The 72,089-nt window shown below is 44.7% G+C and overlaps 3 protein-coding genes across 3 annotated transcripts; 2 read left to right on the forward strand and 1 right to left on the reverse strand.

The window, feature by feature from the left end:
- Window positions 1-22,346: 22,346 nt before the first annotated feature.
- Window positions 22,347-24,215, forward strand: LOC109773055 (peroxidase 5). The gene is made up of 2 exons (XM_020331756.4): window positions 22,347-22,735; window positions 22,823-24,215. Exons 1-2 carry the CDS (start codon window positions 22,496-22,498, stop codon window positions 23,606-23,608), a joined length of 1,026 nt encoding a protein of 341 aa, XP_020187345.1. The 5' UTR covers window positions 22,347-22,495; the 3' UTR covers window positions 23,609-24,215.
- A 12,687-nt stretch (window positions 24,216-36,902) lies between these two features.
- LOC109773050 (peroxidase 5) lies at window positions 36,903-39,819 on the forward strand. The gene is made up of 3 exons (XM_020331751.4): window positions 36,903-37,250; window positions 38,461-38,785; window positions 39,121-39,819. Exons 1-3 carry the CDS (start codon window positions 37,002-37,004, stop codon window positions 39,576-39,578), a joined length of 1,032 nt encoding a protein of 343 aa, XP_020187340.1. The 5' UTR covers window positions 36,903-37,001; the 3' UTR covers window positions 39,579-39,819.
- A 5,979-nt stretch (window positions 39,820-45,798) lies between these two features.
- Window positions 45,799-46,623, reverse strand: LOC109773057 (uncharacterized). The gene is made up of 2 exons (XM_020331757.3): window positions 46,285-46,623; window positions 45,799-46,155 (listed from the first exon to the last, which is right to left on the reverse strand). The coding sequence occupies exons 1-2, from the start codon at window positions 46,600-46,602 to the stop codon at window positions 45,799-45,801; spliced, it is 675 nt and encodes a 224-aa protein (XP_020187346.2). The 5' UTR covers window positions 46,603-46,623.
- Between the last annotated feature and the right edge of the window lie 25,466 nt (window positions 46,624-72,089).

Raw genomic sequence — 72,089 nt, forward strand, 5'->3', positions numbered from 1 at the left:
TTCACGAATGGAGTTGAAGCGACGCTTGATATGCCTGGTCTTCTTGTGAAACCTGGGCTCCTTGGCAAGGGCAATAGCTCCAGTGTTGTCACAGAAGAGAGTCATCAGGCCCGATGCATTGGGAATAACTCCTAGGTCGGTAATGAACTCCTTCATCCAGATTGCTTCATGTGCTGCCTCCGAGGCTGCCATGTACTCCGCTTCACATGTAGATCCCGCCACGACGCTTTGCTTGCAACTGCACCAGCTGACTGCCCCACCATTCAAAATATACACGTATCCGGTTTGTGACTTGGAGTCATCCAGATCTGTGTCGAAGCTAGCATCAACGTAACCCTTTACGACGACCTCTTCGTCACCTCCATAAACGAGAAACATATCCTTAGTCCTTTTCAGGTACTTCAGGATATTCTTGACCGCTGTCCAGTGTTCCATGCCAGGATTACTTTGGTACCTTCCTACCAAACTTACGGCAAGGTTTATATCAGGTATGGTACACAGCATGGCATACATAATAGACCCTATGGCCGAGGCATAGGGGATGACACTCACATTTTCTCTATCTTCTGCCATGGTCGGGCATTGAGTCGTGCTCAATCTCACACCTTGCAATACAGGCAAGAACCCCTTCTTGGACTGATCCATATTGAACTTCTTCAATATCTTGTCAAGGTACGTTCTTTGTGAAAGACCAATGAGGCGTCTCGATCTATCTCTATAGATCTTGATGCCCAATATGTAAGCAGCTTCTCCAAGGTCCTTCATTGAAAAACACTTATTCAAGTAGGCCTTTATGCTTTCCAAGAGTTCTATATCATTTCCCATCAATAGTATGTCATCCACATATAATATGAGAAATGCTACAGAGCTCCCACTCACTTTCTTGTAAACACAGGCTTCTCCATAAATCTGTGTAAACCCAAACGCTTTGATCATCTCATCAAAACGAATGTTCCAACTCCGAGATGCTTGCACCAGCCCATAGATCGAGCGTTGGAGCTTGCATACCTTGTCAGCATTCTTAGGATCGACAAAACCTTCCGGCTGCATCATATACAATTCTTCCTTAAGGAAACCATTAAGGAATGCCGTTTTGACGTCCATTTGCCATATCTCATAATCATAGAATGCGGCAATTGCTAACATGATTCGGACAGACTTCAGCTTCACTACGGGTGAGAAGGTCTCATCGTAGTCAACCCCTTGAACTTGTCGATAACGCTTAGCGACAAGCCGAGCCTTAGAGATGGTTACATTACCATCCGCATCTGTCTTCTTCTTAAAGATCCATTCATTTTCTATGGCTCGCCGATCATCGGGCAAGTCCGTCAAAGTCCATACTTTGTTTTCATGCATGGATCCTATCTCGGATTTCATGGCTTCAAGCCATTTGTCGGAATCTGGGCCCGCCATCGCTTCTTCATAGTTCGAAGGTTCACCATTGTCTAACAACATGATTTCCAGGACAGGGTTACCGTACCACTCTGGTGCGGAACGTGTCCTTGTGGACCTACGAAGTTCAGTAGCAACTTGATCTGAAGTTTCATGATCATCATCATTAACTTCCTCTCTAGTCGGTGCAGGCACCACAGAAACATTTTCTTGAGCTGCGCCACTCTCCGGTTCAAGAGGCAATACTTCATCAAGTTCTACTTTCCTCCCACTTACTTCTTTCGAGAGAAACTCTTTCTCTAGAAAGAATCCACTCTTGGCAACAAAGATCTTGCCTTCGGATCTGAGGTAGAAGGTATACCCAATAGTTTCCTTAGGGTATCCTATGAAGACGCATTTTTCCGATTTGGGTTCGAGCTTTTCAGGTTGAAGTTTCTTGACATAAGCATCGCATCCCCAAACTTTCAGAAACGACAGCTTAGGTTTCTTCCCAAACCACAATTCATACGGTGTCGTCTCAATGGATTTCGATGGAGCCCTATTTAAAGTGAATGCGGCAGTCTCTATAGCATAACCCCAAAATGATCGCGGTAGATCGGTAAGAGACATCATAGATCGCACCATATCTAATAGAGTGCGATTACGACATTCGGACACACCATTACACTGAGGTGTTCCAGGCGGCGTGAGTTGTGAAACAATTCCACATCTCCTTAAGTGCGTGCCAAATTCGTGACTCAAATATTCCCCTCCACGATCTGATCATAAGAACTTTATTTTCCTGTCACATTGATTCTCAACCTCACTCTGAAATTCCTTGAACTTTTCAAAGGTCTCAGACTTGTGTTTCATCAAGTAGACATACCCATATCTACTTAAGTCATCAGTGAGGGTGAGGACATAACGATAACCACCACGAGCCTCAACACTCATTGGACCGCACACATCAGTATGTATGATTTCCAATAAGTTTGTTGCTCGCTCCATTGTTCCGGAGAACGGAGTCTTGGTCTTTTTGCCCATGAGGCATGGTTCGTATGTGTCAAATGATTCATAATCAACAGACTCCAAAAGTCCATCTGCATGGAGTTTCTTCATGCGTTTGACACCAATGTGACCAAGGCGGCAGTGCCACAAGTATGTGGGACTATCATTATCAACCTTACATCTTTTGGCATTCACACTATGAATATCTGTAACATCACGTTCGAGATTAAACAAAAATAAACCGTTGACCAGCGGGGCATGACCATAAAACATATCTCTCATATAAATGGAACAACCATTATTCTCGGATTTAAATGAGTAGCCATCTCGCATTAAACGAGATCCAGATACAATGTTCATGCTCAAAGCTAGTACTAAATAACAATTATTGAGGCTTAAAACTAATCCCATAGGTAAATGTAGAGGTAGTGTGCCGACGGCGATCACATCGACCTTGGAACCATTCCCGACGCGCATCGTCACCTCGTCCTTCGCCAGTCTCCGCTTATTCCGCAGCTCCTGTTTTGAGTTACAAATATGAGCAACCGCACCGGTATCAAATACCCAGGAGCTACTACAAGCGCTGGTTAGGTACACATCAATAACATGTATATCACATATACCTTTGGTATTGCCGGCCTTCTTATCCGCTAAGTACTTGGGGCAGTTCCGCTTCCAGTGACCATTTCCCTTGCAATAAAAGCACTCAGTCTCAGGCTTGGGTCCATGCTTTGGCTTCTTCCCGGCAACTGGCTTACCGGGCGCGGCAACTCCCTTGCCGTCCTTCTTGAAGTTCTTCTTACCCTTGACTTTCTTGAACTTAGTGGTTTTATTCACCATCAACACTTGATGTTCCTTTTTGATCTCCACCTCCGCTGATTTCAGCATTGAATATACCTCAGGAATGGTCTTTTCCATCCCCTGCATATTGAAGTTCATCACAAAGCTCTTGTAGCTAGGTGGGAGCGACAGAAGGATTCTGTCAACGACCGCATCATCCGGGAGATTAACTCCCAGCTGAGATAAGCGGTTGTGCAACCCAGACATTTTGAGTATGTGCTCGCTGACAGAACTATTCTCCTCCATCTTACAACTGTAGAACTTGTCGGAGACTTCATATCTCTCGACCCGGGCATGAGCTTGGAAAACCATTTTCAGCTCTTGGAACATCTGATATGCTCCGTGCTGCTCAAAACGCTTTTGGAGCCCCGGTTCTAAGCTGTAAAGCATGCCGCACTGAACCAGGGAGTAATCATCACTACGCGACTGCCAGGCGTTCATAACATCTTGAGTTGCTGGGAAAACAGGTGCATCACCTAGCGGTGCTTCAAGGACATATGCTTTCTTGGCAGCTATGAGGATAATCCTCAGGTTACGGACCCAGTCCGTGTAGTTGCTACCATCGTCTTTCAGCTTGGTTTTCTCTAGGAACGCGTTGAAGTTGAGGGCAACATTAGCGTGGGCCATTTGATCTACAAGACATATTGCAAAGTTTTCGACTATGTTCATGATAATTAAGTTCATCTAATCAAATTATTTAATGAACTCCCACTCAGATAGACATCCCTTTAGTCATCTAAGTGATACATGATCCGAGTCAACTAGGCCGTGTCCGATCATCACGTGAGACGGACTAGTCATCATCGGTGAACATCTTCATGTTGATCGTATCTTCTATATGACTCATGTTCGACCTTTCGGTCTTCCGTGTTCCGAGGCCATGTCTGTACATGCTAGGCTCGTCAAGTCAACCTAAGTGTATTGCGTGTGTAAATCTGACTTACACCCGTTGTATGCGAACGTTAGAACCTATCACACCCGATCATCACGTGGTGCTTCGGAACAACGAACCTTAGCAACAGTGCACAGTTAGGGGGAACACAATTCTTGATATTTTAATGAGGGATCATCTTATTTATGCTACCGTCGTTCTAAGCAAATAAGATGTAAAAACATGATAAACATCACATGCAATCAAATAGTGACATGATATGGCCAATATCATTTTGCTCCTTTTGATCTCCATCTTCGGAGCGCCATGATCATCATCGTCACCGGCATAACACCATGATCTCCATCATCGTGTCTTCATGAAGTTGTCTCGTCAACTATTACTTCTACTACTATGGCTAACAGTTTAGCAATAAAGTAAAGTAATTACATGACGTTTATGTTGACACAGGTCATAAATAAATTAAGGCAACTCCTATGGCTCCTGCCGGTTGTCATACTCATCGACATGCAAGTCGTGATTCCTATTACAAGAACATGATCAATCTCATACATCACATATCTCATTCATCACATCCTTTTGGCCATATCACATCACACGGCATATGCTGCAACAACAAGTTAGACGTCCTCTAATTGTTGTTGCAATTTTTTACGTGGCTGCTATAGGTTTCTTAGCAAGAACGTTTCTTACCTACGCCAAAACCACAATGTGATATGCCAATTTCTATTTACCCTTCATAAGGACCCTTTTCATCGAATCCGATCCGACTAAAGTGGGAGAGACAGACACCCGCTAGCCACCTTATGCAACTAGTGCATGTCAGTCGGTGGAACCTGTCTCACGTAAGTGTACGTCTAAGGTCGGTCCGGGCCGCTTCATCCCACGATGCCGCCGAATCAAGATAAGACTAGTAATGGCAAGTAAATTGACAAAATCGACGCCCACAACAAATTGTGTTCTACTCGTGCATAGAAACTACGCATAGACCTAGCTCTGATACCACTGTTGGGGATCGTTGTAGAAATTAAAAAAATTCTACACATCACCAAGATCAATCTATGGAGCTTACTAGCAATGAGAGGGGAGTGCATCTTCATACCTTTGAAGATCGCGATGCGGAAGCGTTGCAAGAACGCGGTCGGTGGAGTCGTACACGAAGCGATTCAGATCACGGCCGAATCCGATCTAAGCACCGAACAACGGTGCCTCCGCGTTCAACACACGTGCAGCCCGGTGACGTCTCCCGCGCCTTGATCTAGCAAGGAGAGAGGGAGAGGTTGGGGAAGACTCTGTCCAGCAGCAGCACGACGGCGTGGTGGTGGTGGAGGAGCGTGGCACTCCAGCAGGGCTTCGCCAAGCACTGCGAGAGACGAGGAGGGAGAGGGGTAGGGCTGCGCCAAGAGAGAGGGAGACTCGTGTCTCTGGCAGCCCCAAAACCCCCACTATATATAGGGGAAGGGGAGGGGGCCGGCCCCCTAGATCCATCTAGAGGGGGGCGGCGGCCCCCGGGGTGGCGGCCCCCTTAGGGTTTCCAACTAGGGGGGCGCCCGCCCCCCGGGGGGGCAGCGGCCCCCTAGGGTTACCAACCCTAGGCGCCTTGGGCCCTTGGGGGGCGCACCAGCCCACTAAGGGGCTGGTTCCCACCCAACTACAGCCCATTAGGTCCTTCGGGGCAGGTGGACCCTCCCGGTGGACCCTCGGAACCCCTTCGGTGGTCCCGGTACAATACCGATAAACCTCAAAACCTTTCCGGTGACTGAAACTGGACTTCCCATATATAAATCTTCACCTCCGGACCATTCTGGAACTCCTCGTGACGTCCGGAATCTCATCCGGGACTCCGAACAACATTCGGTAACCACGTACATCTATTCCCTATAACCCTAGCGTCATCGAACCTTAAGTGTGTAGACCCTATGGGTTCGGGAACTATGCAGACATGACCGAGACATCTGTCCGGCCAATAACCAACAGTGGGATCTGGATACCCATGTTGGCTCCCACATGTTCCACGATGATCTCATCGGATGAACCACGATGTCAAGGATTCAATCAATCCCGTATACGATTCCCTTTGTCTACCGATATAGCACTTGCCCGAGATTCAATCGTTGGTATACCGATACCTTGTTCAATCTCGTTACGGCAAGTCTCTTTACTCGTTTCGTAACACATCATCCCGTGACCAACCCCTTAGTCACATTGAGCTCATTACGATGATGTCTTACCGAGTGGGCCCAGAGATACCTCTCCATCATACGGAGTGACAAATCCCAGTCTCGATTCGAGCCAACCCAACAGATACTTTCGGGGATACCCGTAGTGTACCTTTATAGCCACCCAGTTACGTTGTGACGTTTGGCACACCCAAAGTACCCTTACGGTATCCAGGAGTTGCACAATCTCATGGTCTAAGGAAAAGATACTTGACATTAGAAAAGCTTTAGCAGACGAACTACACGATCTTGTGCTATGCTTAGGATTGGGTCTTGTCCATCACATCATTATCCTAATGATGTGATCCCGTTATCAATGATATCCTATGTCCATGGTTAGGAAACTGTAACCATCTATTGATCAACGAGCTAGTCAACTAGAGGCTCACTAGGGACATGTTGTGGTCTATGTATTCACACATGTATTACGATTTCCGGATAACATAATTATAGCATGAACAATAGACAATTATCATGAACAAGGAAATATAATAATAACCATTTTATTATTGCCTCTAGGGCATATTTCCAACAATAAACCAATGCAAAAACCTTATAATACTCTACTGTAGCAAATCACTAAAATTATTATTCAACATTGCATACTAAATGCCTCTGCATATTTAATAGTCCTATCTCAAATAGAATCATTAAATAAGCAAACATATGCGAACAATGCAAACATAACAGCAATCTGCCAAACCAGTACAGTCTGTAAAGAATGCAAGATTCATTATACTTCCCTAACTGCAAAAATTATGAAAGAAAATCCCCACTGTAGTAGATTTATCAGAGCTTATTATGCAAAATGTTTCAACATTTTATCACATTCTGACTTTTCTAGGGAATTTTTGCAACAGCGGTAAACTTTCTGTTTTCAAACAGCAACATGTAGACTTGTAAAATAAGCATAGTAAAGGCTATGAATGCCACTTTTATTGAAATAAAAGATGCAAAACATTGTTCTAACTAACAGAAAGCAAATACTAACAAAATAAAATGATGCTCCAAGCAAAACACATATCATGTGGTGAATAAAAATATAGCTCCAAGTAAAGTTACCGATGAACGAAGACGAAAGAGTGGATGCCATCCGGGGCATCCCCAAGCTTAGGCTCTTGGTTGTCCTTGAATATTACCTTGGGGTGCCTTGGGCATCCCCAAGATTAGTCTCTTTCCACTCCTTATTCCGTAGTCCATCGAATCTTTACCCAAAACTTGAAAACTTCACAACACAAAACTTAACAGAAAATCTCGTGAGCTCCGTTAGCGAAAGAAAACAAAACACCACTTCAAGGTACTGTAATGAACTCATTCTTTATTTATATTGGTGTTAAACCTACTTTTTTCCAACTTATCTATGGTTTATAAACTATTTTACTAGCCATAGAGTCATCAAAATAAGCAAACAACACACGCTCTGTCAAAAACAGAACAGTCTGTAGTAATCTGTAACTAACGCAAACTTCTGGAACTCCCAAAATTCTACCAAAATAGGACGACCTAGATAATTTGATTATTGATCTGATGCAATTGGAATAAGTATTTTATCACGTTCTGGTGATTTTAAACAATTGTTTTCGTGAACAGAAAGTTTCTGGAATTTTCAGCAAGGTCAAATAATTATCATCCAAGAAGATCCTATAGGTCTTACTTGGCACAAATACTAATTAAAACATAAAACCACATCTAACCAGAGTCTAGATGATTTATTTAGTCCTAAACAGAACCAAAAGGCAAGAAACTAAAATAAAATTGGGTTGCCTCCCAACAAGCGCTAACGTTTAACGCCCCTAGCTAGGCATGATGATTTCAATGATGCTCACATAAAAGATAAGAATTGAAACATAAAGAGAGCATAATAAAGAATATGACTAGCACATTTAAGTCTAACCCACTTCCTATGCATAGGGATTTTGTGAGCAAACAACTTATGGGAACAATAATCAACTAGCATAGGAAGGCAAAACAAGCATAACTTCAAAACTTTAAGCACATAGAGAGGAAACTTGATGTTATTGCAATTCCTACAAGCATATATTCCTTCCTCATAATAATTTTCAGTAGCATCATGAATGAATTCAACAATGTAACCATCACATAAAGCATTCCTTTCATGATCCACAAGCATAGAAATTTTATTACTCTCCACATAAGCAAAATTCTTCTCATGAACAATAGTGGGAGCAAACTCAACAAAATAACTATCATGTGATTGAGAATTAAGATCAAGATGAAAAGTTTCATGGTTATCATTATTCTTTAAAGCATACGTGTCATCACAATAATCATCATAGATAGGAGGCATGCTTTCATAATAGTAAATTTGCTCATCAAAGCTTGGGGGACAAAAAATATCATCTTCATCAAACATAGGTTCCCCAAGCTTGTGGCTTTGCATGTCATTAGCATCATGGATATTAAAGGAATTCATACTAACAACATTGCAATCATGCTCATCATTCAAATATTTAGTGCCAAACATTCTAATGCATTCTTCTTCTAGCACTTGAGCACAATTATCCTTTCCATCATACTCACGAAAGATATTAAAAAGATGAAGCGCATGAGGCAAACTCAATTCCATTTTTTTGTAGTTTTCTTTTATAGACTAAACTAGTGATAAAACAAGAAAAAAAAAGATTCGATTGCAAGATCTAAACATATACCTTCAAGCACTCACCTCCCCGGCAACGGCGCCAGAACAGAGCTTAGTTGACGGGGTGTGAGTGCCGCTTACCTAGCCTCCCCGGCAACGGCGCCAGAAAAGAGCTTGATGTCTACTACGCAACCTTCTTCTTGTAGACGTTGTTGGGCCTCCAAGTGCAGAGGTTTGTAGGACAGTAGAAAATTTCCCTCAAGTGGATGACCTAAGGTTTATTAATCCGTGGGAGGGGTAGGTTGAAGATGGTCTCTCTCAAACAACCCTGCAACCAAATAACAAAGAGTCTATTGTGTCCCCAACACACCCAATACAATGGTAAGTTGTATAGGTGCACTAGTTCGGCGAAGAGATGGTGATACAAGTGCAATATGGATGGTAGATATAGGTTTTTGTAATCTGAAAATATAAAAACAGCAAGGTAACTAATGATAAAAGTGAGCGTAAACGGTATTGCAATGCTAGGAAACAAGGCCTAGGGTTCATACTTTCACTAGTGCAAGTTCTCTCAACAATAATAACATAATTGGATCATATAAATATCCCTCAAAATGCAACAAAGAGTCACTCCAAGGTCACTAATAGCGGAGAACAAACGAAGAGATTATGGTAGGGTACGAAACCACCTCAAAGTTATTCTTTCCGATCAATCCATTGGGCTATTCCTATAAGTGTCACAAATAGCCCTAGAGTTCGTAGTAAAATAACACCTTAAGACACACATCAACCAAAACCCTAATGTCACCTAGATACTCCAATGTCACCTCAAGTATCCGTGGGTATGATTATACGATGTGCATCACACAATCTCGGATTCATCTACTCAACCAACACATAGAACCTCAAAGAGTGCCCCAAAGTTTCTACCGGAGAGTCAAGACGAAAACGTGTGCCAACCCCTATGCATAGGTTCATGGGCGGAACCCGCAAGTTGATCACCAAAACATACATCAAGTGGATCAATAGAATACCCCATTGTCACCACGGGTATCCCACGCAAGACATACATCAAGTGTTCTCAAATCATTAAAAGACTCAATCCGATAAGATAACTTCAAAGGGGAAACTCAATCCATTACAAGAGAGTAGAGGGGGAGAAACATCATAAGATCCAACTATAATAGCAAAGCTCGTGATACATCAAGATCGTATCACCTCAAGAACACGAGAGAGAGAGAGAGATCAAACACATAGCTACTGGTACATACCCTCAGCCCCGAGGGTGAACTACTCCTTCCTCGTCATGGAGAGCGCCGGGATGATGAAGATGGCCACCGGTGAGGGATCCCCCTCCGGCAGGGTGCCGGAACAGGGTCCCGATTGGTTTTTGTTGGCTACAGAGGCTTGCGGCGGCGGAACTCCCAATCTATTATGTTCCCCGAAGGTTTTAGGGTATATTGGTATATATAGGAGGAAGAAATACGTCAGGGGAGCCACGAGGGGCCCACGAGGGTGGAGGGCGCGCCCAGGGGTGGGCGCGCCCCCTGCCTCGCGCCTTCCTCGTTGATCCCCTGACGTGCACTCCAAGTCTCCCGGATTGCTTTCTTTCCAAAAATAACTTTCCCGAAGGTTTCATTCCGTTTGGACTCCGTTTGATATTCCTTTTCTTCGAAACACTGAAACAAGGGAAAAACAGAAACCAGCACTGGGCTCTGGGTCAATAGGTTAGTCCCAAAAGTAATATAAAAGTGCATAGTAAAGCCCATAAAACATCCAAGATGGATAATATAATAGCATGAATACTTCATAAATTATAGATACGTTGGAGACGTATCATCGTCCACCGCCCTGGTGCTCTCGGCGCGGCGTGGTCAACGTGGTCATGGAACGACTTCCATCAGAAGAGTAATGTACGTGGAAAGGCTGACAACTGGGTCCACGGTAGCAGCAAGGAAGTGCCTCCTTATTACGTGCAAAATAATTATTCCTCCACCTGACAGCAGGGACCCACCGGACGGGCCACCGTATTTCATGAAAAAAACATTTCCCCCTGACTACTGGGACCCACCAGCTACATCTTCGCATGGAAGGAAGTGCCTGACAGTCAGGACCCACCTGGTTGAAGCATACGTAGTACAGGAATATTGACCTGTTGTCCATCGACTACGCCTTTCGTCCTGATCTTAGGCCCTGACTCACCCTCCGTGGACGAACCTTGCGGAGGAAACCTTGGGTTTTCGGGGCATTGGACTCTCACCAATGTTTTCGTTACTCAAGCCGGCATTCTCGCTTCCGCTTCGTCAACCCCCGCTTTCGCGGTTGCTTCCCTCTAAGGCAGAACGCTCCCCTACCGATGCATTTTGACATCCCACAGCTTCGGCAGATCGCTTAGCCCCATTCATCTTCTGTGCAAGGGCGCTCGATCAGTGAGCTATTATGCACTCTATAAAGGGTGGCTGCTTCTAGGCAAACCTCCTGGCTGTCTTTGCACCCCCACCTCCTTTATCACTGAGCGGTCATTTAGGGGCCTTAGCTGGTGATCCGGGCTGTTTCCCTCTCGACGATGAAGCTTATCCCCCATCATCTCACTGGCCGACCTTGACCCCTGTTATTTTTGGGTCATATCTAGTATTCAGAGTTTGCCTCGGTTTGGTACCGCTCGCGCAGCCCGCACCGAAACAGTAGCGTTGTCATTCTGGTCACGAACGTGTACGTACATACTGGTCGATCGGTCTATCTGCAGGCTGCAGCGATGAACTGTGGCCGTGTAAAGAAGGGCACGTGTCGTAGTATAGGCGCGCACGTGTCGTAGTAGAGGCGCGCACATAGTATGTACACGTACGTACAGCCAGGGTGCAAGAAAGTAAATACGGCCACGTACGTACATACGGGCGGGGTCTCGAACGCCTACTCACGCATACGTACGGCCGGGGCTCGTGTACATGGCTGGGTCGGAACGGAGAAACTGCGTTGTCGTCGTGTTCATCGGGAGCCAACCGGCTTGGACGGAACAGCTGATCGAAACGAGGCCTGGCGTACCGCAGAACGGAGGAAACGGCCTTGTGTTCGACCGGCCACGGTCGAAACGGGATCCTGTTCATCGGGAGGGGTCTGGCGTACCGCAACATGGAGGAAACGAACTTCTCTTGGACCTCCTACGGTCGAAACGGGGTCCTGTTGATCGGGAGGGGTGTGACGTACCGCAAAATGGAGGAAACGGACTTGTGTTGGAGCGCTACGGTCGTAACGGGGGTCCTGTTCATCGGGAGGGGTGTGTCGTATCGCAAAACGGGACTCCATGGGATACTGTTCATCTCCACCATCGACCTCCTCCAGCCTCCACAAGCTACTGTTCATCCACCGTCGACCTCCTCCAGCCTCCACCTGCGATTGTTCATCCACAGGCTCCTGTTCATCCAACCTCCACCGCTCCTTCACCGGCTACTGTTCAACCAGCCCTCTCCACGGGGTCCTGTTCAACCACCCCTCCATGGGCTACTGTTCATCCAGCCCTCCACCGGCTACTGTTCAACCAACCCTCCACGGGGTCCTGTTCATCCAGCCCTCCACGGGGTCCTGTTCATCCACCCCCAACCGGCTCGATCGGGGTCCTGCTCATCCAGCGGCAATGACCTCTACTACCATGGGGTCATGTTCATCCAACCCCCCACCGGGAACTGTTCATCCAACCCCCCCCCCCCCAACAACGCTCACTGTTCATCCAGAGGCAGCATCGATCGGCTTTAGTTAGCAGCAGTAGCGAAGGAATCACTCGGGTTCAGTTAACAGCAAGGGAACGATCGGGGTTCAGTAACGTAGCTAGTGCAATCGCTCGGGTTCAGTTAGAGCCCAACGCCTCGGTCGGGTTCAGTTAGAGCGCAACGCCTCGCACACACGCGCGTACGTGTATGAGAGAAACGCGCATCGCTCGGCCCCCGACCACCCACCGTAACCTGGAACTCCCCGATATTTTCCTCGCCCTAGCTTCTACCACGATTTTTTCCGTTATGGACGGCCCAAAGAATGTCATGCAGTTGCGTCTCCGGCCCGCCCAGGACGAAAAGCCCATTTTCTGTCATGATTTTTTGTCATAGAAGTAGGATCCCACCACATCTATGATGATACCGGGTTTTGTCACAATTATCGTCATAGAAGTGTCATAAGCATGACAGGAAAAAAATTCGTTCGGCCCAAAATGTCACGGATGTGTCTTTTTTTTGTAGTGTTCTTGGATGATGTTAGCCTATCTAGCATCTTGTTCATTATTATTTTCCTGTGTTGTTGTAGTATAATGCATGCCATCTAATTCTTTGTTTATAATCTACATATGTAAGACTGTCTTAAAACTCCCTTTAAATTGCTTGATGTCTTTTTCCCCTTATCATTTATGTTTTTACCAATTCCTTGAAACTGTAATCTATTGATTGGAAGTCTATGCATGGTTGTGCAAGCTTTCACCCCCGTGAACCTGGAACCTATGTTTCATATTTTCTCAAGGTATCTAGATATATTTTTTTCATCCCCATTTTGTTTGTATCTAATTTTCCAAGGTATTTTACATGTGCCATGGCCTATTGGAGTATCCGAACAATGACTATTGAGCTCTTTTTCAGTAAAAAAAGCTTTTGTTGATGTATTTCTTAAGTTAGTTGTGGCAAATGGAATAAAGTACAATCTGGTCCTTCTATATGTTTTGACTTTATTTTGGTTGGTGACATGTGTATTGATATGTTTGAGGAATTTCATCCTAAGTTTGACATCTAGGTTATATATCCTAGGTTGAGTGGCAAACAAAGCTGGACATAATGACTGCATCTCTTCTCAAAATGTGTTGTTTGCAATTCATGTATGTTTCTATCAGAATCTTATTTATTTGTTGTGCTTAACTAGGTGGATTGAGCCGATGAAGTGTATATAGAGTCCATGGAGATTGTCATATATTTCAGGCTTCCACTAGATGAAACTTGATTAGCAAGTAGCACTAAAATAGGAGGCAAAATGATAGATCGCTTCTGGCATGTACCATGAGTCCTTAATACTCAGTCTTCCTGCAAATGCACTAAAAAGATCTATGTATGCCTCTTGTGTTTTGTTTTCATGTAGTCGAATGCTTGTTGAGCAGTGATAACTTCAGTCCTTTATTTCCTCATGCACTCAGATGCTTCCAGTTTGACATGTATGAGGTACATAGTTTTGCTTGATCTGGGATGGCTTAATTTCCTCATGTGCTTAAATATTTGTGATATATATGGGGGGGTTGTGGCCAACATATTCAACTCTCTTGAATAACTAGGACATTATATTATAAAGTAAGAGTTGAGGGGCATCATCGTTGTGCATATATGAAAAGGGTCTTATTTTACAAAGACTCGAGATTCTACTGCAAAAAATGAGACATCATCGATGTCAGGTTTGAAACAGTCTTGTTACCAAAGACAAAACTACAGAATGTGAGAAAGTTGAGGTGGTTACTGCAAAAGTCAAGTTTTATATCTAACTAGTATTAGGGGGGGTTTCATGAATCGTACATTAAGTGGCCTAGATGTCTCCACTAGAATCTGCACCATCCATGCTTGATCTGATGGCTCAGATTCAATTTTTCTATTCTTCTACCATATGCCTAGATTCTACAAGGGAAATTCTTATGCACTCGTTGAGTACTCTGAGAGATTCAAGAGGGGAATTTTGTGCTTATAAGCTGGACCTTGCCAAAGCCTATGATCGTGTGGATTGGCAGTTTTTGCAGTGTATGATGGGGACTCTGGGTTTTGCGCTGCAACAGGTTAATTGGATCATGACGTGTGTTACTACAGTCAAAATTGCGGTGCGGTTTAATGGTCAATTGTTGGAGCCTTTTTCTCCTTCTCAGGGGCTCAGGCAGGGAGATCCTTTATCTGCGTACTTGTTCCTGTTTGTTGCTGAGGCACTTTCTATGCTCCTTAATGATGCGTGTGCTAGGGGGGGCTCTAAAGGAATTCCGTTCGAATAGGCAAGCTCCAAGTATTTCTCATTTATTATTTGCAGATGCAGTCTGTTATTTTTCAAGGCCTCGATCGACCAAGCAATAACCATTAAGATTATACTGAGGGTGTATGAGAGGGGAACTGGGCAGTTATTAAGTCCTGATAAGTGTTCTATTATGTTTGGGAAAAAGTGCAGTATGGAAAATCAAGTGGCTTCTATGTTTATCTTAGGAATTACAGTGGAAGGGTTTGAAGATAGATATCTTGGATTGCCTATCCCAGAGGGAAGAGTGAAGGCTGATAAGTTTCAGTATACTAAAGACAAGTTTCTGAAAAGGCTTTCTGACTGGATTGAAAAATATGCATCTTGTGGGGTGAAGGAAGACTTAATAAAATTAGTAATTCAGGCCTTACCGGTGTATGCCATGGGAATTTTTATATTTCCGGCTTCTCTTTGTGAGGAATTATCCCAGATTATAAGGAACTTCTGGTGGGGAGATGAGGAAGATAGAAGGAAAACACATTGGGTGGCTTGGGACAAATTAACAAGGCCTAAAGGTAGAGGCGGTATGGGCTTTCCTGATCTTAGACTTTTTAATCAAGCTCTTTTGGCAAAACAGGCTTGGCGTTTATTAATATATCCGGACTCACTGTGTGCGAAGTTGATGATGGCAAAGTATTGTCCTCAGGGACAGATTTTGGATACGGTGTGCCCGCATTCTTCTTCAGTAACTTGGCAGGGTATTATGCATGGCTTGGAACTGCTTAAGAAAGGGGTCATTTGGAGGGGTGTGTGATGGGTCTAGTATTAATATTTGGAGGGACAATTGGATTCCCAAAAACAATGGCCTAAAATTTCTGCAAAAAGGCATAATAAAATATTGAAATGGGTATCTGAGTTATTCATGAGCACGAGTAAATGTTGGGATGAGAATTTAGTGAAGTATATTTTCTATCCACATGATGCTGATGAGATTCTAAAGATTCGTACTCATGCCCATGGGGAGGGAGATTTTGTTGCGTGGAATTACGAGAAGAATGGTATATTTTCTGTTAAAAGTGCATACAATTTTGCGCTTAAATTGAAGGAGTGTCAAGATACCTTTGGTCAATCTAGTGACGAACGAGAGGGAGAAAGGAGGATATGGTAGTGAATCTGGAAGGCTAATATTCCTCAGAAGATTAGGATTTTTGCGTGGCGTGCTGCTATGAATAGTTTGGCAGTCCAAATAAATAGAGTGAAACACCATCAGACTAACTCAGGTATGTGCTCTATTTGTGGTGTGGAAGATGAAAGCACTTTTCATGCTCTGGTGAGATGTCCTAAAGCTCGACCTCTGCGGTTGCTTTTGAGAGATTCTTGGAATATTTCAGATGAAGAGTTATTCAAATGCTCGGGACCAGACTGGCTTTTGAGTTTGTTGGACCAGTTGAGCCTACAGCAGCGAGAGCAAATCTTATTCCTTTTCTGGCGAGCTTTGCATCTGAGATATGATTTAATTTTCAGAAAGGGAAAGGAATCCATTTCTAACTCGGCAACTTTTGTGGAAAATTATTGGTCCTCTTATACGTCCAATCACGACGCGGTACAATTGGATTCTCGCGACAAAGGTAAGGAAAAGGTGGGAGGTGTTATTGCGGATTTTGCATCGGTGAAAGAGCATGAGGTGTGGAAATTGCCTTCTGCGGATTATATCAAGATCAATGTCGATGCTAGTTTTGTGGAGAGTATTGATGCTGCCAGTGTGGGGGTTGTCGCTAGGAATTCGTCTGGCGAAATTATCTTGTCCTCGTGGGATTTTATTGGTCAGTGTACTAGTGTCAATGAAGGCGAGCTCCGCACCTGCCTAGTAGGTCTTTATATCGGTATTACCCTTCACCAGTCTATTATTTTGGAGACTGACTGCGCTTTCGTACATTCTTTCCTTACGAATGACAAGTTTGACAGATCCCCTCTCGTTGATCTGAAGAAAGAGGCTCTGAGTATCATCAAGATGTTTCAAAATTTGAGTTTTTAGAAAATAAATCGGCGTGCCAATGAGGTGGCACATGAGATTGCTAAGTTCAGTTTTAATAGTAGTTCCGACGGGCTGCTTGTCAACTCTGTTCCGCCCTGCGTGGCGTATGCTGTAATGACTGATTGTAATAACCTTTTGTTTAATTAATTAATATATGGGTTTTTTTCAAAAAATAATAATAATTACAACCTTATTGGACTCAAGCATCGGTTTATAAGAATTTCTACATAAGAGAGAGGCAATGACAAGATTTTTATTTTTCATAGGGACATGCTACACATTCTTCAGTCGCACTGTCTTTCCCAAAGTAAACTTCAGATCAACCATACCAACACTATTAATAGTAGCATGTTTCCCATTTCCCATCAGCACGTAAGCAGTACTTCCGACCTGATAAGATTTTTTTAGTAATATCAGCACACACACACACATGCATATTGGCACCTGTGTCAATCCACCATTCAGATGCATGACATACCAAAAGAATAGTAGAAACATTACCATCCCCGCCACCCTTCATCTCAGTATCACCAATAAAGAGATTTTTGGACTTTTCGTTGTTCTCATGCTGACACATGTGAAAATGCTTCTTGTAGGCTGAATCCCAATGATCATCTGCACCACAAACATTCCTTACTTCTTTCTTCTTACCAGTCCCCTTCTTCTTGAAGTTGGTAGACAAAGAGGTCTTGTTCTTTCCTTCGAACTTATTCTTTCCCTCATGCTTATTCTTCTTCTTGAAAATGTGGGGATGAAAATTCTTCTTGTGCACCAAATTGGCACTACAATTTCCCTTGTAAACTCGAGCACATGTATCTTTTGCCTCGACTTCTCTTCCTTATCAAGAGTGCCAATTAGATTGACAACGAAAAACTCTTGTCTCTTGTGTTTTAGGGAAGTGGAGAGGTTCATCCATAAAGGAGGAAGTTTGGCGGTATTTCCTCCGACAATAAACTTGTCAGATAATGAACAATTGAAATGCTCAAGTTCCTTAGTGAGCGATTGAATATCTTGTATCATGATATTTCTCCATGACGTACAATTCACTTCCGGCATCTGAGACCCCAAACATGGCCTCAAGCGCATCTCACACATATCCTTGTGAACCTCAGTGGTCATTAAAGTATCGACGATCTTGCTGCCAAGAGCACTCAGAATAGCACCTCTAAAGAGGGTGCCAGTAACCTAGAATACTTGCTCCTGTTCAAGAGCAAGTGTTCCCTCTGGTTTGTCCTTCAAGGCGTGAAAACAGTTCATGGTGATTAGCCAATGAATTGCCCTCGCACACCATCTTTTGTAATTCACATTCTCAAACAGAGGAGGTTTGAGGGTAGCGGCGAAAGCAATTGAAGAAAATTGTCTGCACATATTAGATTTTTGGATTATTGAATATTTGATCAATTTTTCATATGATCTAATCCAAAAATGTGATAAATAAATCATGACAAACAAAATGAACATGCTGATCAAACGAACAATAGTTGCACGCATAGTAGAAATGATGAAAGCAACGTGTCCAGATCAATTGGTGGTGCTAATAATCCAGAAGCAATAAGAACACATACGCAGCGGTACCATAACCAGCGAGCGACATGTTGATGAAGAGGTCGTCGACGTCGAGGAAGTAGTCGCGCGCAACCACCGGAGAAAGAATCCAGTAGTGCTACCCAAAAAAAAACTGATCGGCCCTCTCTCCTGCATAGGGTCACAAGAGGCGGAGTTCAGCATAGGTCCTACCGCGCCTCGGCTTGATCATGAGGCATGGCGAGGTGGGTGGCGAAGGAGGAGCATGATTGTATATGCCCTCTTGCAGGCCCGGCCCTGAGGGGGGGCAGGGGGGCGGCCGCCCCGGGCCCCCGAGATGGAAGGGGCCCCCAAATCAGGCATGCATGTATAGAGGAAAAAAAATGATGTTGCATGTTCCACCATGCAGTGCCTGGCCCAACAGATCCGTAAGCCCACACAGAGGACTCCTGAAATCGAGCGACGCTGCCAATCACGCACGACGCTCGCGCTGATCAATCGCACGATCTAATTGCTATTTTGCCTAATCGCGTCATCGCCTTAATTACGACGCCGTCGCCTTGCCTGATCGCATCGCCATTAGCTCACCTCCTTGCAGCGGCCGCCAGGAAAAGGGCGAACAACATCCATCCGGCCACAGGGACGCCCGGTGGCAGTCGGCAGTCTTCTGCTGTCCGCGCGGCTACATCACGAATGGCAGAGAAGGTAGCCTAATAGCCTTTATGTGACTTGGTGATCTACAGATTTTCATAGATGACATCGATATTGTGTCTTTTATATTGCAACAGCAGAATGATGATCGACTGATTGGACACTGCTGAGTGATAGATATTATTCAGCTTCATGCATTTGTAATTTGCAAGTTTCACATTATCATCGGTAAGATTTATTCTGTTGATTGAGTAATTTTTGAATTACTACTTGTTTCTTCAAATTTCGGCATGGCCATCTAATCTATAAAGAATATATGCATCTTGCAATTTTATCCATTGAGAAGAAATTATGCATCTAAGAATGTTCAGAATTTTTGAACGTAATATGTACAACTTAGTCGATGCAATATTGATGCATTTGAAATGTTTTCTTGGTATATCTTATATATACAAATATTGGCTATTATGTCAGGAAGACGATTTGTAGCTCTTGGGTGCCCCTGAACCCTCTATGAAGATAAGGTTCAAAAAATATCAAGACAAAAAAAAACCTAGAATTTAATTAGGGTATCAAACATGGTCGACCGTTCTACTCCCGTGTAAAGTTTGGTGAAGAAATGACATCCGCGGTATTCTTAGTAAAATAGTCAATAAATCCAATTATATAAAAATCTGATTGAATGGATCGTAGGTTAGACTGTATTTTCTTCAGTAAGGACAGTGCAGATGACATTTCTTTATGAAAATTTGCACATCATTAGAATGATCGACCAGATTTGATACCCAATGTTTCAGCGATTTTTTCAGATGTTCTCATTATATTAAAGGGCCCCCGAATCTTTTTTCGCCCCGGGCCCCCAGAATCTCAGGACCGGCCCTGCCCTCTTGTCAAGCTTTTACTGGTGTGTGAAACAACCCACCTTATATGTTGGTCTCCAACACCTTCACTAGTATGATGACACTAAACTTTACACTCTCTCTTATCATGCATGAATGGATCATGCGGGCCTCTCGGATTTTCCCCTATGAGATACTAAAAATAATAATGGGCTAAATCACAATAATTCCAACATTTTGGTTTTTAATGTAGTAGTGCAGAGAAATAGTCATGCATTTAGGCAAAACCTTAAAAGGCCGTTGCCATATGAATTTCCAATACATTGGGCACGTAAATGGTATTTCCTGCAAAAAAAAGGGAGATGGATCCGCTAGCTTTTGCCTCCACACGCAAATCTCGGTAAATTCCCGCTAAATCCACACGCTGAAATTAAAAACCTAGTTAACGTTCCTTGGAGACCACTCTAGGTGCGGTATACAAGTACACCGATTGATTTGGTTAACTATTGGAGGAGGGGAAGAGTTGGACGTGGTAAAAAGTTGACATGTTTCATGATGTTGTTAATCCGTGGATAGACCGATAAAATTATCATGCAAAGACGCGTCCGCGTGCGTGTACTCTTCTAGCTGCTGTCGTCTTTGGAGAATAGTAGCTGCATCAACCTCATCTTCATCTATCTGATCGATCAATCAATGTAGCTACAGGGGATATAATGTCATGAGTTTTGACTAATGTGCATGAAAGCTCAAATGTAAACGAAGACAAAAGAGATCCACTCATAAACAATTCGTATCACTACATAGAAGGGCGAAACTTCTTGGAAAAGAAAATCATAAACAGTTGGTGTAGATCTAACGCGACTTTTGCCTGCCCCAGTCATGCATGCATCCACGGCCAGTAAAGAGACCGTGTCTAGAATTAGTCTCAAAACCTTTCTGTTTTGCTGAAGAACTCAACAGATACTAACCATTATTCCCGCATTGTGCGGAAGATGACTGTGTAACTAATGCAAGGTTTGGGGGGGGGGGGGGGGGGGGGGGTATAGCATTAAGTAGGTAGTGACATACATGCATTGATGACCACAATATATACTGTAAAGGTTATATTATACTCCCTCCGTTCCTAAATATTTGTCTTTCTAGATATTTCAACAAGTGACTACATACGAAGCAAAATGAGTGAATCTACACTCTAAAATGTCTACATACATCCGTATGTGATAGTTCATTTGAAATGACTAGAAAGACAAATATTTAGGAACAGAGGGAGTACTCTGCAAGCATACACATCGACGAATCCAGGAAGTTAGTCAGGCCGAACATTTAAGCTCTCGAAATTTGTAGGTACAAATGCAAGACTGGCCTACCAAAATTCTTGAAATTTAACTACTAAAAACGTGAAAAAGGCATATCTACTAACATGGAATCTTGCCACGTGAAACGTTCACTTGATGCCATTTTACTAAATTGATTCATCAATTTGCACGCACTGCCTTGAGCTAGGCGAAACTTGCCGTCACGAATGGATGCCGGTTATCGATTCACTTTTCTCAGCATGCCCTATGGATTCGTCTTCCCTCTCCCCAGCCGGTGGCGGGGAGGGTAATCCCGATGTCTCTGCTCCGGTTAGTAGTTTAGGTTAGGGTTTTTTAGTCCTCCGAGGTGCGGCGCTCGGACGGATGGCGGTGCTTCTTCTTCTTCTTCTTTAAGTTTGTCTTTCGGGTTTTGATTCTCCTCGAGTTTGTCCGCTTGGACTTGGAATCTTAAAGTGTGGTAGAAAGAACTACATATAGTTTTTTCTACGACACTTTAGAGTCTTTCTATTATATTATCTTTGAATCTACATAGAATAGATTAGTAGATTGAAATAGTTAAGTAGTGTAATTTAATTTCTTTTTTCATTGCATCCACTTAATTTCAATCAGGTCAAAATAAAAAATCTAAGACAATTCTTGACCAACCAATCCATGGAAGGAAAAATAATAAGAATAAGAATAGACTATAGTAAAATGTAAAAGGAAAAGGAAAAAACTAGTGAATGTTTCATGCTTAAATATCCCGCGAGATGCTTCAAAAGAGCATTAAAATTATTGTAAGAATAAGGAAAGAGTATAAAACAAATGGAAAATGTGTGATATGCCGTGAATAGTTCCGTGGAAGAAAGTCTTAACTTTTGTATGTATAGAACCTTTTTTTAACCATTCGTTATTTCTAGTAGAAATTCCAACGGAGCTCCGGCATAGATTTCTTTATATTCGCAAAAAAGAATGGAGGTCGGTTCACTGGACGAGTAAGTAAGTTTACTTTAGCTGGTGTTAGGTGGACGGAAGGAGCTAATAAAGAACCATGCTCATATAGACACGCGGATATGGTCTTCTAGTTGACTCGGTACCATGCACAACACGCATAGCCAATTTTTTCCCCAACTGCTACATGATGCATGAGTATATAAACACATATCCAGCCAGCCATGAATCACCACATCCATCTCTAGTTTGTAAAGAATCTGGAGAGCTAGGGCGATCAAACTGATCCATAGTTAGTTGCTTCGAGAATTAGCTTCCAGCCATGAGGTTCTCCACTTTAATGTTTGCGTGGGCTGCGGCGGTGCTGCTCGCCGTGGCCGCCTTATCGGCGGTGGCGGACGCATCGCCTCCGCCGTCCAACTTTCTGAAGGTCGGGTTCTACAAGCACACGTGCCCGCAGGCCGAGGACATTGTGCGCGACGCCGTCCGCCGCGCCGTCGCCCGGAACCCCGGCTTCGCTCCTGGCCTCATCCGCATGCATTTCCACGACTGCTTCGTCAGGGTAAGCAACGATCATACATGCATTCCACCACGTGTACATCCATGTACCTGATCTGACCGTTGGATTTGTGTGGTTCAACACGTGTAGGGTTGTGACGGCTCTTTGCTGATCAACTCGACGCCGGGGAACACCGCGGAGAAGGACTCGGTGGCGAATAACCCGAGCATGCGTGGTTTCGAGGTCATCGACGAGGCCAAGGCAGCCCTAGAGGCGAGCTGCCCGCGCACCGTCTCCTGCGCCGACGTGCTCGCCTTCGCGGCGCGCGACGGGGCATACCTTGCCGGCGGCATCAACTATCGTGTCCCATCTGGCCGCCGTGACGGCCGCGTGTCAATTGCCGACGAGGTGCTCAACAACAACGTGCCGCCTCCAACTGATGAGGTCGCGCAGCTCGTGGCCAGCTTCAAGCGCAAGGGACTCTCCGCTGACGACATGGTCACGCTCTCAGGTGCACACACCATCGGTCGCTCCCACTGCTCCTCCTTCACGCAGCGTATCCACAACTTCTCCGGCGAGGTCGGCCGGACCGACCCGTCCATTGACAAGTCTTACGCGGCGGAGCTGAGGCGACAGTGCCCTCCATCGACGGACAACCCGAGCGACCTCACAACGGTGCCGCTGGACCCAATCACACCGCGGGAGTTCGACAACCAGTACTTCAAGAACGTGCTGGCGCGTAAGGTGCCGCTCACCTCCGACCAAACGCTGCTCACCAGCCCCCGGACCGCCGGCATCGTTGCGTTCCACGCCGCCGTGGAGAAGGCGTGGCGGGCCAAGTTCGCCGCCGCTATGGTCAAGATGGGCAACGTCGAGGTGCTCACTGGTCACGAGGGGGAGATCAGAGAGAAGTGCTTTGCCGTCAACCACCACTAGTCAAGCATTCTAAAACCATTCCTATGCATAGCTAATATAAATATACATATGCTTGTGTGTACGTCAATCGCAGTGTATGTTATTTGTGTATGTGATGTCATTTGTAAAGTGATTTTCTTGTTAGTTGTTTGTGTACATCAAAAAGAATAATACTATATGGAAAAACTATTTGTTGTGTATGGGTAATAATTTTCAAAGTGGTCTATTGTTGGTTGTTTGTGTATGTCAAAAAGAGTACATAGTACTATACATCAGAAAGAATAATTGTTCTCCCAGCAAAGAAAAAGAATAATTGTTTTGTATGGGTAAGATTAGTTTATTGGTTTATTTACATAGCTAGAAGTGTCACCCGCAAACCAGAATAGCTAGCTATTTGGAATGGGGCCAGTGATTGGTGGTTTCTAATACCGCCTTGGTCTATGGATATCGACGAAAACCTGCACTAGCGTACTCATGCTACAAAGGCCGACCCATTCCGGGGTTTTTCTATGTCTTTTTCCAGCCGTTCTTGAGAAGGTTCGAGAACCTTCCCAGGACCTTTTTCTGTGTTTCTTTTTACCAGCCTTTTATTCCATTTTCTTTTTCTTTTTATTTTAGTTTTTAAAATTTTATTTCCTGAATATTTAATGTGTATTTTTTTGGTTTTATTTTTTCTCTTTTATCTTTCCTTTTTCATTTCCACATTTTCAAATTTGGGAATGATTATCGAAGATGGCAAAAAAAATTAGTTCTTAAATATTTTTTACTTTTATGAATATTTTCTGATTCAGTAAAGATTTTATTTAATTTTACAACATTCTTAAAATTTACGAACATTTTTGTGATGAATATTTTTAAAATTGATGTTTTTTTAAATTTTAGGAACATTTTAACAATTCATGATCATTTTTTGAATTGGTAAACAACTTATGAATCCATAAAGATTTTTTGAAATTATTGAATATTTTCTAAATGCGAGAACATTTTTTCAAATTCATGAACATTTAATAAAAGTCGGGACATTTTTTAAACAAAAACCTTTTCCAAATTCATTATTGTTTGGAAACCTAATGATCTTAAATCCTTAAAGATTGATTTTAAAATTTGAGGGAATTCTTTAAAATTAAAAATATTTTCCCAACTTAGTGAACATTTTTTGCAATTCAGTTTTTTTTTAAATCCACACATTTTTAGAGAAGTAAAAAAATGAAGGCAAAGAAAAGATAAAATGAAACAAAAAAACATGGGTGCCTCGCCGCCCACATGGGCCTGCAATTTCGGGTCGTGGGGTGCGTGTTAGCTCGCTTGCCCCCACATGGGTCAGGGAACATTAGCTCGCCTTGTAATCAGAGGGGCCATGTACCAATGAGAGTGATGGCCTCATCTAAAAAAGGAAACAAAATTATTAATTAAGAGTAGTCTTTACAAAGGTAACTCCCACTTTCCCAGGTTGCGCCAAGTGGCGCACTGTATGTGTAGCACAACCTGCGAGTTTTCCTTTTTTTCATAGATTCGTTTATTCAAAATATTTTATTTCTTAAACCATGCGTCTAATCTTGAACCGTTTTCCTCGTTCGATTCCTTGTGTCGAGATCTTCAAAACTAGATCTTATGTTGATAGATTGCGACAATTTTTTTATGAAAAAAACTGGACGAAAAAACCTGAATCAGGAGCTCTTTTTTTTTCTTTCCGAGGAGGCACAACTGTGTCTCTTGCGGAAGCAAATCTATGCCTCCACAAGAAGAAAATATGCGCCTCTGGCGGAAGGAATAAAAGAAAATGCATTTTTTTTCCTTTCCCGAGAGACACGATTGTGCCTCTCGCGGTAGCAAATCTATGCCTTCACGAGAAATAAATTTGTGCCTCTCGCGAAAGACAAAAAATTCTGAGAGGCAGTGCATCTCACAGAAGCAAATTCGTGCCTACACGAGAAGTAAATATGTGCCTCTCGCGGAAGGAAGACAAAATAAAAATTGTTTTTTCCTTTCCCGAGAGACACGACCTTGCATCTCGCGGAAGCAAGTCCGTGCCTTCACGAGAAGTAAATTTGTGCCTCTCGCAGAAGGAGAAAAATAAATAAATAATGTTTATTTTTTTCTTTCCCAAGAGACACGATCGTGACTCTCGCGGAAGCAAATCCGTACGTGTAGAAGAAGTAAATATGTTCCTCTCGCGTAAGTAAAAAAGAAAGAAAACACTTTTTTTTCTATACCGAGAAGTACGACCGTGCCTCTCGCGGAAGCAAATCCGCGCCTCCACGAGAAGGAAATCTGTGTCTGTCAGAAAATAAATAAATAAAAGAAAACATGTTTCTTGTGTAAAAAATCATTTTTTTACCAAAACCTAAGAAAACCCGGGGAAACCTGGAAAGCAGGAGTTAAAAAAATATTTTAAAGCCGGAAACGCGTTAAAAAACAAAATTCAAAGGAAGCGTCCAGAACGCGACACATGGCGGCGACAGAGAACGCGATTGCATGTTCCCAAGCCAAAAAAATGACCCTTGCGGAGACTCACAAAAGAATAGTCGCTGATTAGTTGCTCTAAAAAAGAAACCAATGAGTGACAGCCTAACGCGGCCAACAAGTATACCCTAATGCAATACGACTCAAGGAGATACACGAAACCAAAATAGTTTTTTTAGAACAACAAGTGGTCGAATTCGTTTTGCTGCTTTCAGCGGCAAGTAGTAACCCAAACGCGCAGGCGTGGGCACTGATGTGCCGAACCCAATTTGTTGTTACACATTTCCATGTTCTTGGTTTTAGGAACCTTAGAGCAATTCTAGTAGATTCCTTATACTCGCGAACTGTATACACGGTATAAGGGCCGAGAAATCAAAGGGGCCATTTCTGCTGCGGCCGAACAGACATCGTATTTGAAACAATAAATTTCAAAAGAAAGCATTCGCGGGCAAAATTGAAAAACACATAATCCATTCGTCATAGTTAGATCATGGCTACATAGGTCGATCATCACTACATTCATACTACAATGCGATACCGCCGTACCCTAACTAGGCAAAATCGGAGATCACCGGAGCTCTCCGGGTGCGGCAGCGACCCTGCGGCGGCGGCGGCGGCGCTCATTCGTCGTCATCGGAGTCCAAGGAGACAAGGTCGACGTATTTCTTGTCCCGCTCCTCCTGCTCGCGGCGCTATGTGGCCCACTTCTCGTGGAACTCGCGTTCGGCGGCGAGTGCCTGCTCGAAGAGGAGGTTGCTGAGCTTGTCGCCTCACCGGTGATGCTCGTCCTCCTGCTGCTGCTCGCGCGCAATGCGCTCGGCGAGCGCCTCGAAAGCGTCCGCGTGAGGCCCGACGAGGTAGTCCTCCAGCCCGTTGTCGCTGTGGCCGCGCGGGCGCTTCTCCCCCGGCTCGATCTTGAATGCAGGGAGGTCGCTGGCCTCCCTCTCCCTCTTCACCGGAAGCAGCCCCGAGCCGGAAGAGCTCCCCGCGCCGGAGCGCCGCGCATGGCGGAGGTCGTACTCCTCCGTCTCGCGACGGGGAGGGACTCCGGCACCGGCAGCCCATACTTCGTGTACCGCTTGGCCACGCGCTTGCGCTCCGGGTCATCGCCGCCACCGCGTCGGCCGGAGTTCCACATCCTCGCAGATTGGGGGTGGGGTGCGGCTGATTTCTCACCGGGGACGAGAAATTGGAGAGGGGATAGGGTGAGTCGCGGCGGCGGGGGGATAGGGTTTCGGCCCCTATCCTCACGCGAAACCCGTAGATATACCGCGTTGGGGGGGGGGGGGGGGCGGTTTGCGGGCCACCATAATCTTTTTTACGGGCCGAACGACTATATGGGCTCTGGTCTGGCCCAGAAAAGGGCCAAACCCGTATTTTGCCGGAATTTTACAGTTCTCGCGAGTGTAAGGGGTTTGCTAGAGTTGCTCTTATGGAAGGTTCTGCTCCATTTTTTCAATTAAAAGAAAGGGTATTTTTGTCATCTACCATCAGTCAACGTGCATTGACCAGGCGGTAACGGTGGAAAATGGTATTTTTGAGTATGTGTCTAACGGAACAGTGGCATTTTTGAGTAGGGAAAATTTTTAATGACAGAACTGAGTAGTGTTATACAACTGCTGGCAAAACTGATAAAAACCACGAAAGAAAAGTGTAGCCTAGTGGCCAGTGAGCAACTGTGTGACCTGGCCGGCGTAGGTCCGAGCCTCGGCTCGGACGCTCTTGTCTCACATTCTCTTCTTAATTAAAAGTTAGTAGGGGTGTCCCCTTCTATTTGTCTTGTTTTTTAAGAAAAGAAAATTGTTTTCTAGTATCATGGATGGTTCTAAGAAGGTAAAGGTGGTGGGTGCTCCTGGGTGTAGGTGCACTCGGATGAACAGTAAATTTAAAAAATAACTCAAATTTTAGGATATTAAACATGCTCAAATATTTGATGTTCTTGCAAATTTTCAGCTACAAATAGCACTCGAGGAGCCCTCACTGAAATAACAAAATCACTGCTGAAAGGTGCACAAAATTTTGAGCACTGGTTTTTTTTTCGGTGAGGGTTCCTCAAATGTTTTTTGTAGCTAAAACTTTACAAGAACATCAAATGTTTTGTGACCCCAAATATCAAGAAATCCCCGGTAAAAATCCAATTCGTGCTTGCAGGGTAGTGGTTGTCGACAGTGGGACAACACTCATGGTGTTCTTTTCCGCTGACGATGACTAGTCCGACCATGAATAAGTGGCGGTTGACGGTTCCGTGTGTTTCCCGATAGGCGAGTGGTGAAATTCCGATCAATCGGCTTGATTGGTATGGTACACGTGGTGATCTGAACCAGTTACTAGAGGAACGTGTTGCCTTAGGCTATTCATAGTGACGAGTATTATATACTAGTATGATATCATTTTTATAGTGCATAATATCATAGATGATCGTATTTATTATCGTGCATGACACAAAGTAGTATAATACTTAACATGGTACAGTATCTACCTATATTATTCTAATTTTTTTTCTTTAATTCTCTGCCACATCAGTGTGTTTATTATTTTCCGATACTGGCTAAGATACTACCACTATGGTCAGCCTTGCTGTAAATCCTTGGTACTTCATGATCCCGGCGGCGGTGCCTGAAGGCGTCTGATGAGTCTTTTTTTATCACTTTTCACCTTTTGTTTCGCACAGTACTGATAGGATTTCCAGAGTTTGAAAAAATTGATGAAATTGAAAAAGTTAGTGTCGCTGGCTCCGTTCACTCGCGCACCCTTGCATGCTCCTTTTTTAGGCTTTTTTATGTTGCTGCTTTGCTCTTTCGGGGTAAAAGAAAAACTATTGTCGGTCTTTTAGGTTGAAAATTTTGGTGAAATTAAATAAGGTTCATGGATTAAAAAATACATTGTTTATAATTTATTAAAAACACGAATTGAAAAAAATGATCGTGATTTTTCAAAAACAAAATACTCACAAATTTTAAAAACGCTTTTGAATTTTAAAATTGTTCACAAATTTTTTAACTAGAATATTCATGAATTTCTATCATGTACTATATGAATTATAGCCAATAGTTAAATCTATGGATTTAATCCAATATTTATTCTCAAGTTTTATCATGTTCTGTCACCTTTAGTTCCACCACAACGCCACTATCGCCAGTGGCGGACCTAGAAAGTGTTTGGAGTGGGGGCAAACTAATTGAGTGGGGACATATTCTACAGAAATTCAAAGAATTTAAGCATATTTTACAGAAAACACAAGCAAATATTACTAAACTTTCAAATTTTCGGTGGGTGCCTGGGCCCCCACTCACCATAACGTGGGTTCGCCCCTGACTATCGCATCGCGCCGACACGAGATGGGTGGCTCGAGCCACCAGATGTTGGAGGGCTCTACACACAAGGTCAGATGAGACTCGCCATGCTGCAAGGAATCCGGGTCCACGAGCCCGACGGTCATGCCTTCGGTCATCGAATGGTTGTCTTTTTTTGAAAGATCCAGCTTGGCTGGCTTCATTAGATTTAGTAGGGGCAGACAAGGTACAAAAGATGATCAAATGATCAGAGGCAAGTAAAAATTAGAGAGTTTCTTCAGGGCGACATGCCCCCCCCCCCCCCCCCCCCCGCTTCTCTTCCATATTCCCTAAAATTTCTATCTCGCAACTAAATCCCCGAACGGGGTCTCTATGGCTTTGGCTCCCGCTAAGCGCCACTGTTCCAAGTTTCGTTGTATTGCCGCGATGATGTCATCGAACGATAGTCGAACACAGTCTTCACCATGACACACTGTTTTCTTTGATCTCTGCTATGCGTCATCATTACGCATCACGCCACTTACATGTCTTGCATCGTCGCCGCATATGACGACCGTCTCTCCAAGCGCTACTCGGCTACCCCCACCATGAGAAGACCCACCAACCCTCTACAAGGCAACCGGGAGGCTTCCCCCGGCAGCTGCCTCTAGAGGCGGTGGGCAGAGGGAGGAGATGAGGAAGGCGGCGGTGGCGCCGATCAAGGGGCCACTCCCCCCCAAGTCGCTTGGAAGGCGGGTTGTTCAAGTGTTTCACCGGCAAAACCGATCGAAGCGTTGTGATGGACCACGATGACTACCGTGTTTCGATCATCTCAAATTAGCTGTCATCATGGGAAAGATCCAATTCTCTCCTAGCGTAGCATGTACAAGTAGTGATTTAAATGCTCTTATATTTCTTTACGAAGGGAGTAGTTTAGCACAGTGGTATAATCCGCTCGTAATAATATTTGTACTACATGTCACGCACGCTTGCGTTTGGCTTGACACTTTGCGCGCCCAAGGTAGCGTATAACAGCCACGTACCCGGATCGATGAAAGCCACCGGTGCACACCAAACTGGTTGCTGCATTTCCAGGGATAGTCATGGCCTCATGGGTCAATCATATCGTAGTCCCTCTAGACGGTTCGAAACAAAATTACGATTGAACACAAGTTCCCGGCCCACCCCGCTGATATAATCTTCAAATGTCATATTTTCCTTCAGGTATGGGCACCGCTGGGGAAGAAGCGTGACGTCGACCGCATGAACGAGACTATGGAGCTGATCAAGACGACCATGGTGAAGGCTCGGCAAGGGATGACGGCTTGATCACGAGACCTCTACTTTTAGCTAGCTTTTGCCTTGATGCTCCGCTTTTGCGCTATTGAACTTGTGGCTGCGACCTTCTTAACTTTATCCTGAGCCATGGGCTCGATGACTGTTTTTATTTGGTTTGTAAGACTTTATCTGTGTGGATCCTGCCTAGTGGCTTTATTAATTTAAAGCCGGACGCTTCCAGCGTCTATGTTCCAAAAAAAATCATATCGTAGTGGCAATGTCAGTGGCAGCGTGGAAAATGCGGCCAGATCTCAGATATATGGCCGCGAAAGCTACGCACCAGCGCATTGTGTATATTGAGCTCAAAGCTTTTAGCTAGCTTGATCGATGGCGACCTCTTGACCATGCGTGCACACGTGTACACGCGTGGGTGTCCTCTCCGCCATTGGATTTTTTTAAAAAAAGGAGGACGATCCCGGCCTCTGCATCTGGACGATGCATACGGCCATTTTATTAATTATTGACACAAGACCTTACAGAGTCATATAACAATAAGCCTAAAGCCATCAAACTAAGCAACATCTGTCGCTATCCCTATCGAGTTGATGTAGGGGCGCTGAAAGTCTTGGCCTAATACCAAACTGACCTCGCAGCCAAACCTAACATCTAAAACTTGAGGTCCCAACCAGGACGCCTGCCAGGTATGGGCACCCGTCAGTCTGGCGTGCTTCTCAACCAGGACGCCTGCCGGGTATGAGGCCGCCGCAGCCACCTGCCACCAATCCATCTTCAGAGCTGTACTGCTGCATCAACCTTGCCCGGTCTAACTGCCGCCGACGCCACCACGACGCCATGCAGCGTCACCCTCCTGCGCGAGTCCTTCTCCGCTCATCAGGCGCCGAGTCTCCACTGCGCCACGCCGCCGAGATCCGCTGTCATCAATGGAGTAGAGGAAACACCGCTCCTCCTCTTGTCCCCTCCAACCAGCACTTGCTCCAAAACGATGCCCCCATGAGGGAGAGCGATACCGAAGGCACCGTCATCGTCCGACCCGGTATACCCAGATCTAGGGTTTCCCCCGGAACTTCCCGATCAGGTTGATGTGACATGCAACGACGATGCCTCCAAAAGGGAACGACGTCTGAGACGCCGCCATCGTCCGCCAAGACCGTAGTCAGGCGCGATTTTCACCGGAAGCCACGTCTTCCCGACCTCGTGGCTGGCTGGAACCGAGCGGAACCTCGCCACGAAGACGTATGTCGCCGTCGGTACTCCGGTGGAGATCCAGCATCTCCTCACCGGTCCCTCCACGCGCCGCCGGTCGGCCGAAGGCCTCCCCGCGACGGATCCAAACGAGGCGTTGGATCCGCAGTGACCGCCATCACCATCACGCCCAGGACAGCCCACCCCGCCGGATGGGGCGCTGCCACCGCCGCCGTCCATGCAGGGCCGCCGCTCCGCTGGCAATGGTGCTCCGGCCCCCGCCGCACAGCCCGGATTCGCCGTCCTAGCCGCCGTCGTTGGATCGCACGAGAGGAGCCGCCCCCGCCGCCTCAGATGGGATCCGCCGCATCCACCCGCCCAGAAACCTTCGGCACCGGGCCTGCCGCCACCGGGGCCCACGCCGGCGGCAGCGGCGGCAGGAAGGGGCGGCAAGAAGGTGCTGGCGGCGCTAGGGTTTCGGGGCCCCTGGCGTCGCCTGGGGGAGGCGACGCGAGGGGAAGGTTTCCATGCCATGAGATAAGGTCCCGCCGTGAAGCCGAGCCTTTTAAAATGGGGGAGAATTTCACTTCCCCGGCCTCTGCACCAACTAGGGATGCATACGGCCATTTTAGTATGAGTACCAAGATAAACATGGTCCTCAGAATTTTTTAAATGAGTATCAAGATATTTTTTGATAAGTGGTTCCACCACACACCAAACTTGATCCTCAATAAATGGGGGAATACCCATGTACATCACCTGTCAATTCTAGAAATTGAACTCGGGTCGTTAGGCTGCACAACCGCATGCCCAACCACTGAGCCAAGGCTCTCCGCCATTGGATAGCATTGCAGGGTGAACTTGGTCGTCGATATTGCCCCATGTGTGCTTGTCATTTCCTTCCTTTCTTGCTTGATGAGAGCACTAGATTTTGTTTGTACTTCTCACGGGTACGTCTTGCCAGTTGGAAAGGAGAGATGCCAATTAAGCTGGCGGTGGAATCCGGCCCTTAAGCTAGCTATCTCTCGAAGTTACACTATACATGCATGAAACATGCGTCACACTTCATCAAATTCGGAGTACCGAATCTATGTTTGTTGAGGTGTATATTTCTAACTTGACCCCACTGGTAAGTGCAGGAACAATCAGTGCAATGTATCTTAATTACGGTCTCTAAAATGTGACGCTTTAGACATGTCTCGGGTCATATTTGAGAACTTTGACCACCTGTATTGTCTTACAAATTTAGACTGTGAACATGAAAATCATACATATATTTCTGTCTCGGGAATTATGTTTAGAATAAGTGGTCAAAGTTACATTATCTTTTCTTTATCTTGTTTTTGAGAAGATAAAGTTAAATTCTCGAAGCGATACTCCTTCGTGAATTAGAGTGAGAGAGAGTGTGTGTGTGTGTGTGACATGTTTTTTTTTTTTTGCGGGTGTGTGACACGGGGTTTAGCCGTAACTATAAGGCACACTCAGAACAGGAACATCATCTCATCTGTTTACTTAACAGGACAGCTGTTGGGTAAGCCATTGGGTGACCCAGAGTTTCAAAACATCATATCATCTGTTTACGTAATATAGCATTTTTGGTTAAAGAATGACACAGACAGGATGCAAGACGATAACCTATGTTCTGTGCTTCTGGCGACCTTGGCATATTGCACACTCAAACTATACCAACTCTAGGCAATAACCTCTTGAATCTTGATTATGTTAGTAACGGTACACGGAAAACGTGGCTATTTTGTTGGTGGGTGCACACACCAACGTGCTTCCTTGGCCTCAAAGCAAGCTACTATAGCTTAGCTTGATCATAATGACCTCAGAGCTAGCTATGTCATTTTGCTTTCTTTGTAGAGAGGAGTACAACTCACTGATCTTGTCACCTTGGAACAAAATGCCAATTGAGCAGGTACTAAACAACTTTTTGCAATATGGCAATTCTTTTTGCCTTGTAAGGTAAAGCTATCCATCAAGTTTGTTTGAAGACTGTGTTTTCTCCAAAATATGAATATGATGAGGCATCTTTGTCCACCTTTCTTCTTTGCCCTGATCTGGCACGGTCAATGATGTATCACTTTTTGGAAATAAATAGTAAGAAATGACAAGGCTATCAAAACTCTTCCATGCCGATTAGCTTTTTTTTTTCCTAGCAACAGTGGGTGTTCCGTGTTGCCATTAAATACAAAATAATTGATTTTCTAGCGACGAAAATAAGCTGAAAGTAAATCCAGTGGACTCAAAACCGTCTAGATAGACTAGGCCAACAACACATACATTGAAAGCGTGGCCGAAGCAACACAAATCGACATGACACCTAAGCAACAAACCGACAAACAACTTATGACAACCAAAAGCAACTACTGCCAAACAGTCGCCACCCCTGGCACTACGAAAAAGGCAACATCAACCATGGGAAGAGCAAACTTGGGACATTTTAGTGGTGTGAATGAAGCATGCACGCCACAAGATCCCTCAAGCAATCCAAGCCACTGAGGAGCAACCTTCAATAAGAGACCCGCTATTCACATGACAAGGAAGTACAAGCACCAAATGACTTGGTTGCTCATAGCCTTAGTTGAGCATGACTATCATCAACAGACCACAAATATTGCCACGACATACTGTCAAATTTTCCCACCGGGACTCGTCGACCAAGCTAACAACTCCATTGCACCCACAGGTTCAGATCAACACTGATGCCATGCCAAGCAATTGTATTAGCACCACCCTGTACAACCATTGTTATCTTGTTTTTTGAGGCCAACACATCAGGGGAAATCTTCTACTTGGGTGTGCCGCCCTACGCCAACCTTCTCAATCAAAGAGAGAAACCAAACACAATAGCAAGCTCACCCTCTAAAGTGATTATTCCCCTTGGTTAGCAATGTAGATGTGGGCCCGCTTTAGAAAGATAGTACTCAGATTTTCGCTAACTGAACCCAAACCCCTCTCAATGGGAGAAGAAAGAGATGCATTATGCGTCCTTGGAGGAAAACCGCATAAGTTATTGGTGCCAACATAAAAAACTTCCTTTTGTGATGTATAGATCAAATAGATCAGGTGCCTATGTTGTTGATGTTGTCATGGCAGGGCCAAGGCTTTCCGAGAATTTCTTCCCCACTACAATCTAGGGGCGCTACAGAGCATCCACACGACCGAAGCTTAGCACGTCCTGCATTCAACTCCTTGTGAGGGGGGGGGGGGGGGGGCTACCTTATGCTGGGCATTGTGGCTTAACAGGAATGCTGCGGCTTTTAACAATAAATGTGTTTTATCTCCTATGCAGGTTATTCATCGTGTATGCGATGGCTCCGTACTTGGTCTACCCAGCAGAGGCCGGAAGAAAAAGACCTTTTTATGATGGCGTCCACACGGCTAGAGCATACGGTCAGGGATGTTTTCTCCTTCCACGGATGGCGGCGTAATCTCCGGATAGGATATGCCCCACCCTAGGCAGGACTGATTTTTTTGCTGTAAACCGATGTTTATTTTTAGATCTGTTGAACTTGTTGGCTGTGTGCATCACGCTATGCAGAGGTCGGGCATTCTTTCAATGTGGTTGTATCATCTTGATATATCAGTTGAATGAAATGTCCCTTATCCAGAAAAAATGACAGCCATGAGTGGCACCTCAGACCACAATGGACTCTCTGATGGGTGGACAAGGTCCACCCACTTGATGATGTATCACACACCCAAGCGACCGCAAGGACCCGCGTGTGGTTGTGCTTGTTCAAGGTCGGCGCCTTAGCTTCTCGACCGTGCTACGGCTCTGGCCAAAGTTTCGACTACATACACAGTCACCTAGAGTCGCAACAGTCTTTGCGTCACTATCCGGGTGGCAATCCTCTCGACCAGTTGTCGCATTGAGCACTTGCGCTTGCGCGATCCCCACTACGGTTGCCATAGAAATGATACCACGCTAGCCCATGACAGCTAGGTCTCCCCCCTTAAGTCACCTGACGTGGAGGGACACATGTCTACGATTTTTTTTCTAGATGCTTGAAAAGGTCCATATATGTGACAATTGATTAAGAATTTCACCAGTCTGGGTTGATTTCTGTATACCGCAACTTCATAATAGTTCAACTTACGCTTTTCTAGAATGCGCTGAATTTATTTTTTAGCATGTGTTGGCCTTAAGGCGATTATCATCTTGTGCAAAATTTGCATCCACATAAGGCTCAACTGAAAATGTTTTCCTTTTTTTTTGAAAAGGAGGATTTACTATAGAGTTGATCTGCAATGCTAGTACATATATCAACGTAATTCGAGATAAACTAGCATTATACATATATACCAATATAAAAAAACCTAAAGGGGCAGATCCAACAAACCTTGGCCATCAAACCACATCGATCCAATGACCTATTTTCTCCAATGACGAGCGCTCAACATGTTTAGCATTCAATTAACTATCATACCAAATATCAACGTCTACATTATCCACGTAATTAATGAGTAATTGATGTCCTATCTAATATGAACGTGCCATTAATTTTCTCTCTAATATATGCAGTACGCATTTACTAGTGTCGGAAAAGGAGAGCTATAGCTCCCGGTGCACGAAATATGCCAACCAGAAGAAAGGGACAGAAGAAAAGGCACTGTTACGTGGCTCATCAAGAAAACAGTCTCTGACGAACCTTGAGCACTGCATTACGATCCATCTATTCAATCAACGGACGTACATTAATTGATGCGATCACGCATGTTCCTAAACCTCCTATCATGGGCTTCGACCCTATGAGAAACCCCTGCAGTACGGAAACAAAAGCAACTTAGGACGGCCATGGATCACCAACCGGCCAGGACAAAATGAACATATGATTGAGTAATTAATCAGCCAGTAGTAGCAGTCGATCAGTTGCTGATTAGACTAAAGCAAGGCGCGTGTGCATGCCGTGTTCATTTGTGTTTTGTTCGAAAACGAAGGGCGAGACCTTAAATCAATGTCCCGCGTCGTCGTCGACAAGCTCGCGCCACCCACTCCTCCGGCAATGGCGGCAATACCACTACACGTACGTACATTTCCGCTACAAGCTTTAGATCTTTTGCTTCTATATATATAGAGCCACATTGGCGTTTGTGGCTTGGCAGTACGCACTAGCCAGCCAAGCTGCTCTCATTCCTTCATTCCTCCTCCCCGGCCGGCGGGTAAATTGGTCGGTCAGGCCTCGATCACCATGGGCGGTTCGTCGACGTTCATGCTGGCGCCTGCCATGGCGACGACGGCGCTGATACTCCTCCTGGTGTTGTCGTCTTCGCCAGCGGTGGTGGCGTGGAAAGATTCCGGGCTGTCCGTCGGGTTCTACAGGGAGTTGTGTCCCAAGGCGGAGAAGGTCGTCCGGCGAGTCGTCACCAAGGCATTCAAGAAGGAGCCTGGCACCCCTGGCGACATCATCCGACTCTTTTTCCACGACTGCTTTGTCCGCGTAAGCCGCTCACTGATGTTCACTTAGTTTCAGTTGATGATGTTTTGCACGGCAATTTTTACTTGATTTTTGCCACTGAGAGTGGACTTTATAAACCCAGTGTAGGTGCACCTTTTATCTGTGCCGTCCCTTTTTATGGGGAGATCCATGATGCTAGCTAACTAAGTTCATTCCATGCAAAAATAATATTATTTGAAGTATTTATGGCGCACCATAAGTTCTGAAATATTTTTACACATTGTTGATATAATGATTCCTTGACCTGAAAAGTTGGTATTTGTTGACCTAGATCCATGTTATTTTGTTTGCGAGAAATTGAAAGTAAAAAGAAAAAATGCACATGTATCTCGAGGCATAAGTTTATGGGTATATAGATGTAGGTAGGTTCATCCACATTTTTTCCTGTGCGATCAGGAACACGGTGTGTAATTTGAACGTCTTCCATTTGAGCATGCTAGTCATGGGTCGGTCTTATTTTTCCACCATCATCAAAAGTGCCACAAATATTTGCACCATCTACATTTATACTTTGGTCAAGCTTTCAAACAGTACAAAGACTAATTGGGATATATTTAGTTATTGAAATTTCGATAAGTTTCTTATGTACTGGATTTGTAATTTTTATAGCTTCCCTTTAAAAAGTTATGATGTTTATGATGACAATTGAATTATGTGGATGAAGTGCGGTGCCTCCAACGGCAAATTCTGAAATCTACCACTTGTGGTATTAAAAAAATCCAGTGTTGTAACATTTTTATTACAAAATCCTTGGGAGGCTTCTTGTTAAGCTGTTTATTGCCTTTTGGGGTTAACTTGCCATGTATATTCTAAGTTTTGTCTCGCAGAAAAATATCAATACAACCATATTCTATAAATAAACTATGAATGTAATAAACAAGTACGCAAAACACATAATGACATGCAAAAAGTTAGTTGCACTGAAAATGAAATAGCGGTACATACAAGAAATGTGCAACCTTGATTAAGAAATGCTTTACAATTAGCTTGGACGTAAACTAGTAACTCAGATATCTAATTATAACATCCTAATGAAACCAATTTAATGATGTTTTTACACATTAAGGAATAATGTTGTAAGAATGATACATTTTAAAAGCTCTTTATATTTATAAATGAGTAGAGTACATTTTTAAGTTGCATGTGTGCAAGTACTTAACTTTACTCGGAGCAATATTGTATATGTTTTTAGGGTTGTGACGCCTCGGTGCTACTCGAGTCAACACCAGGGAACACCGCGGAGAGGGACTCGAAGCCAAACAACCCCAGCTTGGATGGTTTCGAAGTCATAAGTGACGCCAAGGAGATTCTCGAGAAACTTTGCCCGCAAACCGTCTCTTGTGCCGACATTCTAGCCCTCTCTGCTCGTGATGGTGCCTTCCTCGCTAGCGGGCTCAACTATGCCATTCCGACGGGTCGGCGTGATGGACTCGTCTCCAAGGCAGACGAGGTTCTCCCTAGTGTCCCTCACCCCGACTTCCACCATGATCAGCTTATCGGAAACTTCACTGCAAAAGGTAACGGGAACATCAGTACATACAGACATATGGTAGTCGTGCACAACCACATACTTTACGCGTACATACTATTTCTTTTTTAGAATGTGCATAGGTCAATCATTTCTTGGTTTTGGCATCAACATAGAAAATATTACCAACATATACAACACAATTGCATGACACTACATCTATCTTGAAACATGCTCTTATAATACAATACTTACTTTCTAGTAAGCAGAATATTATGTATATAAAATCATTGATCAAAGTGTAACCGTGAAGACCTTGTAATATCTAACAGGCGTATATTGTGACACTGAGAAAAATACGTGAGCCTTATGTTTAATGTACAGGTTTTACGGCGGAGGAGCTGGTGACACTGTCTGGAGCCCACTCCATCGGCACCTCACACTGCTCGTCATTCACGGACCGTTTGTACAAGTACTACAACGACGGCGCATACGGCACTGACCCGGCGATGCCGGCGGCATACGCGGAGCGCCTCAAGAAGAAGTGCCCGCCGGAGACGGCGGCGCACAACGACACCACAATGGTGCAGCTCGACGACGTGACACCGTTCGTGATGGACAACCAGTACTACAAGAACTTGCTGGCCGGCACGGTGGCCTTTGACTCGGATATGGCGCTCATGGACGACCCTGAGACGGCGGCCCTCGTCGAGCTCTACGCCCGGGAGCCCTCCGACTACTGGACCGAGCGATTCGCCGCCGCGATGGTGAAGATCAGCAAGATGGACGTGCTCACCGGCAGCGAGGGGGAGATCAGGCTGAACTGCTCCAAGGTGAACTAGTAATTGGTTGCTGCGTTTGTCTCTGTATGTATGTGCTTTGGGGAAATTGACGATATCCGTTGTTCTATTGTGTTATATTTCTTTGCTTTGCTTTTATATGGTGGTGTGAAATATGGACGCACATTTCCAAGAATGTGTATCACTCGATTTGTGTTGTGAATTCGTCAAGAAACACTCATGTACTAGTACTACTATGTCATGTTTGCACATTTCCCTTTTAGTTATGCATTTGATTCGACTACCATCACTTTGTGAACTTCTCGATGCAATGGTTCAGATTTTAGGTTTTTGGATGTTTTACTGAACTGTGATCGATCAAGTAAACAGGGTTAACACAATCGCAACCAAAAGCAGAGCTAGAGCCTTCCTCAACCCACGCCACCAGAAAGAAGCGAGAAGAAGGGCAATGGATTATTGCTATCATGAACAATGGCAAATGATGCTTACGAATTTGCCAAAAAAAAAACTTGGGTTTCAACTGAAACCCAATTGCTTACATGAAAAAAATACAATAGGGACAAATCCCTCCATCTTAACCACTTTCAGATAGATCAAATCGTGCCCGCCAACCTTGTGTAAGGTTGACCACAAAATTGACAAGTAAACTAATGAGAAAATGATTGTCTTTAAGTCACACTACACTTGGCTACACAAAACAAGTGAAGTATCTTGTCTTACAGAAAACAACAGGCAAACAATTCCAACAAAGCTCTCGGTTTCATTTTTGAAATTAAGGTGTCACCAAAAACCATCCATATCTCGAAAACTCCAGAAATGATGCACTCATACCTCCCACTCTGCTTGCGACACTATGCTCTTTCCCCATTGTCCAATGCAGGTAAAGCTTGAGGCAATTTTAGATAAATATTTGGACTTGCTATATTGGATATCCTTAGAGACGTAGTTTTAGCTAAATATTTGGGCTTGCGATTGTCTTAAACATCTTCTCGACAACAACTTCTTGGAAGGAGAAGATTTTGTAAGCATGAGGTAAAAGGTGGTGTTAAAAGCAGTGGCACAAGTAATAATGGTGTATGCAATATCTATATTCAAGCTTCCGAAAAAATGCGTAGAAATCTCGGATGCAATATGGAAATTCTGGTGGGAGGATGATGCCAACAAATCAAAAGATACATTGGTTTGTTTTGCCGGCTCGACACAGTTTATCCCTAAAAATATGGGTGGTTTGGGTTTTCTATATCCTCATTGCTTTAATGTGGCAATGCCGGCAAAACAAGTCTGAAGGTTGTTGTTTTTTTCTGAAAAGGAGGATTTCCCCCGGCCTCTGCAAGTCTGAAGGTTGATGTGTGATTTGAAGTAACTATGTGTGTGTGTGTTTTGTGTGAGTACTACGAGTGAAATATTATTCAGATGGTAGACATATAAATGGTACTAAGATGAAAAGTGGATTATCCTTTACACATGGCAAAGCATACTAGTAGGCATCCAAGCTTTTTAGCGGGGTTCCATATGGAGAGTGGAAAACCGTGCACAAATTGATATATGGGATGATAAATGGATTCCGGATAGCCCCACAACACGAATTATCAACACAAACTGATATAATTGATATGTGATTTTAAGGGTAGATAAGACTTAATCAAGTTTTATCTAAAAGGTGAGAAGTTATGGTCCCTTTCCTCTTATCTCCCTGGCCCTTTTTTCATGTCCCCAATGTTTTTCGGGTACAACGTTCTCACGATCATGAGGATACTAGGGCCGGGCTCTTGGGTGGGATGTCATGCGTTTTTTAACAAAGCATGTCTTGCTTGAAGGTTGGGCCTTTGGTTGTTCGCAATTTTTCTTTGTCCCACAAATTCAGGCTCATGGACTTTTCTTTTCTTTTAGTTGTTGGGTTGTTCCATAAAATATTTCCTTAGGGGCAACACACAGATGGCGAGAAAAAATGAACAAATCTGGCCTTTTTAGACCAATTCCAATCTAGACTTTATGTTTGTACGATAGACACACATGTGCTTGCTCGCCAAGGCATTTCTGGTCTGTTTTTTGGGTTATTTTTTTATTTTTGAGTGAATAAAAAAATCTTCAAGGATTTTTAAAAAGTTTCACAAATTAAAAAGTAGTGATGAAATGAAAATATGTTTGTGAATTCGAAGAAAATGGTAGTGAATTTTAAAAACAAAAAAATTGAAAAAAATTGTTAATTTGAAAACTGTTTACAAATCTGAAAAAATCATGAATTTAAAGTTAGTTCATGATTTATGAAAAAGTTCATGCTATATTAAAACCAAACATGTAAAAAAACCATGAATAACTTTTTGAAATTGTGGACATGCAGCTGATCAAACCTCCCTCTCACCCCTCATTGCAGTCGCATTCGGTGGCCATGCAGTTGCGAGCCTAGTGGTGGACATGCAACTCACGAGCAACCCCCTACATGTCGAGTTGCAGTGAGTCGTGTTGAGGGCCATACTTTTGCAGTCGGTTACGACGCTTGCGGTTGCAAGTTTCAACTAGTCACACAAGCTTTGCAAAATAAAGTTTACAAATTCTGTATAAGTTCATGAATTTAGAAAACAAAAATATGGAAAATCATCATGAATTTTAAAATATATATAAAACTTGAAAAGAGGTTAATTTTTTTAAAAAAACTTATGAATTCTAAAAAGTGTCCACACACTTCAAAGAGTGTTCATGTACTAAAAATACCATAGATTAAAAATGGGGAAGAAAAGAAAATAAAAAAGAGAGGAAAACGAGAATGAAAATAACAAAAAAGAAAAGAAAAATATACTCCCTCCTATCCATATTAATTGCCGTAGTTTAAGTACAAAGTCGTGAACCAACTTATGGATTGATGGTTAGAGGGACAGTGGTATCCCAACGCACCAGGGTTCAAGTCCTGGTCTCGCATTATTCCTGGATTTATTTCAGTATTTTCGGCGATGCGCTTTCAGTGGGAGGAGATGTTCCCGTCGACGACGAGACGCCTACGGTGACTTCGTAAATCTCAAGATGATATGCCACCTCAGTCTCTCGAAGGTGCTCATGGGAGTAGGGTGTATGCGCATATGTATGAACGCTTGCGTCTGTACTGTGTTCAAAAAAAATACAAAGTCATACTAAACATGTGACAATTGGTATAGATTGAAGGGAGTAGAAAACAATCAATACAAAAATCACCATAAAAATGAGAGTAAAAATGGCACCTCAAAACCACCACGTGACCTGGGAGAGACAAACATATAAAAATGAAAAAAAAAAGGAGGAATGAACAAAGATAATGGGTCAACACGCAGATGGATAAGCCCACGCACAAATGGCTAGATGAAAAATTGGTGAGTTGTAGACACAAGTGGGTGCCCCTATGTCTTACTTATAGCAAGACGTAGGGAAGCCTTGCTGAAGGCGAGGGCGACATGGCCCGGCTCAGGCGCGCGGAAGGCCACAAATCGCTAGTTTCTCAAAAACAATTTACACGTTTTTTCTTTTTGTTTTTTGCTTAATTTATGTTATACTTCTAAATATTATAAATAAATATATGACAAAAAACACTTTCTATAAAACATTGAAAAAATGTTGACCAAGCATTTGAAAAATGTTTGAATATTTATAGAGAAAACATTTTTCATGTATATGAGAAATGTATACAAAAACATATTCAATGTGTGTGAAAAAAGTTGATCATGTATTTTCAAAATTTAATCCAAAGATTTGAAAACAAATCTTGACCACGAATTCAAAAAAATGTTAAACTTGTATCTAAAAAATGTTGAATGCGTAAACAAAAAATATTGACCGTGTATTCAAAAAATGTTGAGCTTCTATTTGAAAAATGTTAAATGTGTACTGAGAAAATGTTGACCATGTAGTCAAAAAGGTTAAACATATATTTGGAAAATTTTAATGTGCATATAAATTTTTTAGACCATGCTTTAAAAAATTGTTAGACTTCTATTTGAAAAATATTAATGAAGCAATTGGAAAAAATCTTAAATGTGTCAGAAAACATATTGGCCATGTATTCAAAAGATGTTAATCCAGTATTTGAAGAATCTTAATTACGAATTTGAAAAATGTTAAAAGTATTAAAAATGTATTGAAAAAATGTTAAGCAAGTTACAGAAAAACTGTTAAATATGTATAGAGAAAATCTTTCTCATGTATATGAAATATGTATAGAAAAAAATATACAATTTGTGTGAAAAAGTTGATCATTTATTTTAAAATTTTAATCCAAACATTTGGAAAAATGTTGACCATGCATTAAAAAAATGTTAAACTTCTATTATTTTTTTTAATGTGTATAGAAAACATATTGACCATGTATTAAAAAAATTTTGAACTTGTATTTGAAAAATGTTAAATGTGTATAGAAAAAATGTTGAATGTGTATTAAAAAAATTAAACTTGTATCTGAAAAATGTTAAATGTGTATATAAAAATATTTGACCATGCTTTCAGAAAATGTTAAACTTGTATTCGAAAAATATTAGTCAGCATTTGGAAAAAATGTTAAATGTGTATAGATTTTTTTTACCATGTATTTAATTTTTTTAGTCTGGTGTTTGAATAATGTTAATCAAGAATTTGGAAAATGTTAAATGTATTAGATATATACACCAAAAATGTGTATAGAAAACCAGTGAAACCTGAGAGAAAACAAGGAAAAGCTATGAAAACGAGAAAGAGACATACAAAACTGAAGTAAATTGAAGAAAAAGGAAATAAAAGAAAAACAACCAATGAGAATCGAGAAAATAAATAAATAGACCAAAGAAAAAAATGAAAATGGAGAAAGAAATGAAGCAAAACCAGCGAAAAAAAAGAAACAAAAAAAGAACCCGGAAAAACCAATGGAAACCGGCTCTTTTCCCCTCAAGTAGGTCGCGCCCTAGAATTCATGACGAACCCCGACACTTACCCAATGTCTAGCAGGTGCCATAATCGAGGAGACATAGGACTGAATCCTGGGATCCCCGCCCGTTACTATAGACGCTTAAAGCGAGAGCTCCTTCCGTCTTGCTATAAGCGAGATATAGTCACCGTAGACACGGAAGGAGTGTGACATACAATAGTGCACGCGACTGGACAGGCCCACTAATGCACAGTTAGTTCTGTTTTCTAGCGCGCAACATAAAACTCCCAAAATTCAGCAGCTTGCCAGGAATCGAACTCGCTACCTCCTATTTGAACTTATGGAAGCACGTTAACATTCCTTGAAATTTGTGAACAGTTCTAAAATGTCCAATATTTTTTGAAAAAGAAAACAATTTTTTTAAATTACAAAAAAAAATTAATAATATGATTTTTTTTTGCTATACCAATTTTTTTGGAATTTCAAACCATTTTTAATATCCCAAATAGTTTTTATAATTGCAAGCAATTTTTGAAAATTTCAAACATTTTTTGAAAAACATGAACCCTTTTTTTTGAAGCACGAATATTTTTTGAAAACATGAACATTTTTTGAAATATCGAATAAAATTTGGGTAATTTTTTTCGATCTGTGAAGATTTTTTTAAAACAGGGGCATTTTTTAAAACTCCGATTTGTTTTTGAAAAAGTGATTTGTTTTAAAGTATCAAATGTTTTTTAAAATTGTGAACATTTTTAATGAATCACGAAATTTTCTGTAAATTACGAAATAACAAAAAAGTAGAGAAAGAAAAAAAACGCAGAAAAAAAAAAGGTAAGAGAAAACAAACAGAAAAACCCCGGTTAGAAGGTTTCCACACACTGTGGTTACACTCAAAGTGGGCGGCGCCATCTAGCGCGCTTCGGGTTGGTCCCTTTGTTTTTCTCCCCAAAATCAGGTGAATTCTTCCAGTTCCATATAGACACGCACCAAGCACAGATGTTGATTCTTCCAATTCTGAGTTCAAAGAGAAAACGTAGCCTACACAGCACACGGGGATAACAGGCTCCATGCCCAACGCAGGGGTCACATATTTGCACGAGATTTATAGAACTTGATCGTGGGATAGATAACTTGAATGAGACATAGCTAAATCTAATGTAAAGGAGAATTAGCAGATCTGTGAAGAAAAATACTCCAGCTCGGAAGACTTTGCATGGTGTACTGCCATGTTATGTTACGGCGTGCTGGCAAATAGGGATATGTACAGCATACTGGCATACGGCTGTCTGAGTGCTGAAGGTACGCGTCAAAATTCGAGGAGAGATGCATCGACCGAACGATAACAGTACGAGAATCCAAGACGACATAGCTGATCGATCATTCAGTAGGACTCATCACTCATGCATTGCAGCTAATAATATCTGCCTCGATCTTCCCCGCGACCGCCGGCGCCACCACCGCCGTGGTGACCGTGACCGCCGCCTCCCCGCCGTTTCGCGAGACGGTGGCCGCCAGGACGGGCACGCGGTGCCGCTGGAACACCTGGAGCACGCGCGTGAGCGCGCCCGGCCTTGCCGCGCGCAGCCGGACGGCGAAGCACGACGTCTCCCCGGCCGCGACGACCTCGGCGCTGCCGCCGCGCGCGCGGCGGCTCCGCCCGGCCGACATCGCCCTGTGCGCCTCGAGCTCGGCGGCCGTGTCCTCCAGCGCCCTGACGTACGCGATGGCCCCGTCGACGACGTCCGCCCTGCACGCCTGCGGCACAAATCACGGGTCCGGCCGTCCACGCGGCATGAGCTCGATGCCTCGATCGGCAGATACGAACGCCGGAGAAACAAAAAGAATAATCGCCAAGAACGGGAACGGACGGACAAGAGAACGAACCCGAGGGGGGAGGTCGGGGAGCAGCGCGCCCAGCTCGTCGAAGAGCACGGACATGGTCTGCCGGCGCGCGCGCTCCAGACGGGGTGACCTGCGCCGCCTGGACGCCCCCGAACGAGTCACCTCGACCGTCGTCGTCCCCGGCGAGCTTTCCGCTCCCAGACCCAGAGCCAGCCCCAGCGCCTGCGCCTCCTCGGCCATGGCGGGGTAAGATGATCGATCTCGCCGGAGCAACCGACCGACGCGAGTGCCTCTCTGTTTCTGTGGAGTTGCGAGCCGGGGGTACACTTTGTGTTGGGCAGCGGCTTTGGGGACGGGCATGGTGTCAGCTTTTGAGTTGGTGGTGCCTGGTCCGGAAGGGAAAAAGAGCTTGGATGGCACGTTCGCGGCAGGGGCAAAAGGAGACCAGAAAAGTACCGTCGTCCTCCTCAAGAAAAACTGCGTAGAGCAAAAGGCTCTCCGTGCTTGGGTAGGGGGCATCTTTTGGTGTCAGGTATTCAGGATACAGCTGGTTGTCAAAGGCCTGGAGTAAAGTGAGCGTGCAGCACCTTTGATCCGAACTAGGGTGCATATTCACATATAGTGTTCGAGGTAACATTTCACAAATTAACATAAAGGCAAACTACTATCTCCGTATCAAAATATAAGATGTTTTCAGCCCAAAAAATCGTATTATACTTTTATACTGAGGTAATAGTTACTACGAAATGACATTTTATTAAAGGCTCGTATATATTATGAAAATTTATTGAAAGTACAAAGCACTTCAAGCATGATAATTATTATTATATCGAGGTCTCTGGGTACTGAACAATCATTACCGCTGTCACAATATTGAGGCTACTACTGCCATAGCCACACATTTTGGCTATGAACCAAACATGCCCTTAATAAACGTCGGCGGATGCGCCCGGTCAGTGTCCGGGCATGTCAGTTTTGAGCCCACATTTGCTTGTCCACGCAGTCATACTCTTATTTTCTCCATTATATATCGGGTCACTTGCATGTGATTGGTGGAAATGAAGAGAGAAAGAAAAATAAAGAAAGAGAAAATGTGGTCCGGGGTAGGCCTTGTTGGAAATATGCCCTATAGACAATAATAAAGTGGTTATTATTATATTTCCTTAATCATGATAAAGGTTTATTATTCATGCTAGAATTGTATTGTCCGAAAACTTAAATACATGTGGATACATAAACAAATACCGTGTCCCTAGTATGCCTCTACTAGACTAGCTCGTTGATCAAAAGATATTAAGGCTTCCTAACCATAGACATGTGTTGTCACTTGATAAACGGGATCACATCATTAGGAGAATGATGTGATGGAAAGGACCCATCCGTTAGCTTAGCATATGATTGTTCAGTTTATTACTACTGCTTTCTTAATGTCAAATACATATTCCTTCGACCATGAGATCATGCAACTCCCGGATACCGGAGGAATACCTTGTGTGTTATTAAACGTCACAACGTAACTGGGTGATCATAAAGATGCTCTACAGGTATCTCCGAAGGTGTCTGTTGAGTTGGCATGGATCGAGATTGGGATTTGTCACTCTGTGTATCGGAGAGGTATCTCTGGGCCCTCTCGGTAATACAGCATCACAAGAAGCCTGCAAGCAAAGTGACTAAGGAGTTAGTTACGAGATGATGTATTACGGAACGAGTAAAGAGACTTGCCGGCAACGAGATTGAACTAGGTAAGGAGATACCGACGATCGAATCTCGGGCAAGTAACATACCGACAGACAAAGGGAATTACATATGTTGTCATAAAGGTTTGACCGATAAAGATCTTAGTAGAATATGTAGGAACCAATATGGGCATCCAAGTCCCGCTATTGGTTATTGACTGGATAAGCGTCTCGGTCATGTCTACATCATTCTTGAACCCGCAGGGTCCGCACGATTAATGTTCGTTGATGATATAGTATTATATGAGTTATGTGAATTGGTGGCCGAATGTTGTTCGGAGTCCCGGATGAGATCACGGACATGACGAGGAGCTCCGGAATGGTCCGGAGGTAAAGATTGATATATAGGACGATACTATTTGGTCTCCGGAAAGGTTTCGGAATGCACCGGGTATTTATCGGATCATCGGAAGGGGTTCCGGGAAGGCCACAGGGAGTTATTCGGCTTATTGGGCCAACGAGGGAAGCACACCAGCCACAAGGCACTACTAGGGAAAAGCCTAGCAGTAGCGCGGGTATTTTGCCTATCAGTAGCGCGGGATGCCGCGCTACTGATAAGGCGCTACAGCTAACATGTAGCAGTAGCGTGTGTCATCCAACGCTACTACTATACATGGCTAGCAGTAGCGAGCTTTAGTGCAACACGCTGCTGCTAATATCTGAAGCCCTTTTATCTAGGACGCGCTACTGGTAAGGGAGCACTACTGCTAACTTTATTCCCCTCGCTACTGCTAGTTTTATTAGTTTTTGTTTTTTTTGCATATTTGTTTTGTATTTGAACAGGCTTTATACAATAATCTTTAGCATATCATACACATACAAATGTAATCATAGCATATACATACAAATAGTCTCATCAAATCATGTCATCATCGTAATCATCATCCAACACAAAGTGGTCTCGTCATCATCTCAAAAATAGCGATACAAGTCTCTTACTTGCAACTACATCGTCATCCATCAAAACAATGATATACGCGAGAAGAGCTGTCACTGTGAGTGAGAGCGAAACTATGCAGTACATGAGTTCATATCCCTCTCGCTCTCGCATTAGCGTGAACCTAAACTAATTACTGGCTGTCGCTCGGAAGCCGGAAACCGGTACACCTGGGCTTGACACTCGGGCCACTCGTCGTATACTCCTGGTGTAGCACTTCTTCACCATCGATGATCTATGCACCTGCATCGTCACATGAGTCGATGATATGCAACATATATAGTTGAGCAACAGAAAGAGACAGACTTGGCAAAAATAGAAGCAACATATCATAAGCATAAATAACAAAGTTCATCGTACCCAAAATGCCCTAACTAGAGTGGTCTTCGCTAGTCGAGGAGGACGGTTTAATTACATCACAAATAAAGTTTCGTCGTGCATAACTCAAAGTTTCGTCATACAGAAAGTATGGACTAAACGGACACATTGTCATATATCGACAATCACTCCAACATGTCGTGCCATCCATCCAAGTCAGGGAGATAGTCCCCGAGCTTAGTGAAAGGCTTCAGGTCGAGACGTTGAGCGGCTACACGTGTTCAAACGTCTTCCCGCGACATTTGTCCTTCTTCGTAGAACATCCCTGTTTTTTTGACGACCTCCTCCATGATGATTTGGGCAAGTTCACGCTGGATGTGATAGAACTCAGCTCAAAGTCAATGATCCTCGATATCTCCTAAGTTCTTTGCCCATTGCAGAATATGGGCATCGCCGGATGTAGGTGACATGCGATGGTTCTGATGATCCCGTCTGTACTCCAGCATGTGGCGTAGGACATAGAATCCATCATTAAGAGAATCACTCGGTTGCTGGATGCAGCAAAAGTCGGTCTTATGGCCGAAGGCGGGCCTGTTGTCCCTTTTCTTCTTGTCATTAACCTCTCCACCCCGTACGCCATAGTAAAACATAGCACTGTCGAGAACAGACTTGATGTGGGTGTAATCCTTTTTGTTAATGTTCTTCGACGAGTCCAAGTAAAGAGCGTGGGAGTGTCGGGGGTAGAGGATGATGAGGACGGCGCGCCCGCCGCTGCGCAAAATAAGTACACCTCAAATTAATTAGCCTCCACTGTGTAAATGAATGATTGAAATCGAAGGAAGGATATCCACGCGGATGACTTACAGGGGATGATAAGGCACGAGAATCGCCTCCTTGTCCTTATTGGCGAGCATGAAACTGACGATGTAGTCCCTCGCGTATTCACGGTGCTCTGCATAGACTCCCAAGAAGCCCTCGTGCATGAAGTACGGGTCAGCGACACAGATATAAGGTATCTGCTCAACCCCGATGAGGTAGTTGATGTGCAAGGCATAAAGGCGGACAAACGTAAAATCCAGCTTCTTCACGTGAAACATATCGAAGATGTAATCGAATCGAAGGAAGAACTTCTCCGCGGGGAATGTGTCGACGTACGACAATTGCCGCGGCACGTTAACCACGTAGCACTGTTCAAGATATCTTCCGATATTCCGATAAATCAGATGATTTATCACTTACCATTGTCTGACCGATAAGATAAATCGGCTGATCAATCAGCCGATATGGCGATAAATCGGCCGATTTACCCCTTATCATGGGTCGACCGATAAGTTCCCGATAAGCGATATCACTAACAATGCCACGTAGATTGGGTATCCTAGATTTTTCGAGGCGATGAGGCCTTTCTCTATCCGCAGCACGTCGTCATGAAGTCTCCTTAGATCGCCCAATCTAGCCCCTAGCGTTGCTTTAGGTAGGATTGGTTCACCGGGGATATGCCAGTTTGCCGCACCGGGGATATGTATACGGTCTTGAACCCGAGGCTGCTGAGGCGGCTGGATCATAGAAGCAGCTTTGTTGTTGCCTTTCCTCGATTTCTTCCTATGCTTCTTTCCTACCGGAAGGTCGTCTATAATACGTTCAGCCTCCGTACGCGGCAATTCAGGCACCGACTCATGACGCTCAAACCCTGAGTAGGCGCCAGTATTGAGATACTGTTGAGTGTCATCCTCATCCTCATCTATGGCGATGTCATCAGCGACTAATGGAGCCTCTTCCTCACCCCATCCGCTATCACCCAACATGAAAGCCGATGCTAATTGGGTAGGTGGGGTGTTGATGTTCATACCTAACTGCATGCTCATGGGTGTGCTCCCGACCGTCTCCAGACGAAGCAGACACTTTGGCCACAACAGGACCCACCCATTGCAACCACCAAGCCGCCGCGGGGTCTCGTCATCATCCCCCTAGTACCGGAGGAGCCAAATTCTCATGGCCCGGTTTGACACTGGCCACGGAAACCTTGAAGACGTCCGGGGGGATCGGCCGGCCGTGGAACAATGGTTCCTTCGGCTTCATTATCGTCGCCTTCCCCACGTCCACCTTCTGGTCGCCGATGGTGTACAATATGGTGCACGGGGTTACGTCGGTCTGCAAAGACATGTCTGCGACGTGAGACATCCGAAAGGCAACGGAAACAGGAGATTATACATTTATTAAAGAGGGCCGGTGTGACAGATACCGTGAGGGCGTCAAGCTCAGCCAAAGACGAAGCACCGCCGAGCACGTCCGGTGCCGGAGCTTGTGCGGGAGCCGGTGCGGGAGCAGGTGCAGGTGCTGGTGCAACGCTAGTCGAGCTGCTCCCGAAGAAGTCAGCAAGGGGAAAGTCCACTGCACTTTTTTCTGGATTTTTCCTGCTCCAATTGAAAACGGCCGAAACCAAGACAGTAGACATATATGCAACCACCTGTTTTGCGGCAGCTACCGCTGTTGCGACTGTCTCAGATGATTTCTTCTCAACCGCATTCTCAACCTTCTTGTCGATGTTTTTTTAGTTAACCTCTGTCTTTCCTTTCTCTCCTCCGTGGTCTCATGGTAGTACTTCTTCCACATGGCGCTGTCTCCGACATCGTGCACGCGTCCATAGGACGGCCGAGTCTCCAGCGGGAGTCCTTTTAATATGTTCAACACCCAGTTGAATGGATTGTCCCACTTGGGCCTCGCCAACGCCTCAGACGGCAAGTCGCTTTTGGCCGCAATCCTGTGCTGCTCTCTATACAAAAGGAACAAGGATCATTTACAAATATGACTAACGTCCAGTCGAATTGATCAGAAACTAAAATTACCAGCAGTCTCATGAACTACGTCGTGACCGGGCCTGTCTCGAAAACCTTCTTGATTGAGTCCCAATGGTGCCGTGCCCTGAGGACGTCACGCTGCTGTGGGATGGTGAAGTCCGCCAAGGGGTCTAGGATGCCCAGACTCTCGCGTTCCGCGTCCTCCTTGGCCCATATGGACCTCTTCCCGCCGTAACCACGGCTTCCGAGGTGGTGGCACCCCATGTTCCTCTGTTGAAGCCCCTTCACGTACATCAATTTTTTTGGCAGCTTCGGCCTCGCAAGCCTCCTTGAATATTTCAAAGTGCTCTTCTGTGATTGTCGGATTATCCTTTACAATCTCGAAGTAGGGTTCCTTTTTGTTGATGACCCGATGTTTCACCCTTGATTCCCAGGCGGCCAACGCGTCGCTAAACTTGGTCATGGCGTGTTTGTTTATCTTCTTCATTGCCGGGTCCTTATCTGGATCTTTATAATCCTTTTCATTCCGGCCCAGGAACAAGAATATCTGGTGCGGCTTCTTTAGGAGGGAGGGCCTCATATTATCTATATTCTTTAGTTTCTCATCGTTGATGGTGGCGGTTGTCCGTACAATGCAGCCTATTTGATTGCCGTAGCACGATCGCGCTTCCTCGGGCGCTATTGGCTCAAAAATGCCGTCGTCCATCTCCGTGACCACCAATCTAGTAGTCATGAGCTGGTTTGGGCGTTGTGGCCTCTTTGCTTTCGGTTCTAGACCGGTTCCGCTAGTGTCGGCACCGGTGTCGGCGCCGGTCTCAGTCTCAGCGCCGGTCTGCATGTCGGTATCAGTCCCCGATGCGACAGGTGGGCCCAGCAACAACATCCGTTGATCATTGGCAAGGCTCAAAAATTCATCTGCCGCCAGGTAGACGTCGTCGCAATCACCAGAACACTATCCTTCATCGTTGCTAGCCATGTTTCCTACGATTAAATCTAGTGAATTAATTCTAGACCTAATAAAATGAATAATGACATTAAAAAGGCCTATGTTTTGCAGGAACGTTGACTCCTCCCCGGTGTGGCAAATCCCAGGCACTCGATATGTCCTAGTTTGTAGCACAAGTCATGCCGAAATTCATGGAAAATTTCGGCATGACCTTTGCTAAAAAGTGGACAAATCGAGGACCTGAAATTTGCCGGAACGGAAATGAATCAACATTCCAGCAAAACATAGGCCACTTGGTTTCATTCCCTGGAAACAACAAGAGGCCACTTGGGCACAATCGAACCACTTGAATGAAAAGATATAACATGACCACTTCAATGAAAAGATATAATCAACAATAAAAGTCTAGGAAGGGATCATCTTTAAAATAAAACTTGCCTAAATTCTTTTCCTAGAAAAATAGTGGTGAAAGTGCTAGTTATCGACTAGAGGGGGGGTGAATAGGCGATTTTTATGAAAGTCTTCAAAACATGGGGGCATTGAAGACAAACAATACAAATGAACATATTGATATGCAGCGGAAGGTAGACTACACTAGACAAGCCATAGTCAAGTAAGTAATGAAGTGAAAGCTTGAAGACTATTAGCAGCTAGGTAGTATGGATCAGGATGGAAGATAGTATGAAGCCAAACAACAACAGTCTTCACACAGTAAAGCCAATCAGATCAAACAAGCAAGCAATGACTTCACGAATACAAACTGTAAGTAAAGAGAGGTAAGAGATAGAACCAGTTGCTTGGTGAGGACAGGGATTTGTTGGACCAGTTCCAGTTGCTGTGACAACTGTACGTTTGGTTAGGGAGGCTGAGATTGAACTCAGAAGACCGCGTCTTCACCTTATTCCCCTTGAGCTAAGAACACTTAGTCCTCGCCCAATCACTCTGGTAAGTCTTCAAGGTAGACTTCCAAACCTTCACAGACTTCGTTCACCGGCAATCCACAATGACTCTTGGATGCTCAGAACGTGACACCTAACCGGCTGGAGGATTCACAGTCCTCAAGTGTAACAAGTCTTCAGGTCACGCGGACAGAAAGACTTCAGTGATGCCTAACACTCTTTGGCTCTGGGTGTTTTGGGCTTTGTCCTCGCAAGGATCTCTCTCACAAATGCTTCGGAGGTGGGTTGCTCTCAAACGACAAAAGCCGTGCACTAACTCTGAGCAGCCACCAATTTATGGTGTAGGGGGTGGGCTATTTATAGCCAGGAGGCAACCCGACCTGATTTGTCCGAAATGACCCTGGGTCACTAAGGAACTGACACGTGTCCAACGGTCAGATTTCAAACACACACGGCAGCTTGACTTGGGCTAAAAGTAAAGCTGACTCATCCAGCTCTGGATAAGATTTGCTCTCATTGTCTTCGCTCGAAGACATAGGATTTGGTTGTGCATCACTTCAGTCACTCTGACTTTGTTCACTTGGACCCCACTTAACAGTACGGTGGTTCCTATGACTCAACAAAGAAGAAAAGGAAACTACGAAACAACTATGTCTTCGTACTCCATAGTCTTCACGTGAATGTCTTCTCAAGTCATAATCTTCATTGTGAATATCTTCACAGACCACCATTGTCTTCAATGTCTTCACACATTTTTAGGGGTCATCTCTGGTAGGTAAACCGAATCAATGTGGGACTACTACCTGTGTTATCCTGCAATTCCCACAAACACATTAGTCCCTCAACCAAGTTTGTCGTCAATACTCCAAAACCAACTAGGGGTGGCACTAGATGCACTTACAATCTCCCCCTTTTTGGTGATTGATGACAAATTGGTTGAAGTTTTCAACGGGGATAAAAGTATGTGAAAGTTTAAGGATTTAAGGCATAGTCTTCATAAGTAGCAAAAGGCTCCCCCTGAAGATGTGCATATAAGTAGTTTGCTCTTGAATGCAAATGCACATGGCAGGTTTTACTTGTGGAGATCCTCTTCAACTTATGAAGACAATTCATCATGCATAAAAAGATATAACTAAGATAATGATATGCATAATGAAAAATGGACGTCTGCGGAATGACTACATGCGGAATTTATCATCGCATCACAGAGTAGCAGAAAACGTAGCAGACGACCATCGAGTTTAAGTGTTACAACCCAAAGAACCAAATGTATCAAAAATGAGAGTTGTAACCACTTGGCAAAAATATAGCAACCACCCATATGGACCCGCTTGAAGACTATCAACTCATATGCTTCTCCCCCTTTTGTCAGTAAGGACCATAAAGGTTTGAAGACATAGAGTGTCTACTTGTTCCCATCAGGAGTAGCAGAAGGTGCAGGGTCGATGTTGGAGTCCGGTGGTGCAGAAGGGCCTGGTGCAGTGGCGAGATGTAGTGAAGCCATTGTTGGTGGATTGGCGTCATCTTCTTCATCGACGACTCTTGCAACAACAGTTGCAGCCGAAGATGAATACTCAGAGTCTTCTATGGAAGGAGTCCGATGCAAGACAACATTCTGGGGAGGCGTGGAATCAAATTTGAAGCGCTCTGTGAAGCCATCTTCGCCAAGATCATCTTCAGAGCATAGCAAAGTGAGACTCTTCCAAGACCGCCGACAGGCTTCATGAGCTACGAATGAGTTCTTGGTGGCAAGGTTGCGAATGCGATTGACATCCCCTAAGATACTCTGCATTTGACGCTTTAGCCAGTCATGGTGTCTGTCCTGTTTCTGATGTAAGGCCACAAGAAGCTCTCGGTCATTGAGTACACGGGATCGCTTCCGAGGCCGTGGAGCAATGGTGCTTTCAGTGGCTTCAGTGGGAGCACGATGAGGTGCCCGCATATTTCCAGCCAGAGGATAGACTCGAGTTGTAGCAAGAACTCCCTCAATTGGTTGCGTGAAGCTTTGGCAATCAACATTATGAAGATAAAGTGGATCCTTGGCAGGCTCAGGGTAGATGGCTTCGACAGACATATCAACCTCAGGCAAAAAGATAAGATGGTTGTGTGCTGAGGGCTGATAGTCAACAGACGAATGAAGTTTGATCAGGTGCATCACCCATGGAGCATAAAACTTCAAGCCAAATAGATCAACTCCAGATGCAGCAAGTTGCCTGATGAAGAAATCTTGAGCATTGAAGTTGATGCCATTGAGAATATAGAACACCAAAGTCTTCATGGTGCATTCAAGTTTGGCTGCAGGAGAATGTCCCTTGACAGGCCATAGAGTTTGCCTCACAATGTGATAAATGGTACGCGGCAGATACTCAAGGTCCTCAACAAAGAATTCCTTGGGATATTCTACATCTTGTGGCAATGGCTTCATCACGCTGAGCATCTGACTCATGTTTTGCTTAGGCTTCTGAAATATACTCTCTAGTGCATTCCTGTGTAGCTGACAACCAGGTTCATAGAGCTCACCTTGAGTGGGCAGGGAAGTAAGCTCGATGATATCTTGAGCTTTAGCTTCATGATGCACATCACCTGTCATCCACTCAAGGACCCAAGTCTTCGGATCCCTGTTGTAGCCACGAATGTGAAGAGTGGCATAGAACTGCAGTAGAAGCTCTTCATTCCAATGCTCTTTGTCAGTGACGAACTGCAGAAGACCAACATCTCTGAAACAGTCTAGAGCTTCTTCCAAGCAGGGCAGACCAGCAATGGCTTCACAGTCCAGACGCATGTCAGGAAAGATGCGCCCTTGATTGTATAATACACATGAGTAATAACTGCGCTGCTGATGGCTCCAGAAGCGATCGGATGAGATCTTTGGCTTTGAGTAAGGGTTCTTGGCACTGTCAAAGAAGGTGTTGTGTGCCCTGAAGCTGTTTACACTGAACGATCCTGGCGATGCTGCAGCACCGAGAAACCTTGGCAGTCTGGGCTTTGGCTTCTGGACCTGAGGCCTTTGCTCCACATGGTATTCATATTGTGGTCCGGGAGCTGTGGGAGGAACCAGAACAGGCCATCGGATAGTGACAAGTTGGCCGTGATCATATGCCTGCTTAATAGTGTGAGGCCTTGGGGGTGGAACAGTAGCTTCGACATTGACTGTGGCTTCAGGTTGCACACTAGCTTCAGGCGCAACATTAGCTTCAGGCGCCACATTGTCTTCAGTCATGACAACATCATAGGCTTCAGCAGTGTTGTTTGTGGCTACCTCAATGTTTTCAACCTCCGTTTCAGTAGCAGGAGGGTCGGATATAGACACATTCTCCTCGAGAACAACTTCTTGAGTGACAGGGGGTGTGGCAACTCTTTCTTCTTCTTCTCGTGGTTCTTGATTGTCATTGGCTAATGCAGTCGGAATATCTTCAGTAGCTTTGGCTTCAGACTCAGAGACATTCATGGTAGGGGTGGCTTCGGGAAACACTTGACGTGCTACTGAGTTTTGAGGCGCTTCCCCTTCCGCAATGCTCGACATGGCGACCTGTGGCCTAGGGCCTTTGCGAAGCCTGCGGAAAGTGGGTGACGCCTGTGGTGATGGAGTGGTCTACACCATGTAGTCGTCATCAAGCACCAGAGTGGTGACTTGAGGTGGTGGTGTACTGGGTGTGTCATCATGACTTGGGGTGTCTTGTTGAGGGAGATCAGCCCACGACGCATCCTGAGCAATTGGCGTCAAGGGACGACCAATGCTAATGAGTTCGCTGTTCGTAAGAACAGGCGATGATACCAGTTGGTGCTCGATCCGAGGAAGGACTTCATCATCTTCTACATTGTCATCATGACCAATGTCTTCAGCTGTGATGGGGTTGACAACTGGAACTTCTTCATCTTCAGGAGCCTCTGTGAAAGCAGGCTCGTGGACTACAAGTTGACGCTCTTGGTTGGTGGAGGCAGGACGAGCAACAGAGATGGGCTCGACAATAAGGGGCTCTGTGGCAGCAGCGCGCTCTTTCTTCGAAGATTTTGTCTTCGGCTTCTTTGTTGATGGAGCACCATCAGTGGCATTTTTGTGCTTGCGCTTCTTGGCTTGGCTTCAGCTGCCCTTGTCTTTTTCAGTTCTGAAGCTGCTGAGGGGACCTTGGGCTTCGAGCCTATCATGCTGGCAGGGAAGACAATGCGAGGTGCTTCCTGCCTTGATGCTTCAGCTTGGGCCACAGCAGGCTTCTTCTTATGTTTGGCAGCCATCTTGGGGTCAATGCTAGGACGCCCAAGTGCCTTGCGCTTCTCTACCTCATTGTGTGCTTGAACACATTTTTCTGCGAAGTATTTCATCCGCTCTCTTGAACCTTTTGCTTCTTCACGCTTCTTGTGAAACAGCTCTTTGAGCTCATGCAACATTTTCTTGAAGCTTTGAACATCTGCCACGCTGAGCTTGGCCATGTTCTTCTTGAAGAGAGATTTCTCATAGTCAATCTTGTTTTTCAGCTCAACAATCTTCTGAGCTAGAGCCAGCTCATTAGCAATGGCTCCATGGAAGCTGACACTGATGTCAATTGGCAGCTGAAGATCATCAATGCTGAGGCTGGGATTGTCAAACCATTCATCGATGAAGTTATTCAGAATATCTACATCGAAGAGGGGAAGATCGTTGAAGATCTCCGCCTCTTGCTTGCTCTTGATATGTCGTGGATTTGTCACGGCAGATGTCCTAGGGTGAGGACTTAGTCGTGAGGCCAGCGCATCTATGTAGTAGCTTGAGAGGGGTTGAGCGGAATCGAGAGACGCGACACAAGACGAGGATTTAGACAGCTTCGGGCCCCGGGAAACATCGTCCGGTAATAACCCTACATGTTGTTTGAGGCTAGATCTCATTACGCTCATGAGGGAGTCGCCGTAAACCGGCTCTCCTCTAATTGTGTCTAGCCCTAGAGGTTATTGATTGTTGCCTTGTCCCCCTTTGGGGAGCCCTGTCCCTCCTTATATATGTTGAAGGGGCGGGTTACATGTGGAGTCCTATTAGGATTAGGACTAGTCTATCTTTAATACAAACCGGATACAAGTCCAGGTCTTAACTCCTTGTAAGACAAATATTCCTCATGCCTTTCCTTGTAAACCGGCCCACCATAGTATGAATCGGCCTTCATGAACCGCCCGTTGGGCCACCGGGTTTTGTCGCTCCTTTGACCCGCCTGCCGGATTACCAATGAATAGTAAACCGCCAGGTCCAAACGGGTCGCCAGTGAATCGTCAAGTCTCAGCCGGGTCTGAAGTAAACCGCCAAGTCCGGCCGGGTTATACCTCCGGCCGGTTACATCGCGGGGTATATCCCCGACATTAGCCCCCAGTTTAATTTGGATTTATCCATGTTAAACTGATCCTGTAAAACAAACACAAGAACAAATTTGACAGATTACGCTCCGGGTTAAGAATTCTTGTAAACCGGCATCTGATCATCCTTAAGTCCTTGTCATTTTCTGCTTCTAGAAAATCCGGGTCAACAAGCCAGCTTCATACTCAATTTGCTGACATTGGTTTCTCACAGAGAAATATTGTGAAGAATAATCCACTTGAGTCGGCTTCCAAAGCGCCGATTTAAGAAATATGGGTCTTGAAATACTTATCTGATATTCAACCGGTTTGAAGATGTAAAACTTGCCGGTTTAATATTACCAAAATTACCGGTTTGTAAATATGGATGGCACCGAGTCATAATTGTTACCGACGCCGGGTCATAATTGTTGCAGACACCGGGTCAATCTGGTTTGCTCAGAACTGAGAATTTGAAGATTTTTCTCCCTTATATCCATATTACCTGTAGCCCCCAAATCTTGAGCAGAACAAAGTGATGGCTTAAGACTTGTTTCCATATTATTACTGCCACTTTGAAGAAATCCATGTTGTTCATCTCAGCCACTATTAAAAACTGAATACTCCATATATGTAGCCCCCAAGTGCCGGGTCATTATGCAATAATGAGCAGGGACTTTATGAATATGATCATGTAGATTTGAACAATAACGTGTAGCCCCCAAGGGCCGGCTCAGTAAGATAATATTGAGCTGGTACTTTATATATACTTCTTTGAAAAGAACATCATATAATGTAACCCCCACCATGGGGCTTGAACCCACGTCCATAAGGTTAAGAGCTTTGTGCTTTACCAACTGAGCAATGGACCTTTCAATATAATGGTTTTAAGACTTGTGTACCTTGAATTGTTGACAGGAGCAATTGGTAGACCCCAAGGGCCGGCTCATTATAATGTGATGTGTCGGGTCTTCAATAAGGCCAATAAAAAAATGACTTTGCATTAGCCCCCAGTGTCATGGTGCATGCTTGCAGCGACATGAGACTTGCATGTAATCTCAATTTGAATAATGTAGCCCCCAAGTGCCGGGTCGTAAGCCTGCAGCGACTCGGGACTATTCCTTCCATTGTAGAATAAAGCATATCCTTTGATAAAATAATAGCCATTGCGCTAAAGCGACTTTGAAAACCTCAATAATACCGGTTATTAATAACCATAATAAAATCCAGCCATGTTGGCTATTCAAGATAATATAATCCGGTATGAAAACCTTATTCATTCAATATCATAATGAAAATTCAGCCAAGTTTGGCTATTTGAATAATATAACCCAATGATTTATAAGCGAATGATTCCAATGGCGCAATCCAAATATATACTGGCGACTTATAGTCCAGAGCCAGGCCGGTTTAATAAACACCAGATAATTTATCATCATACTGGCGACATATAGTCGAAAGCCAGGCCGGTTAAAAAACGCCGGTGATTTATAATCATGCTTTATTCAACCTGTTTCTGCATACAACAAGTTTAAAGTGTCCTGGCGGTTTATCGCCGGACGGGTCATAATGCCCAACATATAACCCGGGTTTATAACCAAGGATGCACTTAAGAATAATCAAATATGAAATATATCATACCTGTGACATTGAATCACATCGTTGGTTTACCAACTTTTTGTAGTAAGGGTGATAACCCCAATCTTGAGTACTGATAACTCCTTCCATATTGTGCCGGTTTATGATAAAACCGTGCCGGGTTGTGATAAACACCGGATTAACCATATATAATACTGGCGACTTGTAGTCAAAACCAGACCGGGTTGATAATCTCCGGATTATGACTGATCATATACTGACAACTTGTAGTTGAAAGTCAAGCCGGGTTAATGAACACCGGTTTAAAAACATCACAAATCTTATCAAAAGAAAGAGAAACTTAGCAAAAGGCAAATAAAATCGTTGTAGTCGAGGCTTTTCACGGGCTGCCAGGCCCTAAATTTGATCAAGAGGTGTTGCTATGGTTCGGGTTCGACCAAGCCCCCAAGTGATGTTATGGCATTACGCCGATCAAAAGGCATTGCTATGGTTCGGGTTCGACCAAGCCCCCAAGTGATCCTGTGGCTTTACGCCGATCAAGAGGCGTAGTCATGGTTCGGGTTCGACCATGCTCCCAAGTGATGTTGTGGCATTACGCCGATCAAGAGGCGTAGCTATGGTTCGGATACGACCAAGCCCCCAAGTGATCAATAATATGATAAGCCAATAAGGCATGACACCCATGTTTGAACCGCGCATCATGGCAGCAGGTCCTCTTTGGCACCCTTTAACTTTTTGCAAGAGATAATCCTTCTTGAACTGGGATTTTGAACCGGATATTGAGAGCTTCAAAGCTTTGTGGGAGACATCTTTCCCTTGAACCGGATTTTAAACCGGAATCTTCATTTTCAGTCGAAAATTTTCTAACAGCATTTAAACTCGAACTTGCGAGAAGTTAATTCCTTTTTGAACCGGACATTTTCAAACCGGATTTGAGAGCTTCAGAGCTTTGTGGGAGAACAGATTTCCCTTGAACCGGATTGTAAACCGGATATTTGAGAGCTTCAGTGAGACTGACTTCCCTTGAGCCGGATTTTAAACTGGGATCCTTTCTGATGACCCGAAACTTCTTCATTGAGCCGGGATTTTGTAACTGTCATATACTTTCTAAGCTGGAAATTTTCTGACGGCCTTTAAATTTTCATCAATATAACAGTAGCCACCAGGACCGGGTTATCTGTCCCTCCATCGTCCCGGGGTTCTTTAAATTTGCTAAAACTGGCAAGATTTGCTGAATCATGTCATCGTAGCCCCCGAGTCTCAAAGGTGACTCGAGGAGTTGTCTTGAGATTCTCCATATTTGACCGTAATAAAAACCGGTATGAGTCATTCAACAGCTCAGTGATATAATAGTCCTTTTTGCAGTAGACAACTTGTCCTGCATTAGAGAACTTGCAAACCAGAGTAATTGCTCTTTTAAAGAAAGCAATATGTAATATAAAAAATATACCGGATGGATTTCACCTGAATGTTAGGCCAGAAATTATCCGCCGTGGAGTTGATGATCATTACGGTGAAGCTGAAAGCCATCACGGGCAAGTCGGCCGTCGGTACAGACAGATGAGTCGGCCGCGGCGGTTTAAACCGGAGCGGACGGGCGAGTCAATCGCGTTGTGTTGATGTAGCAGGGGCGGCGACTCGCGTACGTGTCCATCGAGCAGCACAGCACGGACAAGCGCTAGTGCAAAAGTGATGTCAGCGCGCGCCCCTTCTGCGACACCTTTGTGATGAATAATGATCCTGCAAAAAAAATCACGAACCAGAGTAATTGTACTCAGATGATTTAATATGTGCTGAAAAAATACTTAGAAAAGATAGCACCTGGCGATTTGTTGGATGAACGCAGACGTGCAACCTCTGGTATATCTTTTGACGTAGATATAACCGATTGCCTGATGGATTTAATACGCATCAAACGTAGAGCACTACCTGGTGCACTTGGACTGCTTGTTATCACCGTCCTTATTGTCTTTTTCAGCAAGAAAGGCTGTTTGCGGCCGGGTAGCAGACGGGGGGCTGTCTGATCTGTGGTACCAACTGTAGATAATCCCCGTGGTCACAACAGGAAACAGTGCCGTTGGAGCCAGACTTTTTTGTTTTCTCCTTTTGCTCACACTTCACGTGAAGTAAATATATTGGTCTTTGCCATTTAGTAGGAGTAGTAATCGGTGTAGAATAACTACCAACACATAATGCTTTTACTCACATCTGTCAGTAATTGTCCCGCCACTGACCAAGTCAATCCTGATTAGCCATGTGATGGCAGGGAAGGCGCTGCTGATTGTAGTAGAGGTCGCAGGCGGAAAAAAGACGACTGGCCGCATCAAACATTTTTATTCTCCTTTGGAATTCCTCAAGTGATCGAACGTCTGTGGAGCTCCTGATTGTGACTGTCTGCAGAAGAAACGGCGGCTCACAAGAACGAGGGTCAAACGAGGCAGCAGCAGTGGAAGTGTCCGGCGTAGGCACGTGCGTCGCCGAAACGGTCCAGCGTGACGGGTCAGAGATGCAGTCCGGCAGGCCGGCTAACCGATGGACTCAAGACCGCGCTGATTTGCAGTAGAGTCGGAGCAACAGGTGGCGGCTCACGGCGGCTCTGAGTCACGGCAGAGGGCCGGAGGCGTGCGAGCAGCAAACCGGCAGGGCGCGGTAACGGTGTAGAAAAGCGGCGACTTGCAGTAGTGAACCGGCAGGCGGAGGCGGCACGGGCGCGCGTCCAAGCACCGAGGCGGTGCTGTACAACTGCGGGCGTGGAGGTGAGCCATGGCCACGACGAGGGTGGCTTGCAGGCGCAGCTCGATGGTGGCCGACTCGGCGTGAGGCCGCAGAGCAGAGGCAGGCGGACGGCTCAGCGGTGGCGGATCAAACCAGACCTTGGAGGCGACTCGGAAACGCACCGGCGAGCACGCGGTGGCGAGGCAGAGTCGGAGTCAGGTGACCCGGAGACCAACGGCGACTCATAGTGATGAGGGCGAGGCTGTAGCGGCTGGTGCGGTGCGAGGGCGGCTCTTGAACGGCGACTCGGCCGTTGGCGGCTTGGCCATAGCGGCAGAAGAGGCGAGGCGCGACCGACAGAGAAGGCAGCAGAGGCGGGGCGAAGCGGCGGCTACTGTAGACCCGCGATCGTAGAGCGAGACCAGCGGAGGCGGTTTGCGGTAGAGGTAGGCCGGCTAGGCGCGTCCGGTCCGGGGTGCAGCAATAGCCACATCGCCGGCAGAGGGCGGTTCGGAAGCGGGCTTGAAGTGCAGCGATTGCCGCAGCGGCGGTGGAACGAGTCCACGCCCTCAACCCCATCCAATCCGGGTCGTGGTTGCTTTGATTTTTCTTTTGATTGACGAATCGTTCGCCCAGGACTTTCCTTTCATTGAGTATTTTCTCCGATCCAGCTCGTACTGCTTACTGATTGGATTTGCAAAGTACTAGTCGTACTTGGTAGTTGATCTCCACGGGATTTTAGCCAGTAACCCAGCAGCAGCTATTTTACGGAACTCGGCGGATCCGGCCGTAACTTTGGAATGATTTGTACCATACGTGCAGTATATCAACTCCTTGTCGACCTCGAATTTGGCGTAGAAGCGGTTTCAATGGATCACCTTGTCACGTCTGGCGGCGTAGATGAAGGAACCCTAACTTTTTGATCTCAAACTTCGTGTTGTAAACTCCAAAGTTAATCATGATTCTGATCACAAAACAATCTTTTCTTCATCTGATCGATCGCGAACTTCTCGATCCCTTGTGAAAGATCCCTTCAAGAACTCAACACCACCGTGCGCGAGCCCCATGGTGGGCGCCAACTGTCGTGGATTTGTCACGGTAGATGTCCTAGGGTGAGGACTTAGTCGTGAGGCCACCGTATCTATGTAGTAGCTTGAGAGGGGTTGAGCGGAATCGAGAGACGCAACACAAGACGGGGATTTAGACAGCTTCGGGCCCCGGGAAACATCGTCCGGTAATAACCCTTCATGATGTTTGAGGCTAGATCTCATTACGCTCATGAGGGAGTCGCCGTAAACCGGCTCTCCTCTAATTGTGTCTAGCCCTAGAGGTTATTGATTGTTGCCTTGTCCCCCTTTGGGGAGCCCTGCCCCTCCTTATATATGTTGAAGGGGCGGGTTACATGTGGAGTCCTATTAGGATTAGGATTAGTCTATCTTTAATACAAACCGGATACAAGTCCAGGTCTTAACTCCTTGTAAGACAAATATTCCTCACGCCTTTCCTTGTAAACCGGCCCACCATAGTATGAATCGGCCTTCATGAACCGCCCGTTGGGCCACCGGGTTTTGTCGCTCCTTTGACCCGCCTGCCGGATTACCAATGAATAGTAAACCGCCAGGTCCAAACGGGTCGCCAGTGAATCGTCAAGTCTCAGCCGGGTCTGAAGTAAACCGCCAAGTCCGGCCGGGTTATACCTCCGGCCGGTTTACATCGCGGGGTATATCCCCGACATGATCAGTAGCTCAAGGGCATCATCACCAAGATCTTCATCACTTGACAGATCAATGGTGGCATCCTCATTGCGCAGAACGGCAGCAGGGGTCAGTTCTTGCGCAGAACTCTTGATGAGCCTCTTCTTCTTCGTGGACTTCTCTATCTTCTTGGAGACACGAGAAAGATCTTCAGATTGCACACTGGCTTCAGGAGGTGCAGTGGCCAATGGCTTCACGCCCGAAGCTCATGGTGCGACAAAGGGCTTCGAAGCCTTAGTCTTCTTTTGCTTCTGAGGCTTCGGTGGTGCTGGTGCTTCCTCAAAATCAACATCATCCACAGATTGATCAACAGTGGCCCTCTGTGCAGCGATATGAGAGAGAAGGCCATCAAAGTTGTCGAAGGGGCCGATGACATTGGGATTGGCATCGCATGTGCCATAAGCCCTAGGAGCAGACGGACCAGGGTTGAAGTTGAGGCTCAGATCCTTCTTATTCTTCACAGCAGAATCTCTCGCAAACTGGTAGTTGCGCTTGAAGAGATTGTCTTCACGACACCATAGCATAGCTGATGGGTCGGCATTCTCTGGCTTCGGTCCATGGACCTTGCATGGGTAGAAGCCCTGAGCAATTGCTTCAGACTTGGTCTTGGGCTGAAGATTTCTGTAGAGAATATCTCCCCATGGGCGCTTGATGGCGTTCTTCTCAACATACTCTAGGGTCACGAAGTTACACTTGAACCATTCTTCGGCCCAATATCTTCGAATCCATTGGATTCGGGTCTTGCGCTGGCCATAGCTCTCCTCAGGATCTATCTTGTACATTTCAAAGAGATCTGGTGGCAAATCCTTAGCTGTATCTCCACGGCGCTGCCTGCCACCATTTCTTGCTGACTTGTTAGTAGACATGATATTCAGACTGAAGGACTTCAACACAGTGAATTGCTGGTCAGACAGGAACTAGCTTCTGGTGAGTGAATGTGACGCTGTAGGAACTCTGCAAATGAATGCAGACTATGAGAACCAAGGGATTCTCCCACGGACATGTACCTGTGACAGCATTAGAGGTGCGAGGGAAGGGAAGAGGTCATATGCATTCTCAGAAAATTTTGAAGATAAATCAATTTGAAGACATTGACCTCATAGCACGAAGACATTCACTTATTTGATGAGAGTTGGTTCCAGATTTGTACGAATCCAAGAATAAGTACAAGTGAGGAATCTAACTAGTTGTGAAGCATAAGTGAATATACTTTGCAAGATATGAGATGCAGAAGAAGACATATCCAGTTTTGGAAGTTAAGAAACCACTTTTGGTTGAAGTGGATGGATCTGATGGATCAAAAAGGCAGTAAAAAGTAAGTTTTAATTACCGCACGATGAACTGCTGACGAAGTTGAGAGGAAGGCCAAGTAGTTCAATCTCCCGCGCCCTAACTTGGCGGCGGAAGACACCTACGGCGGTGGCAGAGAGGACGAGGTCCGCTGCCAGCTTGAGGACGGCGTCGAAGAAGTCGCGGCAGCTAAGCGCTTTGTCTCCGGCGTCGACGCGAGCTAGCGGAGGCGCTAGGGTTTGTGCGAGGTGGCGAGGTGGAAGAAGAGATAATGACTGCGGTGAGCTGGGTATATATAAGGAAAGGGACAACACAGCGTAATTACGTAGGTGCCCCTGGCGGTTCACATCTGAAGGACACGTGGCATGCATGCAACTCGTTGGAAGTTGTTCCATGTTCCCACGCATGCCTGGATTGTCGGGTGGTTGTTCCGGCTTCTCCGGGTTTCAGGCAATAAGGATATGGCATTAAAACAGATTCAACTTTTGTCTCTGTGTCTTCTGCTGACAAGGACGCAGAGAAGACATTCGACAGATTCAATAGAATGCATATGATTTAGATAGATAGAATCTGAGGTAGAAGCATAGAGGGGGTTAGGATCCGATCAAATTCACTTAGATCAAAAGATTCAAACATGAAGACATAGCTATAAGTGAATGTTGTAGAGGACAGAACACAAATATATATATATATATATATATATATATATATATATATATATATATATATATATATATATATATATATATATATATATATCAGTATAAGACCAAATCAACATTGCGAAGATAAACATGAAGTCAAATCAATGTTGAAGACAAACTAAATGCGAAGACTTTGCAAATGTGACGCCAAATGAAACACTTCAAACAAGAATTTGGTGGTGGCGTTACCCACCGTATAGGAAGTATTAGACCCAGACACAACGCACAATTATCATGGCGCTCCGAAGTCAAATTCCGTATTAATCTATTCACACTTAGAGTGTATGTCTTCATTGATTGAAGATATACTTTACTTCGTGTGTTGCACATCTAAGTCATCAATATGCATAAGCGTTAGGATGTGTGTCCAATTACAGGACATTCGAGGATTCCAAGATATTTAGCTCACACTGCAACTTGCAAAACCTTTTCTCATCCAAGGGCTTTGTGAAGATATCTGCCAATTGCTCTTCTGTGTTGACGTGAATGATATCAATATCTTCCTTCATGACATGATCTCTGAGAAAGTGATGACGGATCTGAATGTGCTTTGTCTTCGAGTGCTGAACTAGGTTGTTCGCAATCTTGATGGCGCTTTCATTATCGCAGTATAGTGGCACTTGCTTCAGATGGATGTCATAGTCCTTGAGAGTTTGCTTCATCCATAGAAGCTGAGCGCAGCAAGATCCAGCAGCACTGTGTTCAGATTCAGCAGTGGAGAGAGATACACAGTTCTGCTTCTTTGAAGACCAAAAGACAAGAGATCATCCAAGAAAGTGACATGTGCCTGATGTAGACTTGCGATCAACCTTGTCACCAGCATAATCAGCATCTGAGAATTCAACTAGATCAAACTCTGAGCCCTTTGGATACCATAATCCTAGTGTTGGGGTGTAATCCAAATATCGAAGAATTCGCTTCACAGCTAAGTGATGAGATTCCTTTGGTGCCGCTTGGAATCGGGCAGACATGCAAACGCTAAGCATGATATCTGGCCTAGATGCACATAAGTAGAGTAAAGAACCAATCATGGAGCGGTATACCTTTTGATCGAACTCTTTACCATTGTCGTTGGGACCCAATTGACCTTTGCTTGGCATTGGCGTCGTGTACCCTTTGCAGTCTTGCATACCAAACTTCTTCAGGCAATCTTTGAGGTATTTTTCTTGAGATATGAAGATGCCATTTCTCTGCTGGCGGATTTGGAGACCTAGGAAGAACTTCAGCTCACCCATCATGGACATCTGATATTGCTCTTGCATCATGTGCCCAAACTCATCACTATATTTCTTGTTAGTGCAGCCGAAGATAATGTCATCCACATAGATCTGGCACACGAACAGTTCACCATCGTATGTCTTTGTGAAGAGAGTGGGATCCAGGGAACCAGGTTTGAAGCCTTTGCTCTTCAGGAAGTCTTTGAGTGTGTCATTCCAAGCTCGAGGGGCTTGTTTGAGGCAATACAGTGCCTTGTTGAGCTTGTATACCATATCAGGATGTTTTGGATCTTCAAAGCCAGGTGGTTGTGTAACATACACTTCTTCTTCAATCTTGCCATTGAGAAAAGCACTCTTCACATCCATTTGGTACAGGAGGATGTTGTGATGGTTGGCATAGGCTAGCAGTATGCGAATGGCTTCAAGCCTAGCCACCGGAGCAAATGTTTCATCGAAGTCAATCCCTTCAACTTGAGTGTATCCTTGAGCAACGAGACGAACCTTGTTTCTGACAACTTGACCATGCTCATCTTGTTTGTTGCGATAGATCCATTTGGTGCCAATGATATTGTGCTTGCGAGGGTCAGGACGCTTGACTAACTCCCACACATTGTTCAGCTCGAACTGTTGAAGCTCTTCTTGCATAGCTTGAACCCATTCAGGTTCCATGAAGGCTTCAACAACTTTCTTGGGTTCAGATATAGAGACGAATGCAAAGTGCCCACAGAAATTTGCTAGCTGTGTTGCTCTTGAACGAGTGAGTGGACCAGGTGCATTGATGCTATCAATTATCTTCTCAATCTGTACTTCATTTTCCACACAAGGATGAACTGGACGAAGATTTTGCCTTTGCTGACCATTGTCTTCTTCTTCAGCATTGGCTTCAGGCTGAGCAATGTCTTCAGGTTGATTAGGTGCAGAAATGATAAGTTCCTCTTCAGCCTGTGCCCTTGAAGGTATGATTTCTCCAGTGCCCATAAGATTGATCAATTCAGTAGGAGGAATTTCATCTAACACATTTGGCAGGTGCTCTCTTTGCGAGCCGTTAGTCTCATCGAACCGCACAGCCACAGTCTCAACCACTTTATAGTGAAAGAGGTTGAAGACTCTGTAGGAGTGCGAATCCTTTCCGTAACCAAGCATAAAATCTTCATGTGCTTTTGGTGCAAATTTTGAAGTGTGATGTGGATCCTTGATCCAGCACCTAGCACCAAATACTCTGAAGTAACTGACGTTTGGCTTCTTACCAGTTAGAAGCTCATAGGATGTCTTCTTCAGAAGCTTGTGAAGATAAACATGGTTGATGATGTGGCATGCAGTATCAATGGCTTCAGGCCAGAACTTCCTTGGAGTCTTGTACTCATCAAGCATCGTTCGAGCCATCTCAATGAGTGTTCTATTCTTGCGCTCCACGATGCCATTCTGCTGAGGTGTGTGATACCCAATGTATCAAGATAAGTGTCGAGGCCTGTGTTCGTGAACTCTGTGTCGTTGTCACTTCTGATGTGCTTGATCTTGATGCCATAGTTCGTCATGGCATGGTTGGCAAATCGTCTGAAGACATCCTGCACTTCATTCTTGTAGAGGATTATATGCACCCATGTATATCTTGAATAATCATCAACAATGACAAAGCCATAGAGACAAGCAGTGGTAGTAAGAGTAGAGTAGTGAGTAGGGCCAAATAGGTCCATGTGTAGCAGCTTGAAGGGACGTGATGTTGTCATGATTGTCTTCGAGGGATGCTTAGCCCTAGTCATCTTCCCAGCTTCGCAGGCACCACACAGATGATCCTTCTTGAACTTGACGCCCTCGATGCCCACGAGATGTTTCTTCTTCGCGAGTGTTAACAAGTTCCTCATGCCAGCATGCCCTAGCCTCCGATGCCAGAGCCAACACTCTGAAGCTTTTGCTAGAAGACATACGGCCAACTGTGGTCCTGCTGAGAAATCTACCATATACAGATCATCTTTCTGATACCCTTCAAAGACTAGAGACTTGTCAGTTTCCATTAGTACAAGGCACCGATATTTTCCAAATATCACAATCATGTTCAAGTCACAAAGCATTGAGACAGACATTAAGTTGAAACCAAGGGATTCAACAAGCATAACTTTGTCCATGTGTTGATCCTTTGAGATTGCAACTCTACCTAGACCCAATACCTTGCTTTTACCAGTGTCAGCAAATGTGATGTGACTCTTGTCAGATGGACGTAAGGTTGAGTCCATGAGAAGACTTCAATCACCAGTCATGTGGTTAGTGCATCCACTGTCCATAATCCACTCAGAAGCCTTTGGTATCGTACCCTATAGTGCAGTTAGGGGGATAGGCTTCACCAAGGGAAATGTGAAGCATAAACATTTGACGAACAAGCATATTATCAAAGCTCAGATCCAGGTTAGGACTGATAGGATGATTGGCAAGGGATCCAGGAACAAAATACATAGTAAGACCATTTGGGCATTTTATCTTGCGCCCCACAAGATGTTTTAGGTCCCCAGCAATAGCATCAGATGCCTTTGATTTCCGGCTGGAGACCTTTCCCTACAAAAGAAAGTTAATTTTTCTTAACGACCCACATCTTCAGGGGTGGCTTAGAAGCAATGAGTCTAAGTGCAGCATCTGAGAACTTCGGCTTTGGAGCCCTAGCAAATAGCCTTGCAGGAGGTGAATAATACTCATATGAATAAGCAGAATAGTTCTTGGTCTTATGAACATAGCGGTTTGATGAAACACGCTCATATTCATAAGTCTGAGTATGATTTCCCTGCAAAACATTGGCGTTAGGGTGACTTTGGTGAGTCCTCTATCTGTATGAAGCCTTTGGTCTGGGGTTTGTCTTCTTCCCAGGTGGTGTCATGATGAAATTCACAGGAAGATTCTCAAGACAACTTTTGGGTACCCAGATCTTCTTCATAGGTGGTCCATTCTTGCAGTTAGTACCAATATACCTGGCAAACACTTCACCATTCTGATTCTTAAACAGTTTATAGTTTGCATCAAAGGATTCATCAATGATAATTGGGTTAGCACAAGTGAAGCCAGACAGGGTAGATGGATCCACTGAAGCTCCCTTTGCAGCAACCCATGTGGTCTTGGGGTACTGCTCAGGCTTCCAGTAAGAACCATCAACATTCATTTTCCTCTCGAACCCAACACCCTCTTTCCTAGGGTTTCAGTTCAGAATCTGCTTTTTGAGGACATCACATAGTGTCTGATGCCCTTTGAGACTTTTGTACATCCCTGTCTCAAGCAATGTCTTCAACCTGGCATTCTCATCGGCAATAGTAGTGGTATCCTCAGTAGAGGGGTTAGTTACCACATCCGCAGTTGAAGATATTGCAGCAGTAGAACATTCAGCAATAGAGACAGCGTTATCACGCTCAACACATTTTAGACATGGTGGTTCAAATCCTTCCTGACCGGAACTGGTCTGTTGAGCGCGAAGTGACTCGTTTTCTTTTTGAAGATCTTCATGAGCCGCTCTCAAGTTCTCAAGTTCTTCCTTCCTTTGAAGATAATCGTAGGAAATCTTTTAATGAGTTGTTGAGAGCGTTTCATGACGACTTTCAAGTTCCTCGTACTTAACATGAAGATTTTTGATGTCTTCAATTAAGGACTGAGATCGGGTCATTT

Source organism: Aegilops tauschii, chromosome 1 (genome assembly GCF_002575655.3).
Source record: "Aegilops tauschii subsp. strangulata cultivar AL8/78 chromosome 1, Aet v6.0, whole genome shotgun sequence".
Taxonomy (NCBI): domain Eukaryota; kingdom Viridiplantae; phylum Streptophyta; class Magnoliopsida; order Poales; family Poaceae; genus Aegilops; species Aegilops tauschii.

Bases quoted from the DNA above. Each gene is read 5' to 3' on its own strand.
- LOC109773050 (XM_020331751.4), top strand. From the start codon at position 37,002: ATGGGCGGTTCGTCGACGTTCATGCTGGCGCCTGCCATGGCGACGACG. The intron at 37,251-38,460 runs GTAAGCCGCTCA...ATATGTTTTTAG, and splicing joins TCCACGACTGCTTTGTCCGC to GGTTGTGACGCCTCGGTGCT. The intron at 38,786-39,120 runs GTAACGGGAACA...TTTAATGTACAG, and splicing joins CGGAAACTTCACTGCAAAAG to GTTTTACGGCGGAGGAGCTG.
- LOC109773055 (XM_020331756.4), top strand. From the start codon at position 22,496: ATGAGGTTCTCCACTTTAATGTTTGCGTGGGCTGCGGCGGTGCTGCTC. The intron at 22,736-22,822 runs GTAAGCAACGAT...CAACACGTGTAG, and splicing joins TCCACGACTGCTTCGTCAGG to GGTTGTGACGGCTCTTTGCT.
- LOC109773057 (XM_020331757.3), bottom strand. From the start codon at position 46,602: ATGCCCGTCCCCAAAGCCGCTGCCCAACACAAAGTGTACCCCCGGCTC. The intron at 46,156-46,284 runs GTTCGTTCTCTT...TTTGTGCCGCAG, and splicing joins TCCCCGACCTCCCCCCTCGG to GCGTGCAGGGCGGACGTCGT.